We start from the raw sequence: 72089 nt of genomic DNA on the forward strand, positions 1-72089 counted from the left end.
ACAATTCGGGATTCAACTGTCTTCTTATTAATATCTCAGAGTACATCAGAGATACAATCAAGGTAGTTCCGCCATGGACTACAAAACATGAAAATGCTATGCTACCCTTCCTGCAGGCCCACGATCGCGACCACGTCTCAGTCCTCTGGATAGTTCACGTAGAGGCGGTCTGTCTCCTCGTCATACTGCCACGCCAGCTGGGTGCCGCCGGGATCATTTGTCTCTGGGGTACCTATACCTGCTAGGAGTTTCGGAGGAATCCGTGAGCCATGGGGACTCAGCAATCTAAGACCTTGGTGCCAGAACTAGTCATGTTATTAGGTAGGGTAAGGGTGAAGTGTATAAGGCTGCAGCATCCTAAGCTTGATTAAGTGGCTAACTTACGCAAAGTAGAAGTGAAGGTGGTCTACACTAGCGGTCGGGACTACTTGATCACAAAGTGATACTGAACACCTACCTACGGCATTCATAACCCCACCGTGTTCCCGATCAAAGAGAGATCTTCGAAGGGACAGTCACGGTTACGCACACAGTTGGCAGTTTTTATTAGCTTATGTTTGAGTTCTCTAATACCGGATGTTACCAAAATATTCCAAGTTGCCACATATCCGCGGGCACGGCTTTCCAAAAGATTAAACCCTGCAGGGGTGCTCCAACTAGTCCATCACAAACGAACACAGGCCGCAAAGGCATCCTCTATCACGAATCTCGTGATCTCGTCGGATTCCTTAGAGAAAAACCTCAACTCTAGGGGAAACCAAAGCTTCACTGGAATTCCTATACGCAAGATATATCGCTAAGGTAAGGCAAGGCTAGCAGGACCTCCCGACGTGTCGAGGACCCCGATAAGAGCCGCGTATCTCAGTCTCAGGACACGCCGGATAAGCGAAGCGTACGGTGGCCAGAGAAATCTCCCGAGTTGCCCCGGGATGGCCCCGCACGGTGCTCTAGTTTGGACCAATACTCATGAGGAGCACTGGCCCGGGTTGTTGATTAAAATCCTCGGGGTAGCTATTCCCTATGCAGTTTATTATTAAGTGATTAGCAAATTAACACCAAAGTTGGGTCCTGCCGGACAAGCCTTAGCACTACGCAATTTATTGAGGGGGTCCCCATAACAACCCCGAACGTGTTAGGAGATAATGATATCAAGCTCATGTTATCACATGAGTCAAAGCACCTGCATCTAGCAATGCTAACATTAGTATCTGAGCTAAGCCTACTTAGCCATACAAGTTATGCTGGGAAGGGATCAATGTAATGGGCTCATGGCATTTGAAGAGGCAATTTAATTCAGTGGTAGGCAGCGAGCAATATGACATGGAAACGAAACTACCATAACAAGTCTAGAGATGGAATCAAGGTCATATCATCTTGCCTGTGATATCCTTAGCTTGGAATGGTTCTGGTTCGCCCTGCACGTACTCTCCTGACCCCACGTATTCATTCTCCGATCCCGGTGCTACCCAACATAAGAATAACAGCCAATGAATAGCAGCACCACAAGATGCAACAATCACATGATGCATGAGATAAAAAATGAGCATGCATCAGCTATTTTGACATGCATGAGGACGGCATGAACAGATGCGGCTCGTGAAAACGATGCAAAACCATACAAAGAACTTTGCAAACGGAGCTACGGAACAACGAGAATCAACGAAACAAGATATGAAGCTCTACGTGGAAGAATCAACACCACACCCACAATTGGCACAAATCTGGTATCCCCAGGTTGCCAAGACATATAACAACCCAACATGAAAGGATTGGAGCAAGGAAGAACACCACAACATCCCCTAAGCACACACTATGATCAAAATGACTATACAACTCAATCTGCCATAATCTGCATCTTAGCACTTTGTGTGCTACATGCAACATAGCTACAGGCCACCAAATATGACAAATAATATATGTGGCTGTAGCCCACCAAGAACCCTACAAGAACCAGCAAGAATCACAGCAAAAGGAATTAAGCACTAGAAGATACAAGGCCACAAACTTTCCCAAAACCATCAGATCTCAGGGACTAAGTGAAAATTCCTGCACCTGAGTTTCTGTCTTTGTTCTGAAGTTTTTCGACGGCAATCAAAACACAACCTACTTGACACCAAATGATTTGAAATTTTACAGGGAGCTTCACAAACATATCAGGTCCAGAATCCTAGCACTGAGCTAAGGCTAGTTCTCAACAGAATGACCAACACATCCTCATCTATAAGAGAAGAAAATGTTTCCAGAATCCCACACTTAGTGAAATTTCAGATTTCACTAAGCCGAACCTTTTCAGCCCCATGCCCACTTTGTCTAGGCATGGTTTGCACACAAATAGCACCAAGTGATAGATGACACCACTATGGTGAAGAGCAAAACTCCTACTACTATCACAAAAAAACTCATGCCGTTGGGCTCCACATATTCCATGGAAACCAAGATCAAACTTGCAACAAATCTGAATATGTCAACTCCATAAAGTATCCCAATGGCAAGACTAACTTCACCACTGGATTCCTTGGGAGATTCTACCCCAAAATCATCTATAATATGTGGGCACTTACTTGGAACAAGTGACAACAAATAAAGGAAGAGGAAACTACTCCAAATCATGCCTAGTAATTAGTGCATCATTTCATGTAGTTCCTACTAAGACAACAACTACAAAGGTTGAGCTCATGTGCACAATGACAAAGTGACATGGGGGTTTGAACCCCATGTTTGTGTCATGCACATCAACTCCACCAACACTTCTCTCACTATATCCCCCCCACACACACATCATGCCCTCTCTCATATTTAACATGAGGAGGTGCACAAGTTGCAAATGGGGCTGTTTTACCACCTACATATCACACCACAATCTCATCATAAGCTCTAAAACCCCAAGAACAACATAAGGGGAAAACTACCACTGCGCTACGATATGATACTTGACAGATCAGGGGACTGAAACAAGGTAAGCTAGCCAGAAGCCCTTCTCCGCCTACAGAGAAACACCAGCGACAGGGAGTTCGCCGGGGTGTATCGCCGGGGTTGCTGCTGCGCTGCGCTACCGGAGGCGAGCCCCTGCACCACGACGTTGCAACACGAAGGGGAGAGCTCCCCTGCTACTGATACAACACTACACACCACATCTGACCGAGAAAATGCACGCACACAAACTGATGGGCTCTAACGAACAACACCCGAGAGGAACACGATGACTCTACCTCGGATGTAGGCCGAACCAGGGAGGAAGAAGGAAGGGGGAGGTGCGGCCTCACCTTGGGAAGGAAGGGGGGCTCCGATCTGAAGGGGAGGAAGCCGGACCGGAGGGGAAGAAGACGTGCCGAGGGAGATCCTGCCGTAGACCGAAGCAGGACGGAGAGACCACCGGGGCCGAGCCGTTGACGAGGTCGATCTCGTCGGTGAGGACGCTTCTCGTCCTCAGTGACGGCGGGAATGGAGCGTGGGGTGCACCCCCGAGTCCCTGGACATGGCGGCGGTGGCGGATGACCACGGAAGCGGGGAAGACGCCGGCGAGGAGCTGCTCTCTCTCGGGTTCCCTAACCTACAGAGCCTTACCGAGGGAAAGAAGAGAAGGAGCTGGGGAAGAAGATGGTGGCGGCGCGAGATGGGGGAAGGGAGAACCCTAGGAGAGGAAGAGGGCACGGACGCCAAAATATAAGGGGGCCTCGACGTTAGTGTCTCACGGTGGCATCTCTCGCTCTCTGCAACGCCTGACGGAAAGGAGGAGAGGATGGGGGAAGACGCCGTTTGCAGGTGGAGGAGGGATGTCGCGCGCTGGGCTCCTGTGCGAAGAGGTATGGGCCAGGGGAAGGAGCTGGGCTGCCAGGGAGGAAGAAGCCCACCTGAGCGCCACAAGAGGGGAAATAATTCCCTGGGCCTCTCTAATTTTAAATACAACATACAACTAAATCCTAGGTAAACTAAGGGCTTTAAAAAAAGAGGGAAAAAATATCCCTGGGCATAAGGGAATTATGCCCCAATTAAATAAAATACCACAATGGCTATTTGGGCTACTAATAATAATTGCCAAACAGATTTAAATAAAACTGAAATAAAGGAAAACCTCAAGCAAAAGAGGTTTTAAAAACCCCTCTCCTACATGCCCACACTCCAACCAAAATGCACTAAATGTGTAACATTTGTAAAACAACATAGGAGCAAGTAGGTTTTGAACTTGGGAATAAAAGAGAGGAAAGGTTTGAAACTAATCAAGGGGGTTTGAAAAAATATGCCAAGCAAAGAACACTTCACTACATCACACCACATCATCACATGTGCATCATCACATGTAATCACAAGATCAAATCCAACACAAGACCACAAACACCACATGGAATATGACCACTTTGCAACAACAAGAACACATGGGCATGAAATAATATGTTATGCATGCATGCAAAGAAAGGAAGTAATAAGGGGCATCACATGAAGTCATGGCACAAATGATATCATCATATCCCTGACAAGGTGGACCCACTTGCAACAGGTTCCAAATAGGGAAGGTTTACACTTGGGGCACTACAAACTCTCCCACACTACAAAGAAGATCTCGCCCTCGAGATCTAAGACTGAAAGAAATTGGGAAATTCGGAACGGAGGTGATCCTCGCGTTCCCACGTAGCCTCTTTATCGGAATGGTGAGACCATTGCACTTTGAGAAATTTGACAGTCTTGTTACGGGTCTTGCGCTCAGTCGCCTCGAGAACCACAACTGGCTGCTCATGATAAGAAAGGTCAGGCTGAAGGCCGATATCTTGAAGATGCACAGTGCGCTCGGGGTTCTTGAAACACCTCCGAAGCTGAGAAACATGGAACACATCATGGACATTAGCAAAGGTTGACGGGAGCTCGAGCTGGTACGCAAGGTCGCCCCTCTTGCCAACCACTCTGAACGGGCCAACGAAACGAGGCGCAAGCTTGCCTTTGATGCCAAAACGCCGCATACCCTTCATAGGCGACACCTTGAGATAGACAAAATCATCAAGCTCATACGACATGTCACGGTGCTTGCTATCGTAATAGCTCTTCTGACGGGACTGAGCTGCTCTAAGGTTGTCGCGAATGATCCGACACATCTCCTCAGCTTCTTCTATCATATCATTGCCAAGGATCTGACGCTCGCCTGTCTGGGACCAGTTGAGCGGAGTACGACACTTCCTGCCATAGAGAATTTCAAACGGAGCCTTGCCAGAACTGGCTTGATAACTATTGTTATACGAGAACTCCGCGAAATGCAGACAATCTTCCCACTTCATGCCAAAAGAGATAACACAGGCTCTCAGCATGTCCTCAAGAACTTGATTCACTCTCTCCACTTGACCACTAGTCTGAGGATGGAATGATGTGCTGAAGCGGATCTTCGTGCCCATAGCAGACTGAAAGGAGTCCCAGAACTTGGAAGTGAAGATACTTCCGCGATCTGACGAGATCATCATAGGTACGCCGTGCAAAGAGACAATCCTGGAGGTGTACAACTCTGCCAACTGAGCTGCTGAAATGGACTCCTTGACTCGAAGGAAATGAGCCACTTTGCTCAATTTGTCGATGACGACGAAGATAGCGTCATTGCCCTTCTTGGACTTCGGAAACCCGGTGACGAAGTCCAACTCAATGTGATCAAACTTCCACTTGGGAATCGGCAAAGGCTGCAAGAGGCCCGCTGGTCTTTGATGTTCTGCTTTCACCCTTCGACACACATCACACTCGTTTACGAACTGTGCAATTTCACGTTTCATACGAGTCCACCAGAATGTTTGCTTCAAGTCATGGTACATTTTGGAACTTCCAGGATGAATGGAGAGCAGAGAGTTATGAGCTTCTTCCATGATCACCTTCCTGAGATCACCTTTCGGGACGACAAGGTGATCCTCGAAAAACAATGTGTCCCTGGCATCAACAGTGAAACACTTATACTTGGGGAGACTCTATCCCACGCCAATCTTGACCTTTTTCACCATAGCGTCAAGTAGCTGAGCTGCTCTGACCTGATCTTCCAAGGTAGGAGAGATCTGAAGGTTCGCAAGAAAACCCTGAGGAACTAGCTGAAGATTGAGCTTCCTGAAAGACTCAAAAAGACCCGGTTGGAGAGGTTGCAGAATTAGACTGTTGCAATATGCCTTCCTACTCAATGCATCTGCCACAACATTTGCCTTGCCTGGCGTATACTCAACACTCGGATTAAAATCCTGGAGCATTTCCACCCAACGTGTTTGCCGAAGATTCAAGTTAGGCTGAGTGAAGATATACTTGAGACTCTTGTGATCGGTGAAAACTTCAACCTTACGTTCCAACAAGAGATGTCTCCAAGTCATCAAGGCGTGCACAACAGCTGCTATCTCGAGATCGTGTATAGGATAGTTCTTCTCCGCAGGCTTCAGCTGCCTGGAGGTATAAGCAACCACCTTCCTGTCCTGCATCAAGACTGCACCGAGACCCTGGAGAGAAGCATCGCAAAAGACCTGGTACGGCTTGGAATCATCCGGAGGGGCCAATACCGGAGTGGAGATAAGCTTCTCTTTGAGTGTATCGAAAGCCAGTTGACACTCTGGAGACCAAACATACTTGACACCCTTCTGAAGAAGACTAGAGAGCGGCTTGGCGATTTTGGAGAAGTTCTCAATGAATCTTCTGCAATATCCGGCAAGCCCGAGAAAGCTTCGAAGCTGCTTCACATTTTGCGGAGGTTCCCATTCAACAATGGCTTGAACCTTGGACGGGTCAACCTTAATGCCCTCGGTAGAGATAATATGCCCAAGATAAACCAGTTCTCTCAGCCAGAACTCACACTTGGAAAACTTGGCATACAACTTGTATTCTCTCAGTTTATCAAGCACCAACCTGAGATGTCTCTCATGTTCTCCCTCATCTTCAGAAAAGACCAGAATGTCATCGAGATAGAGCAAGACAAATTCATTCTTGTATGGTGAGAAAATATAGTTCATCAATCGACAAAAAGTCGGAGGAGCATTAGCCAGACCAAAAGACATGACCGTATACTCATACGAGCCAAAACAAGTCCTGAATGCCGTGTTCGGAATGTCTTCCTCGCGAATGCGAATTTGATGATAGCCCATTATGAGATCAAGCTTGGAGAATACTTTAGCACCTTTCAACTGTTCGAACAACTCAGTTATGTTCGGAAGTGGATATTTGTTCTTGATTGTCTTCTTGTTCAATGGGCGGTAATCGACACACAACCGGTCCGAACCATCCTTCTTCTTGAAAAATAGAACCCCACATCCTCATGGAGACGAGCTTGGTCTGATCAAACCCAAATGCTCCTGCTCATCGAGTTGCCTCTTGAGTTCCTTCAATTCTTCTGGACCTAGCTTGTACGGCCGTTTGTGTTGGGGAACGTCGCATGGGAAACAAAAATTTTCCTACGCGCACGAAGACCTATCATGGTGATGTCCATCTACGAGAGGGGATGTGTGATCTATGTACCCTTGTAGACCGTACATCAGAAGCGTTAGTGAACGCGGTTGATGTAGTGGAACATCCTCACGTCCCTCGATCCGCCCCGCGAACCGTCCCGCGATCAGTCCCACGATCTAGTGCCGAACGAACGACACCTCCGCGTTCAGCACACGTACAGCTCGACGATGATCTCGGCCTTCTTGATCCAGCAAGAGAGATGAGAGGTAGAAGAGTTCTCTGGCAGCATGACGGCGCTCCGGAGGTTGGTGATGATCTTGTCTCAGCAAGGCTCCGCCCGAGCTCCGCAGAAACGCGATCTAGAGGAAAAACCGTGGAGGTATGTGGTCGGGCTGCCGTGGAAAAGTCGTCTCAAATCAGCCCTAAAACCTCCGTATATATAGGTGGGAGAGGGGGAGCCTTGCCTTGGGGATCAAGGAGCCCCAAGGGGGTCGGCCGAGCCAAGGGGGGCAGGTCTCCACCCCCAAACCGAGTCCTACTTGGTTTGGTGGGAGGAGTCCTTCTTTCCTTTCCCACCTCCTCCTTTTTTTTCTTTTCTCTTTGATTTTCTTCCTATGGCGCATAGGGCCTTCTTGGGCTGTCCCACCAGCCCACTAAGGGCTGGTGTGCCACCCCAAGGCCTATGGGCTTCCCCGGGGTGGGTTGCCTCCCCCCGGTGAACTCCCGGAAACCATTTGTCATTCCCGGTACATTCCCGGTAACTCCGAAAACCTTCCGGTAATCAAATGAGGTCATCCTATATATCAATCTTCGTTTCCAGATCATTCCGGAAACCCTCGTGACGTCCGTGATCTCATCTGGGACTCCAAACAACATTCGGTAACCAACCATATAACTCAAATACGCATAAAACAACGTCGAACCTTAAGTGTGCAGACCCTGCGGGTTCGAGAACTATGTATACATGACCCGAGAGACTCCTCGGTCAATATCCAATAGCGGGACCTGGATGCCCATATTGGATCCTACATATTCTACGAAGATCTTATCATTTGAACCTCAGTGTCAAGGATTCATATAATCCCGTATGTCATTCCCTTTGTCCTTCGGTATGTTACTTGCCCGAGATTCGATCGTCAGTATCCGCATACCTATTTCAATCTCATTTACCGGCAAGTCTCTTTACTCGTTCCGTAATACAAGATCCCGCAACTTACACTAAGTCACATTGCTTGCAAGGCATGTGTGTGATGTTGTATTACCGAGTGGGCCCCGAGATACCTCTCCGTCACACGGAGTGACAAATCCCAGTCTTGATCCATACTAACTCAACGAACACCTTCGGAGATACCTGTAGAGCATCTTTATAGTCACTCAGTTACGTTGCGACGTTTTATACACATAAAGTATTCCTCCGGTGTTAGTGAGTTATATGATCTCATGGTCATAGGAACAAATACTTGACACGCAGAAAATAGTAGCAACAAAATGACACGATCAACATGCTACATCTATTAGTTTGGGTCTAGTCCATCACGTGATTCTCCTAATGACGTGATCCAGTTATCAAGCAACAACACCTTGTTCATAATCAGAAGACACTGACTATCTTTGATCAACTGGCTAGCCAACTAGAGGCTTGCTAGGGACATTGTTTTGTCTATGTATCCACACATGTAAATGAGTCTTCATTCAATACAATTATAGCATGGATAATAAACGATTATCTTGATACAGGAATTATAATAATAACTATATTTATTATTGCCTCTAGGGCATAATTCCAACAGTCTCCCACTTGCACTAGAGTCAATAATCTAGCCCTCACATCATCATGCGAATTACATTGTAATAAATCTAACACCCATACAGTTCTGGTGTTGATCATGCTTTGGCCGTGGAAGAGGTTTAGTCAGCGGGTCTGCTACATTCAGATCCGTGTGCACTTTGCATATATTTACGTCCTCCCCTTCGACGTAGTCGCGGATGAGGTTGAAGCGTCGTTTGATGTGTCTGGACTTCTTGTGAAACCGTGGTTCCTTTGCTAAGGCAATGGCACCCGTGTTGTCACAGAACAAGGTTATTGGATTCAGTGCGCTTGGCACCACTCCAAGATCCGTCATGAACTGCTTCATCCAGACACCCTCCTTAGCCGCCTCCGAGGCTGCCACGTACTCTGCTTCACATGTAGAATCTGCTACGACGCTTTGCTTGGAACTGCACCAGCTTACCGCACCCCCATTAAGAATAAATACATATCCGATTTGCGACTTAGAGTCATCCGGATCTGTGTCAAAGCTTGCATCGACGTAACCTTTTACGGCGAGCTCTTCGTCACCTCCATACACGAGAAACATCTCCTTAGTCCTTTTCAGGTACTTCAGGATATTCTTGACCGCTGTCCAGTGATCGACTCCTGGATTACTCTGGAACCTACCTGCCATACTTATGGCCAGGCTAACGTCCAGTCTAGTGCACAACATTGCATACATGATAGAACCTATGGCTGAAGCATAGGGGACGGAGCGCACATGCTCTCTATCCTCATCAGTTGCTGGGAACTGAGTCTTACTCAATCTCGTACCTTGTAAAACCGGCAAGAACCCCTTCTTGGACTGTTCCATTTTGAACCTCTTCAAAACTTTTCAAGGTATGTGCTTTGTGAAAGTCCTATCAGGCGTTTTGATCTATCCCTGTAGATCTTAATGCCTAGAATGTAAGCAGCTTCTCCTAGGTCCTTCATAGAGAAACTTTTATTCAAGTAATTCTTTATGCTCTCCAAAAACTCTATGTTGTTTCCAATCAGCAATATGTCATCCACATATAGTATTAGAAACGCCACAGAGCTCCCACTCACTTTCTTGTAAATACAAGATTCTCCAACCACTTGTATAAACCCAAATGCTTTGATCACCTCATCAAAGCGTTTGTTCCAACTCCGAGATGCTTGCACCAGTCCATAAATGGATCGCTGGAGCTTGCACACCTTGTTAGCATTCTTAGGATCGACAAAACCTTCGGGTTGCATCATATACAACTCTTCTTTAAGGAAACCGTTAAGGAACGCTGTTTTGACATCCATCTGCCAGATTTCATAATCGAAAAATGCAGCTATTGCTAACATGATTCTGACGGACTTAAGCATCGCTACGGGTGAGAATGTCTCATCGTAGTCAACTCCTTGAACTTGTGAAAAACCCTTTGCCACAAGTCGAGATTTATAAACGGTCACATTGCCGTCAGCGTCCATCTTCCTCTTAAAAATCCATTTGTTCTGAATAGCCTTGCGGCCCTCAGGTAGTACTTCCAAAGTCCACACTTTGTTCTCATACACGGATCCTATCTCGGACTTCATGGCTTCTAGCCATTTGTTGGAATCTGGGCCCACCATTGCTTCTTCATAATTTGCAGGTTCATTGTTGTCTAACAACATGATTGACAAGACGGGATTACCGTACCACTCTGGAGCAGCACGTGGTCTCGTCGACCTGCATGGTTCGACAGAAACTTGAACCGGAGTTTCATGATCATCATCATTAACTTCCTCCTCAACCGGCGTCGCAACGACAGAGGTTTCCCCTTGCCCTGCGCCACCATCCAGAGGGATGAGAGGTTCGACAACCTCGTCAAGTTCTATCTTCCTCCCACTCAATTCTCTCGAGAGAAACTCCTTCTCGAGAAAAGCTCCTTTTTTAGCAACAAACACTTTGCCCTCGGATTTGAGATAGAAGGTGTACCCAACTGTCTCTTTTGGGTAACCTATGAAGATGCACTTTTCCGCTTTGGGTTCCAGCTTTTCAGGCTGAAGCTTTTTGACATAAGCATCACATCCCCAAACTTTAAGAAACGACAACTTTGGCCTTTTGCCATACCACAGTTCGTATGGTGTCGTCTCAACGGATTTTGATGGTGCCCTATTTAAAGTGAATGCAGCTGTTTCTAATGCATAACCCCAAAACGATAACGACAAATCGTAAGAGACATCATAGATCGCACCATTTCTAATAAAGTACGATTACGACGTTCGGACACACCATTACACTGTGGTGTTCCAGGCGGTGTCAACTGTGAAACAATTCCACATTGTCTTAAGTGAGCACCAAACTCGAAACTCAGATATTCACCCCCACGATCAGACCGTAGGAACTTGATCTTCTTGTTACGATGATTTTCAACTTCACTCTGAAATTGCTTGAACTTTTCAAATGTTTCAGACTTGTGCTTCATTAAGTAGACATAACCATATCTACTCAAATCGTTAGTGAAGGTGAGAAAATAACGATATCCGCCGCGTGCCTCTATGCTCATCGGACCACACACATCGGTATGTATGATTTCCAACAAGTCACTTGCATGCTCCATTGTTCCGGAGAACGGAGTTTTAGTCATCTTGCCCATGAGTCATGGTTCGCACGTGTCAAGTGAATCAAAGTCAAGTGACTCCAAAAGTCCATCGGCATGGAGTTTCTTCATGCGCTTTACACCAATATGACCTAAGCGGCAGTGCCACAAAAATATGGCGCTATCATTGTTAACTCTAACTCTTTTGGTCTCAATGTTATGTATGTGTGTATCGCTATCAAGATTCAATATGAACAATCCTCTCACATTGGGTGCATGACCATAAAAGATGTTACTCATAGAAATAGAACAACCATTATTCTCTGACTTAAAAGAGTAACCGTCTCACAATAAACAAGATCCAGATATAATGTTCATGCTCAACGCAGGCACTAAATAACAATGATTCAAGTTCATAATTAATCCTGATGGTAACTGAAGTGAAACTGTGCCGACGGCGATTGCATCAACCTTGGAACCATTTCCTACGCGCATCGTCACTTCATCTTTTGCCAGCCTTTGTAGCGACCCGACTCAAGACGAGTCAAGCCTCTGTGTATCTGTGCCATCCCTGGATCAGTATGCTGGCACACACAATACATCAGTGTATATATCAAAGTGCAATCACATGGAAATAGCGTAAAAATGATATATACCTTAAATATCTCAGCGGAAGCAGTCAAGGGAGTGGAGTCCCAATAAACACCAACGGCAAGTTGAGTGTAGACCGTAACCCTCAATCGTACTCTTACTCGTCGAAGAAAACTGTCTGCAACATAAAACGTTGCAGCCGTGTAGGTCAGCATATTGAATATGCCGGCAAGTCACATAAGAGAGGGGTGAAAAGTAATCATCTATACTATATGCATATATGGCAGGTGGGGCTATAAGTTTTTAGCGAAAAGCAAGTTTTCTCCAACATCAAGAGGGGCTAAAAGCAAAATATTACTATGCTGTTGGTTGTTAATGAGATGGTTCCGCCAACCAGTTCTCATACCCAAGTTATCAATATTACCCTCATCAAATATATGTAATGGTGTTGAGAATTTCAGATAACTTCAGTTCCTTTGGCTCAAGTTGTCCATGACCGTGGACACGGCTAATCGATGAGGTTTGAGTACTCTGCAGAGTTTTGCACACGTTCCCCACAAGATTTGATCGCCTTCGTGTATGTCCTCGCACTTCAGGGTGTTTGAAGACCGGATGATCAAAACATGGTCTTTCAACGGGTCCCTCTGAATCCCTGTCGGTGCCCATCCATTCCTACCGTTCTTCTACATCTGCTAGCACCGCCTGTCCAGAGTCGCCGCTTTGTCCAACCAAGCCAGAGCCCATAATGACTTGTGGCTGTGCAGGTAAGCCTTGGGTCTTGAAAATATTCGTCCGTCTCTTTGAGCCTAGGTGAAGCTTTCCGCAAGATGTCATGGCCGTCTCCAGCATCCCGGGTCATCCACTGGGTTCTCCAGGGAGCCGATCAACCGTCCTTCACCCAGAGTTGCATTGCATCACGAGGTCTTGAAAAGTCTTGACTTAACCGGTCTTGGTTATTAAAGTATCCTCGCATCACTCGTGATAAACTCTCAACCAGAATCCCGTCTACTCAAGCATAGCAATATGAAATTTGTCGTCCCGGGCCAAGTAACGGGATTGTTGGGTGCCTACCACATGATACTACAATATGTAACCATAATTTCCAAGTACCTACTCAGCATGCAATTGGGCATAGGATGGTAGAACTACGATGCATAAAACATAGGTGATACATGATCAAATGACTTGCCTGGTGATGTTGACGAAGAAGAATTTTCGTTCTCGGAAAATTTTTCTGAAAAAACTGCAATACGGGATTTCGTGAATCTCACCATGGGTGAGAGAGAGGAAGAACTCCGGCGAGGTAGCTGTTCCGGCGAGGTGGGGAGGTCGCCGGTGGGGTGAGGAATCGGCGGAGGAGGGGTGGGGCGCGCAGGGGGGTAGGGGAAGGCACTGGGGCGAGGCAGGGAGCTCCTGGAGGGGCTGGGGTTAAGCTCCTGCCGAGCTTGGTGTGGTAAGGAAAATGGAGATGGTGGCGCGGTGGCTACGGGCAGGGAAACGGAGATTTTTTTAGGGGAATGGAAAGAGGAGGTCGAGGGGGTTCTTCTAGGGGTGGTGGGAGGTGCTAGGAGGGAAAGAATCTCGCGAATCCTGGGAGGAACCTTCCTGTGAGGTGCCTGCCATGGCCAGGGAAAGGAAAGCGCTGGAGGTAGAAGAAAGGTAATAATGGGCCAGATTCGGATTTCCTAATGGGCCGAGATAGCTTTCCAAATAAAGTGATTTGTTTCCTTTTATACAAAAACCGGAAAGGAAACTAAATAAAAGAAAATCTGTAATATTTTTATATAGACATATTATATATCAAAATTTGCAGAAAAAGATTTCCTACGAGATGAACATATTTTTGAGACCAAATAAAATTCTCACAAAATCAGAAAATTCAAACATTGTTGTTGGTTTAAGAAAAATGCAAACAAAACATTTTGAAAATACAAAAATGGATTCAAATTAATTCCTCTCCATTTTTATATTGAAGGGAATCATTTTACCCTATTTTCCATGTATTTTATTTTTGGAGAAAAATAAATTTGAAAACCACTTAAAAAAATTGTTTATGAAACATAATATAAAACATTTTCAAAATAGTCTTGTGAGTTTCATAAGTTCAAATATAATTTCAAATGGCCCCTGCTTTGGAGTGTCATATTGCTCCTCTCAAGATTTGAATTTGGGAAGGGGATTTGAATTCATTTAAACTTTAAAACAGGACCAAAATAAGAAATAGATTGCAAAAGGAATTATTTTCACAAACCACTTTTTTTTCATGTGCTTTATTTTGAAGAAGTCATGTTATCTTCTCTCAGTGATTTGTATCGGATGAAATTGGAATTCAAAAGAAAATGGGAAAGTCATTTTATTCCCTCTCATTTAAAAGTTTTAAAAAGTTTCAACTTTCACTCAAGTTTCAATCACTCAAACAAACAAACGATCATTCTACTAATTATATTAACATTCCGAAATTTGGGATGTTACAGCCTTCGTCTATTCCGCAGTTCCTGTTTCGAGTTGCAAATATGAGCAACAGAACCGGTATCGAATACCCAGGCACTACTACGAGAGCCGGTTAAGTACACATCAATAACATGTATATCAAATATACCTGATTTTTCTTTGGCCGCCTTCTTATCTGCTAGATACTTGGGGCAATTGCGCTTCCAGTGACTCATACCCTTGCAATAGTAACACTCTGTTTCAGGCTTAGGTCCATCTTTGGGTTTCATCGTCGGATTGGCAACAGGCTTGCCGCTCTTCTTTGAATTTTCCTTCTTGCCTTTGTCGTTTCTCTTGAAACTAGTGGTCTTATTCACCATCAACACTTGATGCTCTTTACGGAGTTCAGACTCTGCGACTTTCACCATCGCAAACAACTCACCGGGTGACTTGTTCATCCCTTGCATGTTGTAGTTCAACACAAAGCCTTTATAGCTTGGCGGCAGCGATTGAAGGATTCTGTCAGTGATAGCCTCTTGCGGGAGTTCAATCCCCAGCTCAGCTAGACGGTTTGAGTACCCAGACATTTTGAGCACATGTTCACTCTCAGACGAGTTCTGCTCCATCTTGCAAGCATATAATTTATCGGCGGTCTCATACCTCTTGATCCGGGCGTTCTTCTGAAAGATAAACTTCAACTCCTGGAACATCTCAAATGCTCCATGACGCTCAAAGCGACGTTGAAGTCCCGGTTCTAAGCCATACAAGACTGCACATTGAACTACTGAGTAGTCCTCCTTACGTGCTAACCAAGCGTTCTTAACATCCTGATCAGCCGTAGCGGGTGGTTCATCTCCTAGCGCAGCATTAAGGACATAATCCTTCTTCCCAGCTTGTAAGATTAGCTTAAGATTACGAGCCCAGTCTACAAAGTTGCTTCCATCATCTTTCAACTTAGCTTTCTCTAGGAACGTATTAAAATTCAGGGTGACTGTCGCGTGAGCCATGATCTACAACACAAATATATTCAAAGTGGACTTCGACTATGTTCAAGATAATTAGAGTTTAACTTAATGAAATTATTTGCTAAACTCCCACTCAAAAAGTACATCTCTCTAGTCATTTGAGTGGTTCATGATCCACTTACACTAGCTCAAGTCCGATCATCACGTGAGTTGAGCATAGTTTCAGTGGTAAGCATCCCTATGCTAATCATATCATCTATATGATTCATGATCGACCTTTCGGTCTCATGTGTTCCGAGGCCATGTCTGCACTTGCTAGGCTTGTCAAGCTTAACCCGAGTGTTCCGCGTGCGCAACTGTTTTGCACCCGTTGTATGTGAACGTTGAGTCTATCACACCCGATCATCACGTGGTGTCTCGAAACGGCGAACTGTAGCAACGGTGCACAGTCGGGGAGAACACAATTTCGTCTTGAAATTTTAGGAGAGATCACCTCATAATGCTACCGTCGTTCTAAGCAAAATAAGGTGCATAAAAGGATTAACATCACATGCAATTCATAAGTGACATGATATGGCCATCATCACGTGCTCCTTGATCTCCATCACCAAAGCACCGGCACGATCTTCTTGTCACCGGCGCTGCACCATGATCTCCATCAATGTGTCGCCATCGGGGTTGTCGTGCTACTCATGCTATTACTACTAAAGCTGCATCCTAGCAAAATAGTAAACACATCTGCGAGCACAAACATTAGTATAAAGACAACCCTATGGCTCCTGCCGGTTGCCGTACCATCGACGTGCAAGTCGATATTATCTATTACAACATGATCATCTCATACATCCAATATATCACATCACATCGTTGGCCATATCACATCACAAGCATACCCTGCAAAAACAAGTTAGACGTCCTCTAATTTTGTTGTTGCATGTTTTACGTGGTGACCATGGGTATCTAGTAGGATCGCATCTTACTTACGCAAACACCACAACGGAGATATATGAGTTGCTATTTAACCTCATCCAAGGACCTCCTCGGTCAAATCCGATTCAACTAAAGTTGGATAAACTGACACTTCCCAGTCATCTTTGAGCAACGGGGTTACTCGTAGCGATGAAACCAGTCTCTCGTAAGCGTACGAGTAATGTCGGTCCAAGCCGCTTCAATCCAACAATACCGCGGAATCAAGAAAATACTAAGGAGGGCAGCAAAACGCACATCACCGCCCACAAAAACTTTTGTGTTCTACTCGAGAAGACATCTACGCATGAACCTAGCTCATGATGCCACTGTTGGGGAACGTCGCATGGGAAACAAAAATTTTCCTACGCGCAGGAAGACCTATCATGGTGATGTCCATCTACGAGAGGGGATGTGTGATCTACGTACCCTTGTAGACCGTACAACAGAAGCGTTAGTGAACGCGGTTGATGTAGTGGAACGTCCTCACGTCCCTCGATCCGCCCCGCGAACTATCCCGCGATCAGTCCCACGATCTAGTGCCGAACGGACGGCACCTCCGCGTTCAGCACACGTACAGCTCGACGATGATCTCGGCCTTCTTGATCCAGCAAGAGAGACAGAGAGGTAGAAGAGTTCTCTGGCAGCGTGATGGCGCTCCGGAGGTTGGTGATGATCTTGTCTCAGCAGGGCTCCGCCCGAGCTCCGCAGAAACGCGATCTAGAGGAAAAACCGTGGAGGTATGTGGTCGGGCTGCCGTGGAAAAGTCGTCTCAAATCAGCCCTAAAACCTCCGTATATATAGGTGGGAGAGGGGGAGCCTTGCCTTGGGGCTCAAGGATCCCCAAGGGGGTCGGCCGAGCCAAGGGGGAAGGTCTCCGCCCCCAAACCGAGTCCTACTTGGTTTGGTGGGAGGAGTCCTTCTTTCCTTTCCCACCTCCTCCTTTTTTTCTTTTCTCTTTGATTTTCTTCCTATGGCGCATAGGGACTTCTTGGGCTGTCCCACCAGCCCACTAAGGGCTGGTGTGCCACCCCCAAGGCCTATGGGCTTCCCCGGGGTGGGTTGCCTCCCCCCGGTGAACTCCCGGAACCCATTCGTCATTCCCGGTAACTCCGAAAACCTTCCGGTAATCAAATGAGGTCATCCTATATATCAATCTTTGTTTCCGGACCATTCCGGAAACCCTCGTGACGTTCGTGATCTCATCCGGGACTCCGAACAACATTCGGTAACCAACCATATAACTCAAATACGCATAAAATAACGTCGAACCTTAAGTGTGCAGACCCTGCGGGTTCGAGAACTATGTAGACATGACTCGAGAGACTCCTCGGTCAATATCCAATAGAGGGACCTGGATGCCCATATTGGATCCTACATATTCTACGAAGATCTTATCGTTTGAACCTCAGTGTCAAGGATTCATATAATCCCGTATGTCATTCCCTTTGTCCTTCGGTATGTTACTTGCCCGAGATTCGATCGTCAGTATCCGCATACCTATTTCAATCTCGTTTACCGGCAAGTCTCTTTACTCGTTCCGTAATACAAGATCCCGCAACTTACACTAAGTCACATTGCTTGCAAGGCTTGTGTGTGATGTTGTATTACCGAGTGGGCCCCGAGATACCTCTCCGTCACACGGAGTGACAAATCCCAGTCTTCATCCATACTAACTCAACGAACACCTTCGGAGATACCTGTAGAGCATCTTTATAGTCACCCAGTTACATTGCGACGTTTGATACACACAAAGTATTCCTCCGGTGTTAGTGAGTTATATGATTTCATGGTCATAGGAACAAATACTTGACACGCAGAAAACAGTAGCAACAAAATGACACGATCAACATGCTACGTCTATTAGTTTGGGTCTAGTCCATCACGTGATTCTCCTAATGACGTGATCCAGTTATCAAGCAACAACACCTTGTTCATAATCAGAAGACACTGACTATCTTTGATCAACTGGCTAGCCAACTAGAGGCTTGCTAGGGACAGTGTTTTGTCTATGTATCCACACATGTAAATGAGTCTTCATTCAATACAATTATAGCATGGATAACAAACGATTATCTTGATACAGGAGTTATAATAATAACTATATTTATTATTGCCTCTAGGGCATAATTCCAACAGTTTGCACGCTGGCTCTGTGCCTGGCTCAAGCTCAATGACGAACTCAACTTCACGGTGCGGACGCATGCCTGGTAGCTCTTCAGGAAACACATCTTGATATTCGCAGACTACTGGAACTTGCTCAATAGGATTGATCTCACCCTTTTTATTCAAGGAGAACAAACAGATTGTATCATCGCGCGCCGCGAATATAATCACATGCTCCGAAGAGTGGGTAAGCTTCACTTCTTTAGCTTCACAATCAATTGACGCCTTATTCATGGCCAACCAGTCCATACCAAGAATCAAGTCGATGTCGGAATTGCCCAAGACATACGGAGATGCCAGAAAGGAATAATTGTCCATCTTGATAGAAACATCGGGAACTCTACAATTTGACCTCATCTGTGCAGCCGGAGAAACAACACCCAAAGGTCTATGCAAACTTGTCGAGGGAAAATCATGCTTGATGAAAAATGACTTTGACATAAAGCAATGCGAAGCACCAGAATCGAACAAGACTTTAGCAGGAAAATCATTGACTAGGAGATTACCCATGATCACATCAGAGGAGTTGTCTGCTTCAGCTGCATTCACCATGTTGACTCGAGCTGATCTAGGGTTGAATTTGACAAGAGCGTTGCTTGGAGGTTTGCCTGGAGGAGGAGGCGGCAGACGGAGCTCAGAAGTACATTTGTTGGCATAGTGACCCTTCTGCCCACATTTGTGACAAGTGACATCTGCTGGCTGACGGAACTGAGTCTGAGGAGGCCCTTGCTTTTGATGCTGGTATCTCTGCTGGAAGCCAGGGTTGGGTGGGTGGGAAGAACCACGTCCACCTGAGTGCTTCAGCTGCTGTGAGTGCCGAGGAGGAGGAGGAGAAACCCAAAACCTCTGTTGCTTTTGAACCACCTGAGTCGAGGAAGAGCTGGAATCTCTGAAGCGCTTCTTGGAGTTTTCCACCCTGAGCAAGGCTGCCTCTGCTCTGAGAGCTAAGTTGTAGAACTTGTCAAACTTCTCAGGATCGTGCAAGGCAAGCGCTAACTGCAAGTCCTCCTTCAAGCCACCCCCGAACTGATAGAGCTTGCTCTTCTGATCCAGGACATCCTGCAACGCGTAACGGGCCAGCTCGTGGAACTCGACATTGTACTTGTACACATAATTGCTGCCCTACTTCAAACGCCTGAACTTCTCACGCATCTCCTCAACAAAACTGGAAGGGATGTAGTGGGACCTGAAGTCACGACAAAACTCGTCCCAAGACATCACCCCGTCACCTCTGGAGTCCTTAAGCTGCTGCCACCAAATAGAAGCCTGCCCCTTCAACTGAAACGTAGCAAACTTGACATAATCCGCAGGATGCACATTGCTACACTCGAAATGCTTGTTCATATCACGGATCCAATCTTCCGCATCAAACGGCTGGTTGCAAGAACTGAACGTCTTAGGCTGGTTTGACAGGAAATGACTCAGATTGGCGAAGTGATTGCCACCCTGCTGAAAATTGCCCTGCTGATGATTGACACTCTCCTGGATCAACTGCAACAGTATCTGAGTGTTTGCATTAGTAGCTGCCATCATCGCCTGCCAGGCCTCTGCAGGAGGAGGCGGCGGCGGCGGAGGAGGAGGAGGTGGAGGCAGCACATGCTCACGCCCTGGGGTCTGACGAGTCGGTGGAGCCATCCTGAAGATGGACAACATATTAGTCCACAGAATAATTGAAGATATTGCTGAATCAAAAGACATGAATATCTGAACAGAATTTAGCATTGCAGTCGAACAACATAGAAAGAGTGCATCATCAAAGTAACAGACGATAAAATTCCGATAAGGACCACTGCAAACAAGTGTGAGCTAGAACTGCTCGGAACAAACATATGACCGAGATTTCCCAAACCTCAATCAAGCGTCTGTAGGAAGATAGTCCTATAAGATACTACTAGATATCCCACCTATGAATTCCCGAAATAACTGGCCATGCAATCATGTACACGGATACAAGGAGTATTTCACACAACTCCTAAACTAACCCGTCACCTGTATCACATCCTTCAACACACAACCAACATCTCGGACCTTCATCTACAACAGATCCTCGTGATCACAACGATACAAAGTGTGGTAATACCCCCGAACAATCTACACCAGTACTGGGGACATCGGGGTTATCTCACCACTACCCGTATTGAAGCAATAACGAACACCCTCCGTTCTTAGATACTCAGAAATCTGAATGATGGCGATGTGCGCGATAATCCCTGGAGCTCAACTCCCCTGATACTTAGAGCAGATAGGAGGCACCAGGACAGGATTCCGTCACATCGAAATCACATAGATTTCACAAATACCCGCGTGATCCTGAAAAAAATTTGAGCGAGAAAAGGAGTAGAGTTAAAGATTTCCTAAGAGGAGAAAAAATAATCCTACTCTCCGATATAACTAAGACTCAAAACATTTTCTAGACTCGACTCGGCCAAGTACGATCACACAAAGGCTCCTATGGTCGTAAGGCTCTGATTACCAACTTGTAACGACCAAGATGCGGTCCTTTCTGATCTGGGGTCGAGGCCCCCGAATAGGAAAGAAGCGCATCTAAGCGTTTCGCAAGCAAGTAACATAACACAAATAATAATAAAAGCAGACAATTCAGGATTCAACTGTCATCTTATTAATATCTCAGAGTACATCACAGATACAATCAAGGTAGTTCCGCCACGGACTACAAAACATGGAAATGCTATGCTACCCTGCCTGCAGGCCCACGATCGCGACCACGTCTTAGTCCTCGGGATAGTTCACGTAGAGGCGGTCTGTCTCCTCGTCATACTGCCACACCAGCTGGGTGCCGTCGGGATCATCTGTCTCTGGGGTACCTGTACCTGCTAGGAGTTTCTAAGGAATCCGTGAGCCACGGGGACTCAGCAATCTAAGACCTTGGTGCCAGAACTAGTCATGTTATTAGGTAGGGTAAGGGTGAAGTGTATAAGGCTGCACCATCCTAAGCTTGATTAAGTGGCTAACTTACGCAAAGTAGAAGTGAAGGTGGTCTACACTAGCGGTCGGGACTACTTGATCACAAAGTGATCCTGAACACCTACCTACGACATTCATAACCCCACCGTGTTCCTGATCAAAGAGAGATCTTCGAAGGGACAGTCTCAGTTACGCACACAGTTGGCAGTTTTTATTAGCTTATGTTTGAGTTCTCTAATGCCGGATGTTAACAAAATATTCCAAGTTGCCACATATCCGCGGGCACGGCTTTCTGAAAGATTAAACCCTGCAGGGGTGCTCCAACTAATCCATCACAAACGAACACAGGCCGCAAAGGTATCCTCTATCACGAATCTCATGATCTCGTCGGATTCCTTAGAGAAAAACCTCAACTCTGGGGGAAACCAAAGCTTCACTGGAATTCCTATACGCAAGATATATCGCTAAGGTAAGGCAAGGCTAGCAGGACCTCCCGATGTGTCGACGACCCCGATAAGAGCCGCGTATCTTAGTCTCAGGACACGCCGGATAACCGAAGCGTACGGTGGCCAGAGAAATCTCCCGAGTTGCCCCGGGATGGCCCCGCACGGTGCTCTAGTTTGGACCAACACTCATGAGGAGCACTGGCCCGGGTTGTTGATTAAAATCCTCGGGGTAGCTATTCCCTATGCAGTTTATTATTAAGTGATTAGCAAATTAACACCAAAGTTGGGTCCTACCGGACAAGCCTTAGCACTACGTGATTTATTGAGGGGGTCCCCATAACAACCCCGAACGTGTTAGGAGCGATCATTATGGAATCAAACACCGGTAACCGGTAACTAAGGCGGTAATAACGGAACAAAGCACCCGGCAAAAGGCTAGGCCTCCCGTCATCTACCCAATATATAGGTGCATTAATTAAAATAACATAATTTAAGATAATGATATCAAGCTCATGTTATCATATGAGTCAAAGCACGTGCATCTAGCAATGCTAACATTAGTATCTGAGCTAAGCCTACTTAGCCATACAAGTTATGCTGGGAAGGGATCAGTGTAATGGGCACATGGCATTTGAAGAGGCAATTTAATTCAGTGGTAGGCAGCGAGCAATATGACATGGAAACGAAACTAGCATAACAAGTCTAGAGATGGAATCAAGGTCATATTATCTTGCCTGTGATATCCTCAGCTTGGAATGGTTCTGGTTCGTCCTACACGTACTCTCCTGACTCCACGTATTCGTTCTCCGGTCCCGGTTCTACCCAACATAAGAATAACAGCCAATGAACAGCAGCACCACAAGATGCAATAATCACATGATGCATGAGATGAAAAAATGAGCATGCATCACTATTTCTATCACTAGCACACGCAAATTAAACTACTGCAAGTTTCTGGACAGAACTGTACACTAAGCTATTTTGACATGCATGAGGACGGCATGAACAGATGCGGCTCGTGAAAACGATGCAAGACCATACAATGAACTTTGCAAACGGAGCTACGGAACAACGGGAATCAACGAAACAAGATATGAAGCTCTACGTGGAAGAAACAACACCACACCCACAATTGGCACAAATCTGGTATTCCCAGGTTGCCAAGACATATAACAACCCAACATGAAAGGATTGGAGCAAGGAAGAACACCACAACATCCCCTAAGCACACACTATGATCAAAATGACTATACAACTCAATCTGCCATAATCTGCATCTTAGCACTTTGTGAGCTACATGCAACATAGCTACAGACCACCAAATATGACAAATAATATATGTGGCTGTAGCCCACCAAGAACCCTACAAGCACTAGCAAGAATCACAGCAAAAGGAATTAAGCCCTAGATGATACAAGGCCACAAACTTTCCCAAAACCATCAGATCTCAGGGACTAAGTGAAAATGCCTGCACCTGAGTTTCTGTCTTTGTTCTGAAGCTTTTCGACAGCAATCAAAACACAACCTACTGGACTCCAAATGATTTGACATTTGACAGGGAGCTTCACAAACATATCAAGTCCAAAATCCTAGCACTGAGCTAAGGCTAGTTCTCAACACAATGACCAGCACATCCTCATCTATAAGAGAAGAAAATGTTTCCAGAATCCCAGACTTAGTGAAATTTCAGATTTCACTAAGCTGGACCTTTCAGCCCCATGCCCACTTTGTCTAGGCATGGTTTGCACACAAATAGCACCAAGTGATAGATGACACCACTATGGTGAAGAGCAAAACTCCTACTACTATCACACAAAAACTCATGCCCTTGGGCTCCACATATTCCACGGAAACCAAGATCAAACTTGCAACAAATCTGAATATGTCAACTCCATAAAGTATCCCAATGGAAAGACTAACTTCACCACTGGATTCCTTGGGAGATTCTACCCCAAAATCATCTATAATATGTGGGCACTTACTTGGAACAAGTGACCACAAATTAAGGAAGAGGAAACTACTCCAAATCATGCCTAGTAATTAGTGCATCATTTCATGTAGTTCCTACTAAGACAACAACTACAAAGGTTGAGCTCATGTGCACAATGACAAAGTGACATGGGGGTTTGAACCCCATGTTTGTGTCATGCACATCAACTCCACCAACACTTCTCTCACTATATCCCCCCCACACACACATCATGCCCTCTCTCATATTTAACATGAGGAGGTGCACAAGTTGCAAATGGGGCTGTTTTACCACCTACATATCACACCACAATCTCATCATAAGCTCTAAAACCCCAAGAACAACATAAGGGGAAAACTACCAAGCAAGTATTATGCAAGCTTCATTTACATGCACTTACTAGGTTCCACATGTGTGTGCATCACCTACACACACATCACATATATGACTATCACCAAAATATTCTAGGCTACACAAGCTAAAGTGAGTGAATAAGAATACCCACAAAAGACCAAGCATGTGCAGCAACTTTGCAAGCAAACATAGCAACATATCTGAATAGCAAAAAAAGGGACAGGGGAGGGATTCGAACCCTGGATCCCCTGCTAACACACCCAACAACATTACCACTCTACTGCAGCCTCTAGGTTGACAGAAACAAGGGAAAGAATAGGTTATAGAGGAATTGCAGCTATTGCATGCCATTATGCCAAGAAGCAGGAATTAAAAAGGAGGGCAAGCTGGGATTCGAACCCACACCCTCTCGAAGACAACCACATGCTGTTACCACTGCGCTATGATATGATACTTGACAGATCAGGGGAGAGCTCCCCTGCTACTGCTACAACACTACACACCACATCTGACCGAGAAGATGCACGCACACAAACTAATGGGCTCTAACGAACAACACCCGAGAGGAACACGATGACTCTACCTCGGATCTAGGCCAAACCAGCGAGGAAGAAGGAAGGGGGGAGGTGCAACCTCACCTTGGGAAGGAAGGGGGGCTCCGGTCTGAAGGGGAGGAAGACGGACCGAAGGGGAAGAACACGTGCTGAGGGAGATCCTGCCGTAGACCGAAGCAGGACGGAGAGACCACCGGGGCCAAGCCGTTGACGAGGTCGAGCTCGTCGGTGAGGACGCTCCTCGTCCTTAGCGACGGCGGGAATGGAGCGCAGGGTGCACCCCCGAGCCCCTTGACATGGCGGCGGCGGCGGATGACGACGGAAGCGGGGAAGACGCCGGCGAGGAGCTGCTCTCTCTCGGGTTCCCTAACCTACAAAGCCTTACCGAGGGAACGAAGAGAAGGAGCTGGGGAAGAAGATGGTGGCGGCGCGAGATGGCTGAAGAGGGAACCCTAGGAGAGGAAGAGGGCACGGATGCGAAAATATAAGGGGGCCTCGATGTTAGTGCCTCACGGCGGCATCTCTCGCTCTCTGCAACGCCTGACGGAAAGGAGGAGAGGATGGGGGAAGATGCCGTTTGCAGGTGGAGGAGGGAGGTTGCGCGTTGGGCTCCTGTGCGAAGAGGTATGGGATAGGGGAAGGAGCTGGGCTGCCAGGGAGGAAGAAGCCCACCTGAGCGCCACAAGAGGGGAAATAATTCCCTGGGCCTCTCTAATTTTAAATACAACATACAACTAAATCCTAGGTAAACTAAGGGCTTAAAAAAAGAGGGAAAAATATCCCTAGGCATAAGGGAATTATGCCCCAATTAAATAAAGTATCACAATGGCTATTTGGGCAACTAACAATAATTGCCAAACAGATTTAAATAAAACTGAAATAAAGGAAAACCTCAAGCAAAAGAGATTTAAAAAACCCCTCTCCTACATGCCCACACTCCAACCAAAATGCACTAAAGGTGTAACATTTGTAAAACAACATAGGAGCAAGTAGGTTTTGAACTTGGGAATAAAAGAGAAGAAAGGTTTGAAACTAATCAAGGGGGTTTGAAAAAATATGCCAAGCAAAGCACACTTCACTACATCACACCACATCATCACATATGCATCATCACATGTAATCACAAGATCACATCGAACACAAGACCACAAACACCACATGGAATATGACTGTAGCGACCCGACTCAAAACGAGTCAAGCCTCTGTGTTTCTGTGCCATCCCTGGATCAGTATGCTGGCACACACAGTACATCAATGTATATATCAAAGTGCAGTCACATGTAAATAGCGTAAAACTGATATATACCTTAAATATTTCAGCGGAAGCAGTCAAGGGAGTGGAGTCCCAATAAACACCAACGGCAAGTTGAGTGTAGACCGTAACCCTGAATCATACTCTTACTCGTCGAAGAAAAATATCTGCAACATAATACGTTGCAGCCGTGTAGGTCAGCATATTGAATATGACGGCAAGTCACATAAGAGAGGGGTGAAAAGTAATCATCTATACTATATGCATATATGACAGGTGGGGCTATAATTTTCAGCGAAAAGCAAGTTTTCTCCTACATCAAGAGAGGGCTAAAAGAAAAATATTACTACATTGTTGGTTGTTAACGAGATGGTTCCGCCAACCAATCCTCGTACCCGAGTTGTGAATAATTACCCTCATCAAATATATATAATGGTGTTGAGAAATCAAGATAACTTCAGTTCCTTTGGCTCAAATTGTCCATGACCGTGGACACGGCTAATCGATTAGGTTTGAGTACTCTGCAGAGTTTTGCACACGTTCCCCACAAGATTTGATCGCCTCCGAGTATGTCCTCGCACTTCAGGGTGTTTGAAGATCGGATGATCAAAACAAGGTCTTTCAACGGGTCCCTCTGAATCCCTGTCGGTGCCCATCCAATCCTACCGTTCTTCTACATCTGCTAGCACCGCCTGTCCAGAGTCGCCGCGTTGTCCAACCAAGCCAGAGCCCATAATGACTTGTGGCTGTGCAGGTAAGCCTTGGGTCTTGAAAATATCCGTCCGTCTCTTTGAGCCTGGGTGAAGCTTTCCGCAGGATGTCATGGCCGTCCCCAGCATCCCGAGCATCCACTGGGTTCTCCAGGGAGCCGATCAACCGTCCTTCACCCAGAGTTGCATTTCGTCCGAGGTCTTGAAAATCTTGTCTTAACCGGTCTTGATTATTTAATCAACCTCACATCACTCGTGTTATGCACTCAACCGAAATCCTGTCTACTCAAGCATAGCCATATGAAATTTGTCGTCTCGGGGCCAAGTATCGGGGTTGTTGTGTGCCTACCACATGATACTACAATCTATACTAAAATTTCCAAGTATCTAAGCAGCATGCAATTTGGGCATAGGATGGTAGAACTACGATGCATAAAACATAGGTGATAGTATGATCAAAGTGACTTGCCTGGTGATGTTGACGAAGAAGAATTTCTCGAGAAAATAACTTGATAGACTACTCGTCACTCTCCGATCAAATCTATATAACAAACATATCATTCACATAAGCACTCATACTAGCAATAATTCTAGCAATCAAAACAAAAGAGAGAGCGAATAGGAATCCGAAGGAAACTTCAAATAAGACTAGAGAGTCTTCTACTACGTCAAACACTAAATATTTTTTGTCTAACAGAAAATAATAACAAGGAACTAAGATATAAATCTAACTTAGATAAAATAAATTATTTTTCACAAAACTATTTGAAAGTATTTCCAAACGGGATTTGAAACAATGCGGAAACCAATTGCAAGTTACTAAGGAACTATAATTGATTTCATGAAAACAAATAAAAATAAAATAAAAACTTGTTGCAAAACTACTGTTTAACTAACATAAACAAGACAATAATCTTTCTGAAATAATAAAGAAAATATTTTAAAACAAAGATAGAAAAGGAATTAGCCGAAATCCTAAAAGAGGTGAAACAGAAATTGTTTCACAAGAAACAGTGAGCTACAATACTCAAACAAATCTGAAGTTTTTACCACTGATAAATAAGATCACTAGTGATCAGTACCAAAAGGAATCAAATTAAAAGCTACTTTTAAACTCCTGGAATAAGCAAAACAAGGTTTAAACTAAATCTGATCTAACTTATATGTGAAAATTTCAAACATAGACAAATTATATGTTTTTAAAAACTACAGGAAATTTGTGAGCTACTGGAAAAAGAATCACTATCATTGGACTTCGGGATCAAAAGTTATGGCTGAAACAAAACAGAAACTTTGCTGTTTTGGAATTAAAACAGAAAAAAGGAAAAACAAACTGATTTGTGGACAGGGGTCCACGTGGCATTTTCTAATTGGCTAAGGGGGTGAGTGCTGCGGGGATAACTAACAAACGGCCGCTATTTAACTAATTCGCTTCGGCTAAACTTAAGTGAAAGAAAAACCGATCGGTTTTATCTAAAAGACCGAAGCGGTAAGTACCTATGTAATCTATACCGTTGAGAATAGATCTAAGGGCAGAAACTACATAAACAAAAAAAAAAGAAACAGGAGGGGGATGGAGCCTTACCGTGGCTGGGACTCCCGTGCTGGCTATGGTGGCCGAGGTGGGGTGGGGCTCCGGTGGGGTGGGTCGCCGGTGGGGAGGAGATCCGGCGGAGGGGGGGGGGCGAAGGGTGGAGGGGCTCCAGGAAGGGGAGGGAGGCGAGGTGGAGGGAGTGCGGAGGGGGGGGGGGCTCGGCAGGGAGGAGTTTCCTGGAAAGCTCCTAGTCGTGGTGATGGAGAGGAGCAGGGGGGTGGTGCCGACGGGATGGGGCTGCAGCGAGGTGGGGTGGTGGAGGAGGGGTGGCCGAAGGGGTGGGGAGGGCTCGGCAGGGAGGGGTGGGTGCAGGGGGCCGACGGGTGGAGTTCTCTGGCGAGTTTCTGGTGACGACTCCGGTGAGGTGGGGCGCGAGTTAGAGGCGAGGAGAGGGGAAGTTTTCAACGGGAATGGAACGAGGAGGCGCAGGGGGTTCTTATAGAGGCGACGGGAGGCGCTGGGAAGGAATGTGCTTCGCGAATCCCGGGGGTGGAGATCCTCTATCCATGGATGGCAAGTTCCTGTGACGTGAGGGAGAGAGGAGGAAGAAGATGATCTCCTGTTGGGCTAGAATAGGAAAGTGCTTAATGGGCTAGTAGGTTTTTCCAAATAAAAGGGATTCCTTTCCTATTTTTAAAACTAGGAAACTAAAACGATAAAAAGGAAATCAAATCAATTCGAAATAAAGAGTTTCTATATACTAAAATTATCAAAAAAATAAAATATAGATGATGTGCATTTTTCCACGGCAAAAATAAAAACTTCAGAAAAAATTATTTTCACAAAATTGCCTAAAAGGTTTATTTTCTTTTGCAAATAATTTTCAATTGACCCTCTAAGTTTGAGGGTTCAAATAATTTTCAAAATTCCCGTGGGTTCGAGGGTCATGTTCCTCCTCTCTAGAATGTATTTCCCGGCACTTCTTGCACGAAGAAAACGAATGGAAATGCAAAAGAATTCAATGCAAATATCTCCGTTCAAATTCTTTATAGTTGAAGAAGTCATGTCATCTTCTCTCTTTGTTTTTAAAAGATTGAATTTGAATTCACTTGAGAAGGGGAAGGTCATTTTATTCCCTCTCATTCAAAAGTTTTGAAAAGTTTCAAATTTCACACAAGTTTCAATCACTCAAGCAACCAACAAACAATCTAATAATAATTATATTAACATTCCAAAATTTATAATTTTGGGATTTTACAATGACCACTTTGCAACAACAAGAACACATGGGCATGAAATAATATGTTATGCATGCATGCAAAGAAAGGAAGTAATAAGGGGCATCACATGAAGTCATGGCACAAATGATATCATCATATCCCTGACAAGGTGGACCCACTTGCAACAGGTTCCAAATAGGGAAGGTTTACACTTGGGGCACTATAGCCGTACCTCTCTCTCCCCACCGAACGATCAAGGGACTCCTCAAGTTTCTCATAGGTGTCGGTTTTCCCAACATCTTTGGCACGCCAGGTAGGGGGAGTGGTGGTTGAGAGCTTTTTCACGGATTCAAGCCAGTTCCGCGTCAGATCTTGGGAAGTTGAGCACACCACTGCAGTCCATCGAAGTAGGGCGCAACGGTGGTCTCTCTAGTTCCCCACAACCTCCTAAGGCCTGCGCAGGCGCCTTGCTGCATGAACGCAGGCTAGGGAGACGGGGACCTCGAGCTCGAAGGCATCAGGTTGACGCGCCGCTCCGGGATAGTGCGTTGTTGTCGAGGGTGTGCCTGGGGGCTCCGGCGAGGCCTTCGGCGCATACTCCAGCCGACGCACCTCCACGAAGAGGTGCATAGCCGTCGAGAATGCGCCTATGGGCCCCAAAACCTAGGCGCACACTCCAGCCAAAACACTTTCCCTCACGGAAGCACCACGTCGTCGCCAAAGGTGCACTCGAGGGCTCGATCAGCACGGCGTCGCAAAACATGAAAAGAAGTTATGCTCCGGCACCCCCCCCCTTCTGTACGATAGTCAAGAACTGTCGGCAAGTACCTTGCCGGAAGGGTAGTTGCCGGGAAGGTATAGTCTCCTGCTTGTCGGGGACCTGAGGCCCCGACAAAGGACCCAAGCGCCGCAGGGAGAAGTGCTGCCACACGACTGATAAGTGATAAATATTTCAGTTGAGATTTCAGAGTAGATAGGTTGCTTCCTTTCTGGAAGATCCCAAACCTTGTTTGAGAAACCTGCGTGTAGATGGAACCTTGTCAAGCTCAGTGCACCTTAGTTCTGTTTCGAACTAGTTAACCGACCTGAACGACCACACAGCTCCTTCACACTGTTTCAAACCTGTTCAAGAGACTAAGCAGCTACACAACACCTTATTTCGCCTCGAGCCTCGCTCGACAATCTAATGGTTGCACTGAGTGCGGCAAGGAGCCTTGCCAGTAACGAACCCTCAAGCGAACTGCTAAGGATCCGTTCCTCAAAGCACTAGCGGAAGGACGAGTCACGCCGACAAGCTTCCGGAAAATGCAAAAGGCATATCATACAAGAGGAAAGATCAGACGCAAAGGAAACAACATTTCATTCATTTGTTTGAAACAAACTCAGACATATTACATGAATGATTTTTTCTACTCTAACCTATGGTACTGTCTTTTGGCGAGGGACATGTTCGCCGGACAGAAGTTCAAGAAGACAAAAAGCGGCAAGGCCCTCGGCGCGACTAGTGCTGGCCCTTGATATGTCCATTTTGCATCATGCTTTCATGTTGATATTTATCGCTTTTTGGGTTGTTATTACACTTCACGGTACAATACTTGTGCCTTTTCTCTCTTATTTTGCAAGGTTTACATGAAGAGGGAGAATGCCGGCAGCTGGAATTCTGGCCTGAAAAAGGAGCAAGTTTGAGATACCTATTATGCGCAACTCCAAAAGCCGTGAAAATCAACGGGGATTTATTTTGGAATTTATAACAAATACTGGGCCGAAGAAGTACCACAGGGGCGCCAGTAGGAAGCCACAAGCCTGCTAGGCGCAGTCTCCCCCCTGGCCGCGCCTAGGGGGCTTGTTGGCTCCCAGCTGGCCCCATGGCCCCCCTCTTTTTCTACAAGAAGGGTTTCGTTCTAGAAAAAAATCGAGAGGAGGCTTTCAGGAGGATTCGCCGCCGCCACGAGGCGGGACTTGAGCAGAACCAATCTAGAGCTCCGGCAGGACGATCCTGCCGGGGAAACTTCCCTCCCGGAGGGGGAAACCGTCGCCATCGTCATCACCAACACTCCTATCATCGGAGGGGACTCATCACCATCAACATCTTCATCAGCACCATCTCATCTCCAAACCCTAGTTCATCTCTTGTAACCAATCTCCGTCTCACGACTCCGATTGGTACTTGTAAGGTTGCTAGTAGTGTTAATTACTCTTTGTAGTTGATGCTAGTTGGATTACTTGGTGGAAGATTATATGTTCGGATCTATGATGCTACTCATTACCTCTCTGGTCATGAATATGATTATGCTTTGTGAGTAGTCACTTTTGTTCCTGAGGACATGGGATAAGTCATGCTATAATTAGTCATGTGAATTTGGTATTCGTTCGATATTTTGATGTGTTGTATGTTGTGTCCCCTCTAGTGGTGTTATGTGAATGTCGACTACATAACACTTCACCATTATTTGGGCCTAGAGGAAGGCATTGGGAAGTAGTAAGTAGATGATGGGTTGCTAGAGTGACAGAAGCTTAAACCCTAGTTTATGCGTTGCTTCGTAAGGGGCTGATTTGGATCCACTAGTTTAATGCTATGGTTAGACTTTGTCTTAATTCTTCTTTTGTAGTTGCAGATGCTTGCGAGAGGGGTTAATCATAAGTGGGATGCTTGTCCAAGTAAGGGCAGTACCCAAGCGCCGGTCCACCCACATATCAAACTATCAAAGTAGCGAATGCGAATCATATGAACATGAAGAAAACTAGCTTGACAGAAATTCCCGTGTGTCCTCGGGAGCGTTTTACCTCCTATAAGAGTTTGTCCAGGCTTGTCCCTTGCTACAAAAGGGATTGGGACACTTTGCTGCACTGTTGTTACTTTTGTTACTTGCTACTTGCTACGAATCTTCCTGTCACACAACTACTTGTTACCGATAATTTCAGTGCTTGCAGAGATTACCTTGCTGAAAACCAGCCCTTCCTAGACCGGCATTGCACAGTGGAGAACGGGGCCTGAGGGGACGGCAGAAACAGGAAGCAGGTGCTCCCATGATATGCGTCAGCGTCGGTTCTTCCGGCCTGTCGGTCCCAGCTCGAGAGGAGGAGGATCACCGACTGGCGATGATGGTGCGATCGACAGTTAGTCCGAGGTCAGACCCTCGTGCCGTCGCTACCATCTGACCCGTCCCTGTCGCTCTCGCGTGAGGAAGGGCTGTCAGTCCCACTTGAGCTTTCTTCACAACAGCCGAGGCGCGCACCCGAGCTCCTGTATAACTTAACAGAGAGCAGGTTGTCCTCCATCATCTTGAAGCAAAGAACATGCCCATTCCAGAGGTTATGGGCACGGGCGAAGCTCTTCCACCCGCGATCGAGGAACAAGAACCAAGGCCCCGGCTGCTCCACGGTTACCGGGACCGCGCCGTTGCTGCAGCCATGCACCCGAAGCCGCAACCTCTGGGGCTTCTCTTCTCTCATCACCTTGGCGAAGGCGATAGGGAGTTGAACTCGGGTCCGTATGCGACCTTGTAGTCTGACAAGAAACTCCAACGGAGTCCTTTCAACATGAGTCCCTGCAGGAACAAGCCTAGGAGAAGACGGAGGTGCTGGAGTAGCACTCCACCTCCCCTAACCAAGGCCTTCGCAGCGACCACGACTCCTCGCCACTCGGACACCAGGGGCGCGCTCGTGCCGCCCTCCGCAGCTGCGGCCCCTGAAGTTGTGGCATGATCTGAGTGGGATCCCCTTGCTGCCCTGGCGGTCGATGGTGGCCTCCCTCGTCCCCTAGCCATGGTTAGGGGCGAGCGCCACCTCGAACTAGAAAAAGATTCTGCAGATGCAAGATGGGGGTGGTAAATGTTTCAGAAGTTGATGGATGACCAAAACCCCCTTGCAAACTTCCTAATTTATAGGGTGAGGCGGCGGGGGCTAGATCCCCTCACTCCAGAAACCGCCGCCCCTCTCGCCCAATCACCCATGAGCACGGGCGAACAGGGAACCGCCCTGCTTTACCAATGCATGCAGGGGCGGGCTCTGCCACAACTGCGGCCTTTGTGGCCACGAATCCCACTTGCCTGACCATTACTATGCATGCTTCACGCATGGCAGTAACGCGTTGGGAGGTGGGGAGGCTACTATGCGCGCAATTCTCCACCTCGCGCGCTTGATGCGCGATGTGGGGGGGGGGGAGGGCCGTCTGCAATGGATCCGAAGCTACAAAGTCCCCTGCCAAGGAAGCCCATGCACTACATTGGGCCTAGGCCCAACAACGCCCCGCACGCGTGTGTGTCCCAGGCACGGGGGCTCCTGTCGGTGCACCAGAGACTGGGGTCCCTTGTTCCCCCGACTTGTGCACGGGCATCGATGACGCCCCTGACGGCAGTGCACCGGGAAGAACAGCTGAAAGGCAATTCAAGACCCACCAAGGCCACACCCTTCCCTCTCTTCGTGGGGCGTGGAGTACAAGGGCTCCAGATGCAAGGCCCTAGCAAGACCGCCTTGCCAGGAAGATTCCCAAGGCCCCGTCGAGCGCACTTCGCCAGGAAGACTCCCGAAGATTAGCAAGACCACGGCAAGCTTCCCTTGTCGGGAAGGCTCGCACAGACTGGTGAAGCCCCCGACAAGCCCTCCTTGCTGGTAAGGTGACCAAGTCACCCGACAGAGTCTCCAGGCCAGCAATCCCCTTTCGCTCGCCAGGTGTCCTCCCCTGTTTCTACCACAATCCGATCGCTCTAGCACATCCCTCGTGTGCCAGCACAAGACCCAGGTGTCGATTCACCTGGGTATGTGTCGCGACCACCTTGCGGCAGGTCAGGGGTCAGACAAGGCATTTACTGCCCCTAACACCACCGAAGAAGAAGAGCGGTGAATATTGTTCACTATTCACCCCGTGAGCACACTGTTGGTGACCCCTTTGCCTATAAAAGGAGGCCCAAGGCTCATTCTTAAGGATTGTACCTTTTGGGATTGGAGACTCCCTGATCACCTACTAAGTTACTATTGCAAAATGACCCTATAGTAAGCACATAATACAAACTAAGCAGGAGTTGGGTTTTACGCGCCAAGCAGCCCGGAACTCGGTAAAAGACCTCGCCAGTGTTGACCGCTAGCTCCGCTCTCGACGCCGTACCTCTCTCTCCCCACCGAATGATCAAGGGACTCCTCGAGTTTCCCATAGGTGTCAGTTTTCTCGACACTTACCATGTCTACAACAACTTCACTCGAAAAGTTGAGGAGACGGTAGATGTGAAGTTTGATGAATCTAATGGTTCGTAAGTTGAACAATTGCTAAATGATGTAGGAGATAAGGAACCTTCAGAAGCCATCCAAGATTTTCCTATCGGCAAGATTCGTCCCATGGAGGTGAAGGAAAGTACTTCATTAATTCAAGTGGAAGCTCCTACTTCGCATCAAGGAGAACCACAAAACTACATCGAGGCATACACAAGTGGTACACGACATGATGACGAAGAGGAAGAAGTACATCGTGATGATCCACCTCAAGCTTCCTCACCACCACCTCAAGGAGTTGACACCGTCAACGACAACGTGCAAGATGATGATGATAAAGAAGCTCCACCATGCAACAATAAGAAGTTCTCACGAGTTTGAGCAAGAGTGGACAAAGATCATCAGCTTAATCAAATCTTCGGTGACATGCAAACTAGGAAAATCACTTGCTCTAAATCTCGTTTAGCTAACTTTTACGAGCATTATTCTTTCTTCTCTAGCATTTAACCTTTGAAGGTAGAAGAAGTCCTTCAAGACCCGGATTGGGTGAATACAATGCACGAAGAGCTTCACAACTTTGAGAGGAATCAAGTGTGGACACTTGTTGAAAAGCCTCAAGACGAGCACAACATTATCGGTACAAGATGGGGTTTTTGAAACAAACAAGATGAAGATGGACAAGTTGTATGCAATAAGTCGTGTCTCATAACCCAAGGATACATGCAAGTCGAAGGTATGCACTATGTTGAGATTTACGCCCCCGTTGCTAGACTTGAAGCCATTCACATTCTTCTCGCTTATGACAATAACCATGTTATTACTCTTTACCAAATGGATATTAGAAGTGCTTTTCTAAATGGTGAAATTGAGGAGGAAGTTTACATCAAACAACCTCCTAGATTTGTGAACCCCAAGAAACCTAATCATGTTTACAAACTTCGTAAAGCTTTATATGGTCTTAAATAAGCCCCTAGAGCTTGGTACAAATGTCTAACGAAGTTTCTCAATGAAAAGGGTTTTGAAATTGGTAAAATTGACGCAACCTTATTCACAAAAAGAGTTAATGGAGAACTATTTGTGTGCCAAATATATGTGTATGATATTATCTTTGGTTCTACTAACCCACATTTTAGTGAGAAATTCGGAAAGTTGATGTCAGAGAAATATGAGATGTTAGTGATGTGTGAGCTGAAATTCTTCCTTGTATTGCAAATCAAACAATCGAGAGAAGGTACATTTATCTCTCAAACCAAGTACACCAAGGACTTAATCAAGAAGTTCAATATGCAAGAGTGCAAAGTTATGAGAACCCCCATGCCTACTTGTGGACATATTGACCTCACTAGGGAGGACCAACCGGTTGATCAAAGAGTTTATCGATCAATGATTGGTTCATTGCTATATATATATATGCCTCCCATCCCGATATCATGTTAAGTGTTTGCATGTGTGCCCGATACCAAACGACACCTGAAGAATGTCATCTATTGGATGTTAAAAGAATCATGAGATACCTAATACATACACCAAACTTTGGCATATGGTATCCCAAGGGATCTTCTTTTAATCATGTTGGCTGTTCCGACTCGGACTATGCTAGAGACAAGGTTGATAGAAAATCCACCTCGTATACATGTCAATTTCTTGGGAGATGTCTTGTGTCTTGGTCATCCAAGAAACAACACTTGGTATCTTTACCTATTGCCGAAGCTAAATATATAGCCGACGGATCATGCTGTGCGCATTTACTATGGATGACTCAAACTCTTAAGGATTACGACATTCTTGTTAGAAATGTTCCCTTATTGTGTGACAATGAAAGTGCTATTAAAATTGCCTATAATCATGTGCAACATTCTCGAACAAAACATATTCAAGTGCGACATCATTTCATTCGGGATCATGTTGGTAAAGGAGATATAGATGTTAAGCATGTTCACACTGACAAAATATTAGCTGATATCTTTGTGAAACCACTTGATGATAAAGTATTTTGTCATTTGAGGAGTGAGTTGAACATCATTGATGCTTCAAACTTTAGCTAGACTCACTTGGGTGCATGCAAGTGCATGAGCTTGATTGTCTATTCCTTGATGCTATTCATATGACACTATCTTATATCCTGGAGAATTATGCTCCCTTGTATTGCATCTAATATTTTGTAGGTACTTGGAAGAACTACACTTCACAAGATTTCCATAAACTCACATCAAAATCAATCTTGACATAGCCAAGTATCAACAGCCCCTTCTTCGAAGATGGAGGAAGAAGACAACAAAATCATATCCTTGACAATTATATGATGTTGAAATTCACTCACGTCATTTGGATATATTATGTTCTTCCTTGCATGACTAACCCTTATAGGTGAAAAGTGAACTAAAACGACAAGGATAGCTCCCAACTCAAGATGGTCTTCATCAACGTTGAGAATGCACGACAAGTTCACCTACATGCCACGTTGTCAACATCATTCGAATGTATGTACTCATATTCTTGATAAATCTTTGCACCAAATCATGAGGTAAAGCAACTCAAGTGATATGGAGACATGAAAAACTTAAGCGCAAAATGGGTCGCTTAACGATGAGTATGACCTATGATCAAGCATTCTTGCTTGACTCCTCAAGTCAAATACTCTAACATAGGTGACCTAGCCATGACCCTACATCTAGATAGAGATTCTTGTATGGTTCACATTTTCATTGCACATTTTCTTGGATCCATTCAACTCTCATCAATATGTATGTAAATTTTCAAAAAAAATGTTTCTCTTATTTCCTTTTAATATGTGGAAATTTTCTGTCTATTTTTAGTTAAGGAGTTGATTTTCAATGCAACTCGGTTTCACCGATCCAAGAAAATCGGTCCAACCAATTTCTCTCACAGGCCCGCTGTCATTCTCCATATTGCCTTAGTGACTCCGAAATGTATCACTGCTCATGATTTTCAGATATTTTCTAGACTGTTGTCTTAGGGGGAGAAAGATTGTCAATGATCCCATGTTTCATTACCTTCTAATATCTTATTCAACATTTTTGGAAACGAATTAGACTTATTTTTTGAGGGGGAGAAACTTCTCTAGGGGGATAAAACCTCAGTTATCCCACACAATGTAAGACGGAGAATCATCCAGGATCCGTAACATAGGGGGAGATAGTTTAAGGAACTCTTATCTATTCTTAAGGAGGTGAAAAGAAAAATGCAAGGAACCCTTATCAAAGAGACAAGAATCAAGGATCTCTTTCTCTCAATGAGCCCTTACCCTCTGACCTTTTGGCAATTGATGCCAAAGGGGGAGAAATTTCGAAGCTTCCATTAAACATATATAAAGGAGGAGAAATGACACCAATAAGATTACACAAAAGGGGGAGAAATATCAATAGGGGAGATATTTGTTCCTAAAGGAAGGTCTACCTAAGGGGAATGTATCAAACCTTACATATTAAGGGGGAGAGAGGTAAAATTGTTTCATATATATTTGCTTTTCACTATACATAATTTTTCAATCAAAAGATAAAACTGATGGGAGATTGAACTTGTCTTACCCTACCTACTCATAATATATACATGCTATGATTCATGGGGAGAGGAGATTCTTACGTGTTCATCCTTAGGGGAGAAAGTTCTAAATTCTCTTGGAGACATATCTATCATCAAAGCCTATTTTCAATATGTCTTCAATATCTTGGTAGTTTAGAAGCTCTTTGCATCTTTACAATAGAGTACTCTTGTGTTATCTAACATTTGTTTTCCCAAGTGTATTTCTACTGCTAAGACGCTCAAGAACCTCAAGATAAGTATATGCATCATATCCTTGTTCATGATGATCTCTTGTCTCTTGCACATATTATTTGCAAGAGTGAGTGATGAACATGGCAGCTCTTCATTCACATATGTTTGATGCATATAGCCAAGATTTATATGACTTGTATTGACCTTTCTACCATGTGTGTGCCCATCTAGTCCAAAGCAGCTATCCTTTAAAAGGGATTGCACACATTATGGGGGGGGGCTCTACTAGTCATGTTTCTTTCAAAGCTGTCATATTCTAATGCTTATCTTTATTTGAAGCTTTGGTTGTATGTTGTCATCAACTACCCAAAAGTGGGATATTGAAAGCACATATGCTCCCTTGGTGGTTTTGAAAATTCATGACAACATACATTATCTCTTGGAATAACACTTTTACCTAGTATATTTCTCGTTTAGTCCATAGAGAGCTTATGCTATAGGATTGTGAGGAGAGGCCACTTGATGAAGGAAGGAATAGGATTGGCTAAAGCTTCAAGAAATAAGACTCTTCATTTTACATTTTGTGACAAATCAATTTGAGTCCATAGGAAAGCCAATACTATAAAGGGCATCGTATTGGTACCACCGAGATTCCTATATCGGTCTCACTGAGAATTCAAAAGTTGCCACATTTAGTGCAACTCGGTACCACCGAGATTCTTTTCGGTGTCACCGAGTGGGCAATAATGTTGTAACAGCTCAATTTTGGGGGATCCTATATATACCCATCGACCTACCTCTCATTCGTAGAGGAACCACTGAGAACACACTTACACTTGTCAGATCCATTTTTCTGAGAGAGAGCCACCTACTCATGTGTTGAGATCAAGAGATTCCATTCCAATCATTTGAACCATGATTTCTAGCCTCCCCAAGTTTCTTTCCACAAGATCAATCTCTCCTACCCCTGCCAAATCTGAGAGAGAGTGATTGAGTGTTGATGAGACTATCTTTGGAATCACAATAGCAAGGAGTTCATCGTCATACCGCATATATTACCTTTTGGAGAGCGGTGCCTCCTAGATTGTTAGGTGTCACTTGGGAGCCTCCTACTTCATGTTGTGGAGTTGAACCAAGATGTTTGTAAGGGGAAGGATATCGCGTACTTCATGAAGATCTACCGTGGGTGAGGCTAGTCCTTCATGGACGAAAGTTATGGTGGAATAGACAAGGTCGCTTCCTCGTGGACCCCTTGAGGGTGGAGCCCTCCGTGGACTCTTGCAGTCGTTACCCTTGGTGGGCTGAAGTCTTCACTAACATGCACGTACAATAGCGCCACCTATCAGTACCATGCCGAAAATCACCGTGTCAACTTCTTCGCATTTGATCTTCTCAAACTCCACTCCTTACTAGATTTGCAAAGTCTTTACTTTCCGCTGCCATATTTGTTGACTAGGATGTGTAGGGTTCTCTAGACTTGTTAAAATCGCTAAAATCTTCCAACTATTAAATTGGGAAAAGGCTAGGATTTTAATTTATGCAATTAGTCTATTCACGTCCCCCGCCCCTATAGACACCTCTTCTACCTATATGTCACGCGCGCTCTCCAAGCCTCTCCCATGCTTACTCGTGCGAGGAGGAACATGACACGGGAGCGATAGTGGTGGGTTGGGCCACCAATTTGCTCGGGTAAGAGGACCAGGTATTTCCCCTTTTTCATTTCGTTTCTTTTCTAATTTATGCTCTCTATTATTATTTGTTTGGGCAAAATCCTAAAGGCAATAATCCTGAAATAATTCTTGGGGTTTATATATATTGTTGCTAAGCTCCACAATAATTTCCAGAAATTTTGAAACAACTCAAATAGTTATAGCCATTTATTTGTAATTTTCAGCACCTCTGCTCGTTTATTTAAAATGCGAGGAAGGTTGTTTAAAGGTAGCTCGCCCTGGTATGTTGTTGCTAACATGTATCATGGAGGGTGAACATTTTTAAGGCCATTTTGGATTTATTAAAAATCTTAATTATTTGAATTGTTTGAATAATGGAGTGCTAGGGTTTGTTCTTTCCCATTTGAAGTTTAAGCAAAAACTAAACATGATGCAACACTCATGCTAGCACAAAGGAAGAGGGTAAACTAGGGTTGTGACAACTCACCCCACTAAACAAGAATCTCGTCCCGAGATTGAGGCGCAGGTAAGGGGACAAAGAGGACACAAACTAAAACAATCTTCAGGATCCAATTGTCCTTCTCGAAGATGTTGATTCATTGCATCATCTTAATCTTGGCATCTTTGCCTCGAGGTCTTCATCCAAACAGGACGACATTGGGAAAAGGAAAACTCTACCAGATTCAATCTTCTCGAAGAATGGGGTGCAACAACTTCTCTTCAGTTGAAACTAAAAACACAAATGATAGGAATGGAAAGAGCAGAAGATGAACGTTCAATTCGGTTAGCAACAATTCCGTGCTAAAAATAGATGGTGAAGAGGTTGCATAGTAGCGAGAATTTAAGTTGCCCTTGATACCATAACTTGGAACCTTAGGAGAGGTGACTCGTAGATTTATTCCCTTAAGTGGCAAAAAGAATTACTTTTGATATAAAGATCATTAGAACTCTTCATACCCTCTAAGGCACTTCACAAATGATTGTTTAAGGAGTTACAAAGAATGGCATACTCATATCGGAAAGGAAACTAGAGTTATAGAACAATTCGGCAAACGGAAGGCACATTCAAGTTGATACCAAGGGTATAACCGAGTGTCTGAGCGTGCTCTCAAGAACTTGAGCAATTCCATATTCATCATAGTTTTACCAACATCCATGCTAAGGATCCTCGCAACACCTCATACTGCCATGATGAATAGTGATGGAGGATGCAGATGCAAAGGAAGAGAACACGTTCTCAGGTTTCGCCTTAGCTATGCCGAGGAAACGAAATATGGATGATCGACCGAGAGACATTTAGCACTCTGCTTTTAATATTCTCCATGATGTACTAGCATAACCCAATTACAGATAATGCTTGGTATCTAAAGCATCAAGTAAAGGTCGGACTTCGGGAGCATGAAAGGGTCCATGAGGAACAACTTCTAGAATAAGTCTTACGGAGTCCTCATGGGCAAGTGGATAATGTTGCTGACACAAGTTATTACAATAATAGGTCTTCCGTCTTGGTGTGTTAGCCACAACATCACCTTACCAGGTTACAGTGAGACCAATATTATAATTCTTGGGAAATGTTCCAACAATCATATCTGCCTGAGATTCAAATTTGATTGGAGACAAGATGCTTTAGACTCAGCATGTTGGAAAAAGAAAGTTTTCAACATAAATCAATGATATGGCATAGCGAGATTCTCAGGAAATGAACTACGGAAGCCAACTCCAAAATATGAGACAGATTGCAAGACTCATGTGGACTCACTCTCCAAGATAGTCGTGACAACATGGAGTTCTTACAACAAAACACCACTGGGTCCGGGTTAGGAACCATCATTGGAGGTAGGAAATTCCTTGCATAAGACATATGATTAGCTCTTAATAAATAACTCATTTTTCCTTGAACAAATCAAATAGTGTCTTAGTATGCTAGGGATACATATGGAATGGAGATGATCAGTCTATCAAACCATAAAATACTTCGCACGTGCATGAATGAATTGGGATGTTTCGAGAGGAAGCAAAATGAACTTTTCTCGAATTCACAACAACAACTTTCACCAAATGCATGTGAATTAGAGTAAGTCACTTCTTTCATCATATATATACTTCATGTATGGGACACGAAGATTATTCCTACAAAAGTCTCCAACACTAGCTTAATGTCCAACATGCATCATGGAACAAATGATAATGTTGTCGATGGGCTCAACAACAATTCATCGAGATATCCATGTAAATGGAATTCCAGAAGTATGATAACAAGGTAATAGAATTGGTCAGACCATAAGACATAATGGTGCATGCTCGAGGAAACATCCACGAGTAAGACAAACTTAGGAAAATCATTGGTTCTGGTTTTGATTTGACAATAGCCGCCACTCAAATCAAAGGTTGGGAAAGATAATAGAGTCAACAATTGATCACAAGGATCAACCAACAAGGATATCATCTTTCTTCAGCCCCCCGAACACACTCACGCACGCGCGCGCGCACACACACACCCACGCACCCACAAAGATATACCTTCTGAATGAATTATTTTAGACAAGATTTTATCTTACAACTCTCCAAGTTGTTCTTTAGCTTAACCAACTACTTCAGGGGTACCTAACACCGATTCTTAGAGAAAGGGTGGCTTATAAATAAACCAACTTGATCACGAACTCAACATAACAGTCAGGGGGAAACCTGGTAATACTTCCAAGAAGATATTCGTAAAATCACGGACCACCTTTATGTTCGTAACCTCGAGAACAATCTCGCTTCTCTGGGCAAGATGATATGATCAAAAGAACGAGGGATTGACACAATCCTAACCCATTGATCGAGGAGTGCACCAGGAAAGATGGACTAGGTAGCACGATCAATCTTAGAATGATGATTAAATAACCAACACATTAATAATGAAATTATTATCCTTTAACTATCAAGCAATAGGGTTGCTATGACTATAGGTTTCACACATCATGGCTCACTTGTCAAGATTCTGGTTACAAACAACACAGTTATCGAGAAATGAATAATTATGGCGAGAAGTATCAGTGCATCAAGAACAAATAAGAGGTTATGCAATTCTCATGATACTCTTGTCATAAGAGGATAATACTCCAAGGTAAAACATAGCAAAAGCTTAATTGGCGTTTTGATCCGTGGAATACAACTGCTTCGACCCAATCCTAGAAATGGATGAGGCACTAGAGTTTGTTTCTCCTATAAATTATGAAATAGAATGACTTTACAAAACACAAGAATAATATGCATCAATCAATACGAACGCACAAATACTCTTGACTATCCACTTATAGATGAAGGCCAGAATATAACTGAGGATGGGTAACTCAAGAGCACATGATTTTATGAGTTGTTGATGCATAGATTTGCATGTTGAATGAGTTCAACATAATTCTATGCATAACCCATGCTGAAAGGTAGGATTGGCAGAGTCACAACTATGGAATGGAAAGTTCATCAAGAGCACTCTTGTTGTGATCATTAATTCGTGAAGAAGTCCTGTCGGGGAACGTTCATGGTATTGGAAGATTGATAAACCAGAAACCTTGAAGACCATAACAAGGTGTTGGGGAATGTAGTAATTTCAAAAAAAATCCTACGTCACACAAGGATCTATCTAGGAGAAACCAGCAACAAGGGAAGGAGTAGAGCATCTTCATACCTTTGAAGATTGCTAAGCGGAAGCGTTGCTAGAACGCGGTTGATGGAGTCATACTCGTAGCGATTCATATAGAGGTGGATTCCGATCTAAGCACCGAACACCGGTGCCTCCGCGTTCAACACACGTGCAGCTCGGTGACGTCTCCAACGCCTTGATCCAGCAAGGAGGGAGGAGAGGTTGAGGGAGAGCTCCGGTAGCACGACGGCATGGTGACGGTGGAGCTGCGTGGTACTCCGACAGGGCTTTGCCAAGCACTACGGAGGACGACGAGGAGGAGGAGTAGGGATATGCCGAGAGAGAGAGAGAATATGTGTCTGAAAATATCCCCAAACCCTCCACTATATATAGGAGGAGAGGGAGGACGGTGCCCACCCTTAGGTTTTCCACCCTAAGGGGTGCGGCAGCCCTAGATGGGTGGAGGGGAGGCGCCCTAGGGTGGGCCTTGGGCCAAAGGCAACCCCTCCACGCCTAGGGTTTTGCCCCTAACCCCCTTGTTGCGCTTTGGGCCCTTAGTGGTGGCGCACCAGACCACATAGGGTATGGTTCCCATCCACTTTTGGCCCATGTAGCACTTTGGGGCTGGTGGCCCTTCCCGGTGGACCCCTGGAACCCTTCCGGTGTTCCCGGTACATTACCGGGGACGCCCAAAACACTTCCGGCGATCAAATCCTCACTTCCTATATATGAATCTTTACCTCTGGACCATTCCAGAGCTCCTCGTGATGTCTGGGATCTCATCCAGGACTCCAAACAACCTTTGGTAATGATAACCCACAAGTGTAGGGGATCTATCGTAGTCCTTTCGATAAGTAAGAGTGTCGAACCCAACGAGGAGCAGAAGGATCTGACAAGTTGTTTTCAGCAAGGTATTCTCTGCAAGCACTGAAATTATCGGTAACATATGGTTGTGTGGTAAGATGATTCATAGCAAGTAGCAAGTAACAATAGTAACAAAGGTGCAACAAGATGGCCCAATCCCTTTTGTAGCAAGGGACAAGCATGGACAAACTCTTATAGGAGGTAAAGCGCTCTCGAGGACACATGGGAATTTCTGTCAAGCTAGTTTTCATCATGTTCATATGATTCGCGTTCGCTACTTTGATAGTTTGATATGTGGGTGGACCGGTGCTTGGGTGTTGCCCTTACTTGGACAAACATCCCACTTATTATTAACCCCTCTCACAATAATCCGCAACTACGAAAGAAGAATCAAGAGAAAGTCAAACCATAGCATTAAACTAGTGGATCCAAATCAGCCCCCTACGAAGCAACGCATAAACTAGGGTTTAAGATTATGTCACTCTAGCAACCCATCATCTACTTATTACTTCCCAATGCCTTCCTATAGGCCCAAATAATGGTGAAGTGTTATGTAGTCGACATTCACATAACACCACTAGAGGAAAAACAACATACAACGCATCAAAATATCGAACGAATACCAAATTCACATGACTACTTATAGCAAGACTTATCCCATGTCATCAGGAACAAAAGTGACTACTCACACAGCATAATTATGTTCATGACCAGAGAGGTATTGAATAGCATCAAGGATCTGAACATATAATCTTCCACCGAGTAATCCAACTAGCATCAACTACAAAGAGTAATTAACACTACTAGCAACCTTACAAGTACCAATCGGAGTCGCGAGACGGAGATTCGTTACAAGAGACGAACTAGGGTTTGGAGATGAGATGGTGCTGATGAAGATGTTGATGGTGATGACTCCCTTCGATGAGAGGAGTGTTGGTGATGACGATGTCGACGATTTCCCCCTCCGGGAGGGAAGTTTCCCCAGTAGGACGACCCTGTCGGAGCTCTAGATTGGTTCTGCACAAGTTCCGCCTCGTGGCGGCGGCGATTCCTCTCGAAAGCCTCCTCCTGATTTTTTTTCTAGAACGAAACCCTCCTTATAGAAAAATATGGGAGCCAGAGGGGCAACAAGGAGCCCACAAGCCCCCTAGGCGCGGCCAGGGGGTAGGCCGCGCCTAGCAGGCTTGTGGCCTCCTGGTGGCTCCCCTCTCGTACTTCTTCCGCCCAGTATTTTTTATAAATTCCAAAATAGTTCCTCATTGATTTTCATGGCTTTTGGAGTTGCGCTAAATAGGTATCTCAAACTTGCTCCTTTTTCAGGCCAGAATTCCAGCCGCCGTCATTCTCCCTCTTCATGTAAACCTTGTAAAATAAGAGAGAAAAGGCATAAGTATTGTACCGTGAAGTGTAATAACAGCCCATAAAGCGATAAATATCAACATAAAAGCATGATGCAAAATGGACGTATCAGGTAACCACGTACACTATTCCCATATAACCCTAGCGTCATCAAATCTTAAGTGTCTAGACCCTATGGGTTCGGGAACCATGCAAACATGACCGAGACATCTCTCCGGTCAATAACCAACAGCGGGGTGTGGATATCCATGTTGGTTCCCGCATGTTCCACGATGATCTCATCGGATGAACCACGATATCGGTGATTCAATCAATCCCGTATACAATTCCCTTTGTCTACCGATATGGTACTTGCCTGAGATTCGATCGTCGGTATCCATGTACCTTGTTCAATGTAGCGACCCGACTCAAAACGAGTCAAGCCTCTGTGTATCTTTGCCATCCCTGGATCAGTATGCTGGCACACACAGTACATCAATATATATATCAAAGTGCAATCACATGTAAATAACGTAAAACTGATATATACCTCAAAATCTCAGCGGAAACAGTCAAGGGATTGGAGTCCCAATAAACACCAACGACAGGTTGAGTGCAGACCGTAATCCTGAATCGTACTCTTACTCGTCGAAGAAAGTATCTGCAACATAAGACGTTGCAGCCGTGTAGGTCAACATATAGAATATGCCGGCAAGTTACAAAAGAGAGGGGTAAAAATAACATCTATACTATATGCATATATGGCAGGTGGGGTTGTAAGTTTTTTTAGCGGAAATCAAAGTTTTCTCCGACCACAAGAGAGGGGCTAAAAGCAAAATATTACTACATTGTTGGTTGTTAATGAGATGGTTCCACCAACCAGTTCTCATACCCAATTTATAAATATTACTACATTGTTGGTTGTTAAAGCCCATAATGACTTGTGGTTGTGCAGGTAAGCCTTGGGTCTTGAAGTATCCATCCATCTCTTTGTGCCTCGGTGAAGCTTTCCGCAAGATGTCATGGCGCTTCTCCATGCATCCCGGGTCGTCCACTAGTTTCTCCAGGGAGCCCATCTAAACCATCCTTCACCGGGAGGTATATTTCGTTCTGAGGTCTTGCAAGTCTTTGAGTCTTCAGGTCTTGATTTATTAAGTTCTCGCAACACTCATGATAAACACTCAACCGAACCCCGTCTACTAGGAGCATAGCAAAATAACGTCCCAGCCAAAGTAACAAAGGTTTAGGGGTGCCTATCATAACATACTACTCAATAATGAAAGTTTCCAAGTACCTACTTGCATGCAATGGGTGAAGAAGGTTGAAACTAATGCAATAAAACCATAGGTAAAATATGATCAATGCGAACTTTCTTGGTAAACTCTAGGCGTTGGTCTCATCTAATTTGGATAGACAAGTAAAAAGTTATGGCTATTTGAAAAATCAGGGCCAAGCTATTTTACGGAACAAAAGTGTTATGTCTAAAAGAATTCTAGGACTAATGTGTAAATACCGAGACTAATTGATAAATTTAATTACTCTACCGTATACTAGTGTAGGAATACTAGTCTAGAAATAATAAACTACGGGAGTATAAAAAAATACGAAGAGAAATACCTTTAGAATGCAGAGTAAGAATTAATTTCAATGAGGGGACGACTTCGAGAAATCCCGCCGAAGAGAAAATAATATTTTGACCTAATAAACCTAGTCAAACCAAAAGATTGATTTAACCCGAAATAGATGATTTTTGGATGCTCCTATGGGTCTATATTTATAGGTGGAAATAAGGTCTAAAAGTCATTAGGTAGGCAATGTGGGACTAAACATAGACGAAAAGAGGAGAAAAGGAGGGAGAGGAGCCGCATGGGCCAAAAGGAATCAGCCAGCCGCAACAGCCCAAATTGGCGAGGCTTGTGTTTTTTTATTTCGGATGAACAGTGTTTCCTGGTGAATAGTGCCTTTTTTATTTTTTGAAAATAAACAACGAAAACAAATATAAACGATATTAAGAGAATATTTTATATAGGCATATTATATATCAAAAATTTCAGAATAAAATGTCCTACAACATGGACATTTTACTTTTTACAAAATAAAAACTTTATAAAACTTTATTTTTTTTAAATTCAATTTTTGTCTTTAAAATTTTTGACACTATTTTTCTTTTGACTTTTATTTTTTTTGGGGGGTGTCATGTTACCTCCTCTCTTTCTTGCTTGGCAAGTATATTGTCACGAAAATTTTTGTGGTTGAAATCTTGTGCCAAAAATAAAAATAAAAATAAAAATTCAAATAAAAAACCAAAGGAAAATTCAAATGCCACATTCATTCAAATTCTTTATAGTTGAAGAAGTCATGTTATCTTCTCTCACTGATTTTAAATGGATGAATTTGAATTCAAAAGAAAAATGGGAAAGTCATTTTATTCCCTCTCATTCAAAAGTTTTAAAAAGTTTTAAATTTCACCCAAGTTTCAATCACTCAAACAAACAAACTATCAATCTAGTAAATATTGTAACATACCAAAATTTGGGATGTTACAAACCTACCACACTTAAAATGAATCTCATCCTTGAGATTCGAAGAGGCTAGAAAAAAAAGGTTAGGGTTTGGGGTCTTCTAACAAATCCAATCTCCTCCAAAGTGGGATGCTACCACACTTCAAATGAGAGTTATCGGTCCCTCAAATTATTAACAATCCTCTGGGATCTTGGCATCTGACTTCTCACATTCTTCATGGTAACTACTTTGGTGAAGCTCTTCCATTATATTCATAATATTTCCATCAAAATCAAGGGTTCTTCTGTTGATATAAGCTTCTTCCATCACTGGGTCTTCTTAACTGACAAGTCTCGTGACCATTCTAAATAACCTATCGATAATTCTCATGGTGGTCTACCAATGTGGTTATCCTGCAGAGAGAAGGGTCTTGGCTTCATCCTCACCGTAAAATTTCCTACGTGTGACAACTATTGCCATGTACATGGGCTTTCCTTATCCATTCTAAGGCTTACACAAAAGCTTCAAAGAACGCTGTCTCTCTACTATGGGTAATTCTCTCAGATTTACCATTCCGAATAGCAAGAGAATGAAGAGAGTAAGTCGTCATGGTGATCAATCCATTCCGCACCCAAATCATTTCTCTATATAGGGTTTAGCGAACCTCGCATTCTAACACTTGGGCATCCTCACATGCATTGCATAAATTTCTCTTGTACACGAACGAAGTTCGTACGAATCCATTGGATTCTGCAAGCTGAACAAAAAATCTATCGTATCCTTTACCACTCTCAGGTTTTATGCGTGCTACTAAGAAAACGTTTGCTGACAAGTCATAGCTTATTCCTGCATGCTCTTGGGGCAACCTTCATGAAAATCTTGGGATGCATCCTTGTACAGGTTGTATTTCCTTGAACTTTTTTCCTTTCCATTGGTCTGTGTACCAATAAAAGTGTTTGTTCCTCATAATAATTCCTTCATTTCATCCTCATTCTATTCTCGAAATTCCACTTCAAAAGTACTTGGTTACAAATGTTGTCACCCCCATAGTTTGATATGGTCCAACATTTCCTTCAATGGTATTCAGTGGGTTTGGCTCCTTCGTATGCATGGTACATTCTTACTTATTGGATCCTGTGGGTTTACCGATTACTACGACACTTCAAATGAAATATACTCATGCCTGCATAGATCATATTTTCTCATATCCTCATAAATGTTCAGACATCTTTGTTCGTAGAGAAACAACGCATACAGTTTCAAAATAGGCAAATCATGAAACAATAAATTTTATTGATTTATGAAGTTATTACAATCTCACAGACTTCCGTTACAAAATTTAAGTCCAGAAACTCATGATAACAAGAGGGTTTGATGTTACACTTATTGCCATTGTCAAAACTTAACTACTCCATTTTAGCTTTCTTCCCCTATGGACAATTACTAGCATAATGTATTGCTTCCTTGCAATGAAAACAAATGAGTTCCGACAAGTCTCGGGGCTTCTTGGTGTTTTGCTATTACTCCTTGGTTTTCCTGCTTCCTTCTTGGGCACATATTGTTGTAGTGGCCCAATTCCTTACACTTGAAACATCTAATATGACTCAAGTTTTTATGTGTCGGGATTTGACTCTGGCTGGTGTACTTTCTCTTCTTTCCGGACTACTTCATTCTGGTTAGTACTTCCATTTCATGTGGATCAAACTCTACTTTTTCTGTCGGGAAGTTTCCCAGATATTTATGGCTTTCCTTTGTGCAATCCTTTGAGAAATATCCTTCTTCTCCACATGAGTAACAGGCATTGGAGAAAAATCTGGTTAGGCCTTGTCCATCACGGTCTGTCAGATTTTCCTTCATCACATGTTCTTCTAAAATCTTGTTCTTGAGCGTTTCCTTCATTGCTTCTTTCTGCTGCTTCACGACTTGTTGCACCTTGGGGTAAATGTAACACTGGGCTGGGTAGTGGGTGGTTCCTTCAGACAAGAAGCAAGTCACCTGACTAGTTGGGCATTCCTCTAATGAGTGATTTTCTTCACAATAAGGGCATCCATCCTTGTGTTCTTCCTGGGTGTGTCCTATTTATCCATGGATCTTGCATGCACAAGGCTTCTTCATCAGATTATCATAGCTCTTCTGAATGAGATGGGATCTTAACAGAGTCTTCTTGAATCCGTCCCAGGTTTCTGCTCCACTAAATCCTTGTATGGCATGATGCATTTTCCACCAGATAGAAGCACTTTGGGTAAATACTGAAGAGCGTGTGCCACTTCATATTTCCTTGAAATCAAATTGCTCCCGAAGTGGTTCTCCATATTCTGAATCCATATATCAGCCTCCAGCTGGGTCATTGGTCCAGAGATTACAAGTCCAGCTTCATACTCCATCTGGTAGGGTTCATGTTTTGGGAATGATATGGGTAAGAGAGAGAGAGAGGGAGATACACACAATACAAACAATATTTTTGAGAATAGATTTTATTTGTGGATGTCGGAAAACACACTCCAATGACGTCTCACAAATCATCGTATCTAACATGGGTATATAACAGGGGTTTGGACTTCTAATGGTCATATAAATATTCGAACGCTTCACGGTCTTCGAATTCTTTGAGTCTTGAGAGTCTACAATTGGTGCAGCGTCAATTCTTCAAATGCATGTTGAAATACTCTTTACTTTGAAGTAGAACTCAGTTGATCCTTCATGTGGTCGAATGGGAAAGGGTATTGTCTAACTATTTGAGGTGGGAGAGAACATTTGATGAAATCAGAAGAGATGAGAAGTAAAGGATGTTCTTGGAAATAAATTTTTAGAGAGATCCTATCCTAAGGGATTTCCAGTTTCTAGGGTCACATCCTACAGTCAACATGTGCTCTATACCATATCTATAGCGACCCGACTCAAAACGAGTCAAGCCTCTGTGTATCTGTGCCATCCCTGGATCAGTATGCTGGCACACACAGTACATCAATGTATATATCAAAGTGCAATCACATGTAAATAACGTAAAACTGATATATATACCTCAAAATCTGAGCGGAAACAGTCAAGGGAGTGGAGTCCCAATAAACACCAACGGCAGGTTGAGTGCAGACTGTAACCCTGAATCGTACTATTACTCGTCGAAGAAAGTATCTGCAACATAAGACGTTGCAACCGTGTAGGTCAGCATATTGAATATGCCGGCAAGTCACAAAAGAGAGGGGTAAAAATAACATCTATACTATATGCATGTATGGCAGGTGGGGCTGTAAGTTTTTCTTTTAGCGAAAAGCAAAGTTTTCTCCTACCACAAGAGAGGGGCTAAAAGCAAAATAGTACTACATTGTTGGTTGTTAATGAGATGGTTCCACCAACCAGTTCTCATACCCAAGTTATAAATATTACCCACATCAATAATAAATGGTGTTGAGAATTCCTGATAGTTTCAGTTCCTTCGGCTCAAGTTGTCCATGACCGTGGACACGGCTAATCGGTTAGGTTTGGGTACTCTGCAGAGTTTTGCACACGTTCCCCACAAGATTTGATCGCCTCCATTGAAGTCCTCGCACTTCAGGGTGTTTGAGAACCGGATGATCAAAACATGGTCTTTCAACGAGTTCCTCTCAGACTCTGACGGTGCCCATCCAATCCTACCGTTCTTCTACATCTCGTAGCACCGCCTGTCCAGAGTCACCATGTTGTCCAACCAAGCCAGAGCCCATAATGACTTGTGGTTGTGCAGGTAAGCCTTGGGTCTTGAAGTATCCATCCATCTCTTTGTGCCTGGGTGAAGCTTTCCGCAAGATGTCATGGCGCTTCTCCATGCATCCCGGGTCATCCACTGGTTTCTCCATGGAGCCCATCTAAACCATCCTTCACCCAGAGGTATATTTCGTTCTGAGGCCTTGCAAGTCTTTGAGTCCTCAGGTCTTGATTTGTTATGTTCTCGCAACACTCATGATAAACACTCAACCAAACCCCGTCTACTAGGAGCATAGCAAAATAACGTCCCGGCCAAAGTAACAAGGGTTTAGGGGTGCCTATCATAACATACTATTCTATAATCAAAGTTTCCAAGTACCTACTTGCATGCAATGGGTGAAGAAGGTTGAAACTAATGCAATAAAACCGTAGGTAAAATATGATCAATGTGAACTTGCCTCGTATTAATTGATGAAGATAGTCACTCTCATAATCGTGATAATTCTACTCGTCACACTCCGAGCCATCTATCGTAAATGAATAGCATTCAATAAACATCCATGCCAAAAGGAAGAACCAAAAGAACATAAGAACAAAACATGTCTTTGTACAAAATAACGACATACCAAGATTTAATAAGAAAAGATAGGGCCTTATGGTGTTGTAAAAGGAAAGGTGAAAGCGGTCAACTCAAAAGAGTCAAAGGATGATCTACTATCGCTATATAAGCTCGACTTGCATACACTATGGGAGATGATAAAAAATATTGGGAGAACAACATGAATGTTGTTTGACAAATAGTATAAGACATAAAAATTTATTTGTAGAAAGAATTTCTTGAAATGGAGCACTACAACTACAACACAAGTTATAGCGATTTGAAGTATGAATTGAATTTGCATTCAGAAGGTCAAAATAAGTTGAACTGAAGTACGATGGTTATGTACAAAAATATATGACATGAGTATTTAGGGGTAAAAGGAATCAATTGAAAAGGTGTTACTATTTGCAAGGTATGTTCAAGCGAAAAGTTAAAACTAATGGTACAAATGGGAAGATTACTTTCATACGAATCCGACGCAATTGGATTCATCTAAAACGGAGCTACGGATAAAAAGATATGATCAAAAGAAGTTTGAATATGAGTGTGAACAAATTTCGAAATTTCAAAATTTCAAAAGAGCTGATATGATAGGTTCACCGGATAGGCGGGATCAAGACGAAACTCTAGGCATTGGTTTCATCTAATTCAGATAGACGAATAAAAAGTTATGGCTATTTGAAAAATCAGGGCCAAGCTGTTCTACGAAAGAAAAGTGCTATGTCTAAAAGAATTCTAGGACTAATGTGTAAATACCGAGACTAATTGATAAATTTAATTACTCTACCGTATACTAGTGTAGGAATACTAGTTTAGAAATAATAAACTACGTGAGCATAAAAAATATGAAGAGAAATACCTTTAGAATGCAGAGTAAGAATTAATTCCAATGAGGAGACGACTTCGAGAAATCCCGCCGAAGAGAAAAGAATATTTTTACTTAATAAACCTACTCAAACCAAAAGATTGATTTAACCCGAAATAGATGATTTTTGGATGCTCCTATGGGTCTATATTTATAGGTGGAAAGAAGGTCTAAAAGTCATTAGGTAGGCAATGTGGGACTAAACATAGACGACAAGAGGAGAAAAGGAGGGAGAGGAGTCGCATGGGCCAAAAGGAATCAGCCAACCGCATCAGCCCAAATCGGCCAGGCTTGTCTTTATTTTTATTTTGGATGAACAGTGTTTTCTCGTGAATAGTGCCTTTTTTATTTTTTGAAAATAAATAGTGAAAACAAATATAAAAAATATTAAGAGAATATTTTATATAGGCATATTATATATCAGAATTTTCAGAATAAAATTTCCTACAACATGGACATTTTACTTTTCACAAAATAAAAACTTTATAACAATTTATTTTTTTAAAAATTCAAATTTTGTCTTTAAATTTTTTGACACTATTTTTCTTCTGACTTTTACTTTTTTGGGGGGTGTCATGTTACCTCCTCTCTTTCTTGCTTGGCAAGTATATTGTCACGAAAAATTTTGTGGTTGAAATCTTGTGCCAAAAATAAAAATAAAAATTCAAATAAAAAACCAAAGGAAAATTCAAATGCCACATTCATTCAAATTCTTTGTAGTTGAAGAAGTCATGTTATCTTCTCTCAGTGATTTGAAATGGATGAATTTGAATTCAAAAGAAAAATGGGAAAGTCATTTTATTCCCTCTCATTCAAATTTTTTAAAAAGTTTTAAATTTTACTCAAGTTTCAATCACTCATACAAACAAACTATCATTCTAGTAAATACTATAACATGCCAAAATTTGGGATGTTACATTCAATCTCGTTACCAGAAAGTATCTTTACTCGTTCCGTAACACATCATCCCGTGGCTAACTCCTTAGTCAAATTGAGCTCAATATGATGATGAATTAACGAGTGGGCCTAGAGATACCTCTCCGTCACACGGAGTGACAAATCCCAGTCTCGATTTGTACCAACCCAACAGACACTTTCGGAGATACATGTAGTGCACCTTTATAATCACCCAGTTACGTTGTGATGTTTGATACACCCAAATCACTCCTACGGTATCCGTGAGTTGCACAATCTCATGGTCTAAGGAAACGATACTTGACATTAGAAACGCTTTAGCAGACGAACAACACGATCTAGTTCTATGCTTAGGATTGGGTCTTGTCCATCACATCATTCCCCAATGATGTGATCTTGTTATCAATGACATCCAATGTCCATCATGAGGAAACCATGATCATCTATTGATCAACGAGCTAGCCTCTAGAGGCTCACTAGGGACACATTGTGATCTATATATTTACACATGTATTACGGTTTCCGGTTAATACAATTATAGCATGAATAATAGACAATTATCATGAACTAGGAAATATAATAATAACCACTTAATTATTGCCTCTAGGGCATTTTTCCAACAGTCTCCCACTTGCACTAGAGTCAATAATCTAGTTACATTGTGATGGATCGAACACCCATAGAGTTCTGGTGCTGATCTTATTTTGCTCATGGAAGAGGTTTAGTCAATGGGTCTGCGACATTCAGATCCGTATGTACTTTACAAATATCTATATCTCCATCTTGGATGTATCCATGAATGGAGTTGAAGCGGCACTTGATGTGCTTAGTCTTCTTGTGAAACCTGGGTTCCTTGGCAATGGCAATAGCACGAGTGTTGTCACAAAATAGAGTCATTGGGCTCGACGCACTGGGAATCACTCCAAGGTCAGTGATGAACTCCTTCATCCAGACTCCTTCCTGTGCTGCTTCCGAAGCAGCTATGTACTCCGCTTCACATGTAGATGCCGCCACCATGCTTTGCTTGCAACTGCACCGACTGACTGCCCCACCATTCAAAATGTACACGTATCCGGTTTGTGACTTGGAGTCATCCGGATCTGTGTCGAAGCTAGCATCGATGTAACCCCTTACGACGAGCTCTTCGGCACCTCCATAAATGAGAAACATATATTTAGTCCTTTTCAGGTACTTAAGGATATTCTTAACGGTTGTCAAGTGATCCACTCCTGGATCACTTTGGTACCTCCCTACCAAACTTATGGCAACGTTCACATCAGGTCTCGTACCCAGCATGACATACATAATAGAGCCTATGGCTGAAGCATAGGGGATGGTACTCATCTTTTCTCTATCTTCTGTCGTGGTCGGTCATTGAGTTGTACTCAACCTCACACCTTGTAAGACAGGCAAGAACCCCTTCTTAGCCTTATCCATATCGAACTTCTTCAATATCTTCTCAAGGTATGTGCTTTGTGAAAGATCAATGAGGCGTCTCAATCTATGTCTATAGATCTTGATGCCTAATATGTAAGCAGCTTCTCCAAGGTCCTTCATTGAAAAACTCTTATTCAAATAGGCTTTTATGCTCTCCAAAAGTTCTATATCATTTCCCATCAGCAATATGTCATCCACATATAATATGAGAAACGCTACAGAGCTCCCACTCACTTTCTTGTAAATATAGGCTTCTCCATAAGTCTTTACAAACCCAAACACTTTGATCACCTCATCAAAGCGAATGTTCCAACTCTGAGATGCTTGCACCAGCCCATAGATGGAGCGCTGGAGCTTGCATACCTTGTTAGCATTACTAGGATCGACAAAACCTTCCGGTTGTATCATATACAATTCTTCCTTAATAAAGTCTTTCAGGAATGCCGTTTTGATGTCCATTTGCCAGATTTCATAATCATAGAATGCAGTAATTGCGAACAAGATTTGGACCGACATTAGCATTGCTACGTGTGAGAAGGTCTCATCGTAGTCAATCCCTTGAACTCGTCGATAACACTTAGCGACAAGTTGAGCCTTATAGATGGTCACATTACCATCCGCGTCAGTCTTCTTCTTAAAGATCCATTTATTTTCTATGCCTCGCCGATCAATGGGCAAGTCCACCAAAGCCCATAATTTGTTCTCATACATGGATTCTATCTCGGATTTCATGGCTTCAAGCCATTTGTTGGAATCCGGGCCCGCCATTACTTCTTCATAGTTCGAAGGTTCACTGTTGTCCAACAACATGATTTCCATGACACGGTTACCGTACCACTCTGGTGCGGAACGTGTCCTTGTGGACCTTCGAGGTTCAATAGCAACTTGACCTCAAGTTTCATGATCATCATCATTAACTTCTTCTCCAGCCGGTGCACGCACCTCAGAAACATTTTCTTGTGCTACGCTACTCTCTGGTTCGATAGGAGGTACAATTACCTCATCAAGTTCTATTTTCCTCCCAATTACTTCTTTCGAGAGAAACTCTTTCTCTAGAAAGAATCCCTTCTTAGCAACAAAGATTTTTCCTTCGGGTCTAAGATAGAAGGTGTACCCAATAGTTTTGTTAGGGTATCCTATGAAGACACATTTCTCCGCTTTGGGTTCGAGCTTCTCTAGTTGAAGTTTCTTCACATAAGCATCACAACCCCAAACTTTCAGAAACGACAGCTTAGGTTTCTTGCCAAACCATAATTCATATGGTGCCGTCTGAACGGATTTAGACGGTGCCCTATTTAAAGTGAATGCAGCAGTTTCCAATAGATATCCCCAAAATGATAGCAGTAAATCAGTAAGAGACATCATAGATCTCACCGTATCCAATAAAGTGCGATTAGGACGTTCAGACACACCGTTAGGCTGTGGTGTGCGAGGTGGCGTGAGTTGTGAAACAATTCCACATTTCCTTAGGTGCGTGCCAAACTCGTGACTCAAATATTCTCCTCCACGATCGGATCGTAAAATTTTTATTTTCTTGTCACGTTGATTCTCAACCTCACTCTGAAATTCCTTGAACCTTTCAAAGGTTTCAGACTTGTGTTTCATTAAGTAGACATACCCATATCTGCTTAAATCACCAGTGAGGGTGAGAACATAACAAGAGCCACCGCGAGCTTCTACGCTCATTGGACCGCATACATCAGTATGTATTATCTCCAATAAGTTGGTTGCTCGCTCCATTGTTCTGGACAACAGAGTCTTGGTCAACTTGCCCATGAGGCACAGTTCACATGTGTCAAATGATTCAAAATCAAGAGACTCCAAAAGTCCATCTGTATGGAGTTTCTTCATGCGCTTGACACCGATATAACCAAGGCGCCAGTGCCACAAGTATGCGGGACTATCATTATCAACCTTACATATTTTGGTACTCACACTATGAATATGTGTAACATCACGTTCAAGATTCATTAAGAATAAGCAATTGACGAGGAGGGCATGACCATAAAACATTTCACACATATAAATGGAACAACCATTATTCTCAGATTTAAATGAGTAGCCATCTCGCATCAAGCAAGATCCCGATACAATGTTCATGCTTAAAGCTGGTACTAAATAACAATTATTAAGGTTTAAAACTAATCCCGAAGGTAGATGTAGAGGTAGCGTGCCGACGGCGATCACATCGACCCTGGAACCATTCCCGACGCGCATCGTCACCTCGTCCTTTGCCATCCTACGCTTGTTCCGCAATTCCTGCTTTGCGTTGCAAATGTGAGCAACAACACCGGTATCAAATACCTAGGAGATACTTTGAGCGCTGGTAAGGTACACATCAATAACATGTATATCATATATACCTTTGACGTTGTCGGCCTTCTTATCCGCTAAGTACTTAGGGAAATTCCGCTTCGAGTGACCGGTACCTTGCAATAATAGCACTCAGCCTCAGGCTTGGGTCCATTCTTTTTCTTCTTCCCAACAACTGATTTACCGGGCACGACAACTGCTTTGTCATCCTTCTTGAAGTTCTTCTTACCCTTGCCTTTCTTGAAACTAGTGGTCTTATTTACCATCAACACTTGATGTTCTTTCTTGATTTCTACCTCCGCTTATTTTAGCATCGAGTACAACTCGGGAATGGTCTTTTACATCCCTTGCATGTTGTAGTTCATCACAAAGATCTTACAGCTAGGTGGAAGCGACTGGAAGATTCTGTCATTGACCGCATCATTTGAAAGTTCAACTCCCAGCTGAGTCAGACGGCCTTGCAACCCAGACATTCTGAGTATGTGCTCACTGACAGAACTATGCTCCTCCATCTTACAGCTAAAGAACTTGTCGGAGACTTCATATCTCTCGACCCGAGCATGAGATTGAAAAACTAGTTTCAGCTCCTAGAACATCTCATATGCTCCGAGTAGCTCAAAACACCTTAGGAGCCCCGGTTCCAAACTGTAAAGCATGCCACACTGAACCAGGGAGTAGTCATCATTGTGCGACTGCTAGGCGTTCGGAACGTCCTGGGCTGCCACGGGAACGCGAGGGTCACCTAGCAGCGCATCAAGGACATATGCCTTCTTGGATGCAATGAGGATGAGCTTTAAGTTACGGACCCAATCCGCATAGTTGCTTCCATCATCTTTCAGCTTGGTTTTCTCTAGGAACGCGTTGAAATTGAGGTTGACATTTGCATTGTCCATTGGATCTACAATATTTGTAAAAACAATTTTAGACTAAGTTCATGATAATTAAGTTCATCTAATCTAATTATTTAATGAACTCCCACTTAGATCGACATCCCTCTAGTCATTCAAGTGTTACATGATCCACGTCGACTAGCCCATGTCCGATCATCACGTGAGACGGACTAGCCATCGATGGTGAGCATCTCCATGCTGATCATATCATCCATATGACTCATGTTCAACCTTTCGGTCTCTCGTATTCCGAGGCCATGTCTATACATGCTAGGCTCGTCGAGTCAACCTAAGTGTTTTGCATGTCTAATCTGGCTTACACCCTTTATATGCGAACATTAGAATCTATCACACGCGATCATCACGTGGTGCTTCGAGACAACGATCCTTCGCAACGGTGCGCACTTAGGGGAATACACATCTCGAAATTTTATGAGGGATCATCTTATCATTGCTACCGTCGTTCTAAGCAATAAGATGAAAAACATGATAAACATCACATGCAATCATAGAGTGACATGATATGGCCATTATCATCTTGCTCCTTTGATCTCCATCTTCGGGACATGATCATCATTGTCACCGGCACGACACCATGATCTCCATCATTGTGTCTCTGTGAAGTCGTCTCGCCAACTATTACTTCTACTACTATAGCTAACCGTTAGCAATAAAGTAAAGTAACCACATGGTGTTGCATATCATACAATAAATTAAGACAACTCCTATCGCTCCTGCCGGTTGTCATACTCATCCACATGCAAGTCGTGAATCCTATTACAAGAACATGATCAATCTCATACATCACATATGTAACATCACATCCTTTTGGCCATATCACATCTGATAGCATACCCTACAAAAACAAGTTAGACGTCCTCTAATTGTTGTTGCAAGTTTTACGTGGTTGATTTGGGTTTCTAGCAAGAATGCTTCTTACCTACGTGACAGCCACAATGTTGATATGCCAATGCTATTTACCCTTCATAAGGACCCTTTTCATCGAATCCAATTCGATAAAGTGGGAGAGAAAGATACCCGCTAGCCACCTTATGCACCAAGTGCATGTCAGGCGGTGGAACCAGTCTCACGTAAGCGTACGTGTAATGTTGGTCCGGGCCGTTTCATCCCACAATACCGCCGAAAAAAGATAAGACTAGTAACGGCAAGCAATTGACAAAATCATCGCCCACAAATTTTGTGTTCTACTCATGCATAGAATCTACACATGGAACCTGACTCCGATACCACTGTTGGCGACGTACTAATTTCAAATAATTTCCTACGTCACACAAGGATCTATCTAGGAGAAACCAGAAACATGCAAAGGAGTAAAGCATCTTCATACCTTTGAAGATTGCTAAGCAGAAGCGTTGCTAGAACACGGTTGATGGAGTCATACTCGTAGCGATTCAGATCACGGTGGATTCTGATCTAAGCACCGAACACCGGTGCCTCTGTGTTCAACACACGTGCAGCCCGGTGACGTCTCCAATGCCTTGATCCAGCAAGGAGGGAGGAGAGGTTGAGGGAGAGCTCCGGTAGCACGACGGACTGGTGACGGTGGAGCTGCGTGGTACTCTGACACGGCTTTGCCAAGCACTACGGATGACGAGGAGGAGGAGGAGTAGGGCTGTGCCGAGAGAGAGAGAAAATTGTGTCTCAAAACAGCCCCAAACCCTCCAATATATATAGGAGGAGAGGGAGGAGGGTGCCCACCCTTAGGGTTTGCACCCTAAGGGGTGCGGCAACCCTAGATGGGTGGAGGGGTGGCGCCCTAGGGTGGGCCTTGGGCCCAAGGCAGCCCCTCCATGCCTAGGGTTTGGCCCCTTACCCCTTGCTGCGCCTTGGGCCCTTAGTGGTGGCGCACCATCCCACCTAGGGGTCGGTTCCCATCCTATTTTGGCCCATGTAGCACTTTAGGGCTGATCGCCCTTCCCGGTGGACCCCCGGAACCCTTCCGGTGGTCCCGTTACATTACCGGTGACGCCCGAAACATTTCCGGCGATCAAATCCTCACTTCCTATATATGAATATTTACCTCCGGATCATTTTGGAGCTCCTCGTGACGTCCGTGATCTCATATGGGACTCCGAACAACCTTCGGTAACCACGTACACTATTCCCATCTAATCCTAACTTCATTGAACCTTAAGTGTGTAGACCCTACGGTTTCGGGAACCATGCAGACATGACCGACAGACCTCTCTGGTCAATAACTAACAGCGGGTCTGGATATCCATGTTGGTTCCCTCATATTCATCGATGATATCATTGGATGCACCACGATGTCGGGGATTCAATCAATCCCGTATACAATTCCCTTTGTCTACACGTATAATACTTGCCCAAGATTTGATCGTCGGTATCCCTATACCTTGTTCAATCTCGTTACCAACAAGTCTCTTTACTCGTTCCGTAACACATCATCCCGTTGCTAAGTCCTTAGTCACACTGAGCTCAATATGATGATGAATTACCGAGTGGGCCTAGAGATACCTCTCCGTCACACGGAGTGACAAATCCCAGTCTCGATTCGTACCAACCCAACAGACACTTTCGGAGATACATGTAGTGCACCTTTATAATCACCCAGTTACGTTGTGATGTTTGATACACCCAAATCACTCCTACGGTATCCGTGAGTTGCACAATCTCATGGTCTAAGGAAACGATACTTGACATTAGAAACGCTTTAGCAGACGAACAACACGATCTAGTTCTATGCTTAGGATTGGGTCTTGTCCATCACATCATTCCCCAATGATATGATCCCACTATCAATGATATCCAATGTCCATGATCAGGAAACCATGATCATCTATTGATCAACAAGCTAGCCAACTAGAGGCCCACTAGGGACACATTGTGATCTATATATCCACACATGTATTACGGTTTCCGATTTATACAATTATGCCATGAATAATAGACAATTATCATGAACTAGGAAATATAATAATTACCACTTTATTATTGCCTCTAGGGCATATTTCCAACACAGGGTTACTAATCAACTTAAAGGAACGAGCAAACACTATCAATAGGAGTGAGAAGAATGATCATTGGGTTTAAAAACCCAGAAAAAGAGTACCTACTAACTAAATAACATCATGGGATGCTTTCAATAATGAAGGTGAGAATTATCACACTAGAATACAACACAACGCTATATTTTTGGGGTGTTCTCTAGAGTACCATAATATTTTTGGGGTTTTCTAACACCTTAATGGATACATCAAGGTAATGGAGTACCTCAACATAATAATTTGTGTTGCTTTGTTTGGCCCAAAAGACATCAAGTCGGGATGAATGGATGACATAACGGATGTACGGGCATGAAATATGAGGCAACCTGCAAGACAATCAACAACATAACATTGAATTCTTATGGAAACACCAGTTCATGAAGACATCAACTTGACTAAAAGTCTCCAGCATAGTAACTCGTCATCCTCATAGATAGATGAGAAATCCTATTTCCTAAACCTCTGTAGAATAAAGAAGAGGGCGACTCGGAATTAGAATGATGCGAGGAAAAGAGTAAAAAGAATCTTACGTTTCCTTCCACAATCAATTCTCTTATATAACTAAAGAATTGCTAGAATCGACAATGGCCAGTTTGGTTTGGTAACCCTACACACACTCTAGCTCTCATACCAACGATGTCGGGACCCCGATCCTAAGCCATAAGAATCTTGCATCTAACATACCACATCACTTTGTGGCCCCATGCACGGTAATCCCCACGGCTGCCACCTAACCTTGGCTGGAACCATTTGCGTATTTTGGCTCACGTATATGAATATGTCACTAGCATTCAAATGTCAGGGAACCCGGGTCGACATGACTAGTTATAAACCTAAGTGGTACATCCGTACAGGAACAGACATACGTAACCCAACAATGCATGTGTCAGTCATCAAATACAGCTACACAGACTCCATTACACCGTGAGACATTTCTGTCATCAACTGCGTGTAGACGAGTCATAGCAGGCTACATGGAATCAGTTACACCATGTGACATTTCCCCGTGGGGACAAACAGAATGGCAAGAAGGATACACGTCGTCCAATCAATGTGTCTGGAGCAGTGCTACTTCTTGAGCTTGCGTTGGTTTTCCTTTGAAGAGGAAAGGGTGATGGAGCAAAGTAGCGATAAGTATTTCCCTCAGTTTGAGAACCAAGGTATCAATCCAGTAGGAGTATCAAGATGAGGCAGCAATGAACCTGCGCAAAAACAAACAAACTTGCACCCAACGCGATAAAGGCGTTGTCAATCCCTTCACGATTACTTGCAAGGTGAGATCTGATAGTGATGAAAGGTAAATAAAAATAAAAGTGCAGCAAGGTATTTTCGGTATTTTTGTATGCAGATCTGAGTGTATTATGTGTAAAATAGACCCGGGGGCCATAGTGTTCACTAGAGGCTTCTCTCATGATAGCAAGTATTACGGTGGGTGAACGAATTACTGTCGAGAAATTGATAGAATCGCGCAAAGTCATGACAATATCTAAGGCAATGATCATACATATAGGCATCACGTCCGAGAAAAGTAGACCGATAATGTCTGCATCTACTACTATTACTCCACAAATCGACCGCTATCCAGCATGCATCTAGTGTATTAAGTTCATAACAAACGGAGTAACGCTTTAAGCAAGATGACATGATGTAGAGGGATAAATTCATGCAATATGACATAAACCCCATCTTTTTACCCTTGATAGCAACAACATGATGCGTGCCTCGGTACCCCTACTATGTCACTGGGTGAGGACACCGCACGGTATGAACCCAAAACCAAGCACTTCTCCCATTGCAAGAATTATAGATCAAATTGGCCAAACGAAACCCATAACTCGGAAAAAATTACAAGGATATGAAATCATGCGTATAAGAAATCAGAGGAGACTCAAATAATATTCATAGATAATATGATAATAAATCCACGATTCATCGGATCTCGACAAACACACCGCAAAAGAAAGTTACATCAGATAGATCTCCATGAAGATCATGGAGAACTTTGTATTGAAGATCCAAGAGAGAGAGGAAGCCATCTATCTACTAGCTATGGACCCGAAGGTCTGTGGTGAACTACTCACGCATCATCAGAGAGGCAATTGTGTTGATGAAGAAGCCCTCCGTGTCCGAATCCCCCTCACGCAGGGCACCAGAACGGTCCCCAGATGGGATCTCGCGGAGACAGAAGCTTGCGTCGGCGGAAAAGTATTTTCGTGGCTCTCCCTGGAGGTTTCGGGATTTTTGGGAATTTATAGGCGAAAGAGGTAGGGCAAAGGAGCCACGGGGGGAGGGGGAACGAGCCTGCTAGGCGCGGTCCGCCCCCTAGGGCACGCCTAGGGGGCTCGTGACCTCCCCCGAGACCTCCTACCTTGGTTCTCAAGTCCTCTGCATATCTTTTGTTATGAAAAAAAATCACCCGACAGGTTTTATTCCGTTTGGACTGTGTTTAATATTCTTTTCTGAAAAAGGTCAAAAACACGGAAAAAATAGAAACTAACACTAGGCACTGAGTTAATAGGTTAGTCCCAAAAATGATATAAAATGGCATATAAATGCACATAAGACATCCCTAGTTGATAATATAATAGCATGGAACAATAAAAAATTATAGATACGTTGGAGACGTATCAAGCATCCCCAATCTTAACTCCTGCTCGTCCTCGAGTAGGGAAGTGATAAAGACCGAATTTTTGATGTGGAATGCTAGCTAACATTTTTGTTCTTTGTAACTTCTTTATTGTGGCATGAATGTGCAGATCCGTAAGATTCAAAACAATAGTTTAATATTGACATGAAAACAATAATACTTCAAGCATACTAGCAAAGTAATCATGAACTTTTGAAATAACAAGGCCAAAGAAAGCTATCCCTACAAAATCATATAGTCTGGCTATGCTCCATAATCCCCGCACAACGAATTTAAATCATGCACAACCCCGGTATTGGACAAGTAATTGTTTTCGCACTCTTACTTTCTCAAACTTTCTCAACTCTCACGCAATACATGAGCCGGAGCCATGGATATAGCACTATAGGTGGAATAGAGTGTGGTGGAGGTTGTGAGGCAAAAAGGAGGAGATGGTCACATCGACTCGGCGTATCAATGGGCTATGGAGATGCCCATCAATAGATATCAATGTGATTGAGTAGGGATTGCCATGCAACGGATGCACTAGAGCTATAAGTGTATGAAAGCTCAAAAAGAAAACTAGTGGGTATGCACCCAACTTGCTTCCTCACGAAGACCTAGGGTAATTTTGAGGAAGCCCGTCATTGGAATATACAAGCCAAGTTATAAAATGAAAATTCCCACTAGTATATGAAATTGACAAAACAAGAGACTCTCTATCATGAAGAACATGGTGCTATTTTGAAGCACAAGTGTGGAAAAAGATAGTAGCTTTGTCCCTTCTCTCTTTTTCTCTCATCATTTTTTTAGTTTGGGCTCTTTGGCCTCTTTTTTTTGTGTGGGAAACTTTGTACTTTTTTCCTCACATGGGACAATGCTCTAATAATGATGATCATCACACTTTATTTACTTACAACGCAATACTTAGAACAATGATGACTCTATATGAATTGCCTCTGGCAGTGTACTGGGATGTGCAATGATCTAGCTTAGCGTATGACATTGAAACATCTCGCTAGCTATCTTACGATCATGCAATGGCAATATGAAAGTGATGGCACATGTCATGAGATGGAACGGTGGAAGTTGCATGGCAATATATCTCAGAATGGCTATGAAAATACCATAATAGGTAGGTATGGTGGCTGTTTTGAAGAAGGTATATGGTGGGTTTGTGCACCGGCGAAAGTTGCGCGGCACTAGAGAGGCTAGCAATGGTGGAACGTGAGAGTGCATCTATACCATGGACTAACATTAGTCATGAAGAACTCATATACTTATTGCATAAGTTTTCTTAGTAATCAAAACAAATTGCTAAACGCATACTCCTAGGGGAAGGGTTAGTAGGTGTTAACCATCGCGCGATCCCGACCGCCACACAAAGGATGACAATCAATAAATCAATTATGCACTGACTTCCTAACATAGCGGTTCACCATACGTGCATGCTACGGGAATCACTAACCTCAACACAAGTATTTCTAGATTCACAACACCCTACTAACATAACTCTAATATTACCATATCCATATCTCAAAACTAATTGTGAGGAACCAAACTTCTCTTACTAATCAATGCACTTGAATATGAAAGTTTTTATTATATCCTCTTTGGATGCCTATCATATTTAGGACTAATTTCATAACACACACCAATTACCAAGTTACTTAGAGAGAGCACTCTCAAAATGATATAAGTGAAGATCGAGAGTTTTTATTTCTACAAAATATAACACCGCCGTGCTCTAAAAAGATTTAAGTGAAGCATTAGAGAAAAATTTCCTAGCTCAAAAGATATAAGTGCAGCTCATTGAGTATTATAACAAATTCATGATGAGTGCATGTCCCTCTCAAAAAGGTGTGTAGCAAGGATGATTGTGACGAAACAAAAAGAGAAGACTCCTATAATACACGACGCTCCAAGCAAAACACATATCATGTGGTATATAAAAATATAGCTCCAAGTAACGTAACCGATGGATTGAAGACGAAAGATGGGATGCCTTCCCGGGGCATCCCCAAGCTTAAGCTTTTTGGTATTATTCAATTTGGATTGGGATGACTTGGGCATCCCCAAGCTTAGGCTCTTTCCACTCTTTATTCCATTGTCTATAAGAACACACCCAAAATGTGAAAACTTCACAACACAAAACTTAAACAGAAACTCGTGATATTATTAGCATAAGAAAACAAACCACCAACTTTTTAGGTAATGTAGTAAATTTTATTTCCATTTATATTGATGTTATATTACTGTATTCTCACTTTTCCATGGCCCGTACCCCCTGATACTAACCATAGTTTCATCAAAATAAGTAATCAACACAACAAAAACAGAATCTGTCAAAAACAGAACAATCTGTACCAATTTGTATATTTCGTATACCTCTGCAATCCCAAAAATTCTGAAAAATTATGACAATGAAGCCAATTTGCATATAAATAAGCAGCAAAAAGAATAAACTCAAAATCTCTTTCTGGATAGGAATTAAAAATAATTTCGTGAGCCCAAAGTTTCTGTCTTTTTCGGCATGATTAAACAACTATCACCAAAACTAATCATAAAGGTTCTACTTGGCACAAACACTAATTAAAACCAAAAAACACAATCATAACAGAATCATGATGTGTGGACTCAACAAAACAGAAAGTGAAAAGCAAAAATAAATTTATTCATTGGGTTGCCTCCCAACAAGCGCTATCGTTTAACGCCCTTAGCTAGGCATAAGGCAATAGAATCAAGTATCGTCATCTTTAGTGCTCAAACCATAAGTAGGTCTCATAATGGATTCATAAGGCAATCTTATTTTCTTCCTAGGAAAGTGTTCCATGCCCTTCTTCAATGGAAATTGAAATTTAATATTCCCTTCCTACATATCAATAACAACACCAATAGTCCTAAGGAAAGGTCTACCAAGAATAATGGGACATGTCAGCTTGCAATCAATATCAAGCACAATGAAATCTACGGGCACATAGTTCCTATTTGCAATAATAAGAACATCATTGACCCTTCCCATAGGTTTCTTAATAGTAGAATCCGCACGATGCAAATTAAGAGAGCACTCATCAATCTCATTGAAGCCTAGAACATCACATAAAGATTTTGGAATTGTGGAAACACTAGCACCCAAATCACACAAAGCATGGCATTCATAATTTTTAATCTTGATTTGTATAGTAGGTTCCCACTCATCATGAAGTTTTCTAGGAATTGATATTTCCAACTCAAGTTTCTCTTCAAGAGACATCATCATAGCATCAGCGATATGATTGGTAAAAGCCTTATTTTGGCTATAAGCATGTGGAGAGTTTAGCATGGATTGCATCAAGGAAATACATTCAATCAAAGAGCAACTATCATAATTAAATTCCTTGAAATCCAAAGTAGTAATTTCATCACTACTCAAAGTTTTGATATCCTCTACTCCACTTATAGTATTTTTAGCATCAAGATAAATAGACTCCGAATCATTGGGGCGTTTCTCAACCAAAGTGGATTCACATCCAGCCCCATCATCATTAGGATTGACATTAGAAAACAAGGATTCAATAGGAGTCACACCAAGCACTTTAAGATCTTCGTGATTCTCATCACGAGAACACGCCTTTTTAAGCCATTCATGTCTAGCACGAATTTGGGTGGTTCTTTATTTACTCTCATTCATGGAAACACGCATAGCTTTCAAAGTTTCATCCATATTAATCTTGGGAGGAACACATCTCGATTCCAAAGCATCAATATCAAGAGACATTCTATCAACAGTCCTAGCCAAGTCATCAATTTTAAGCGGTTTTTCTTCTATGGAAGCATTGAAAATCTTTTGCGAAGTAATAAACAACTTAATATTACTCTCAAGATCAGAGAGTATTTTATTATAATTTCCATGAGCATTGTTGTAGGAATTGCCAAAATTATTAGAGGGATTACTAGGAAAAGGCCTAGGATTAAAGTTACCTCTATAAGGATTGTTGTTGCCAAAATTATTCCTACCAACAAAATTAACATTCACATTTTCATTGCAATTCTCAATCAAGGAAGACAAAGGCATATCATTTGGATCTAGAGGAGCACTTTCACTAGCAAACAACTTCATTAACTCATCCATCTTAGCACTCAAAGAGTTAATTTCTTCTATAACATGAACTTTTTTACTAGTAGGTGACCTTTCAGTGAGCCATTGAGAATAATTTGTCATGATATTATCTAGGAGTTTTGTAGCTTCTCCTAGTGTGATTTCCATAAAAGTTCCACCAGAGGCGGAATCCAAGATATTTCTAGAAGCAAAATGCAAACCAGCATAGAAAATTTGTATAATCATCCAAAGACTCAGGCCATGAGCGGGACAGTTTATAATCCTCAATTTCATTCTCTCCCAAGATTGTGCAACATGTTCATGATCTAGTTGCTTAAAATTCATGATATCATTACGGAGAGAGATAATCTTAGCTGGTGGAAAATACTTGGAAATAAAGGCATCTTTACACTTGTTCCATGAATCAATGCTATTTTTGGGTAAAGATGAAAACCAAGTTTTTGCTCGATCTCGTAATGAGAAAGGAAATAGCTTCAATTTAATCATATCATTATCCACATCTTTATTCTTTTGCATATCGCATAACTCAATAAAGCTATTAAGATGGGATGCGGCATCTTCACTGGGAAGGCCAGAAAATTGCTCTTTCATAACAAGATTCAACAAGGCAACATTAATTTCATATGATTCCGCACTAGTGGCGGGAGCAATTGGAGTACTAATAAAATCATTGTTATTAGTATTAGAGAAGTCACACAATTTAGTGTTTTTAGACATGGTGACTTAGCAAGCACACAAGCACACAAGCAAATAGAAAACAAGCAAAAGAAAGGGCGAACAAAAAAGGCAAATATTTTTGTATATTTTGTTTTTTAGAAGTGGGGGAGAGGAAAACGAGAGGCAAATGGAAAATAATGTAAATGCAAGAGATGAGTTTGCGATAGTTACTTGGTAGATATGCTTCACTTGAATACTCCCCGGCAACGGCGCCAGAAATTCTTCTTGCTACTTCTTGAGCTTGCGTTGGTTTTTTCCTTGAATAGGAAAGGGTGATGCAGCAAAGTAGCGACAAGTATTTCCCTCAGTTTGAGAACCAAGGTATCAATCCAGTAGGATTATCAAGATGAGGCACCAATAAACCTGCCCAAAAACAAACAAACTTGCACCCAACGTGATAAAGGGGTTGTCAATCCCTTCACGATTACTTGCAAGGTGAGATCTGATAGTGATGAAAGGTAAATAAAAATAAAAGTCAAGAAAGGTATTTTTTGTATTTTTGTATGTAGATCTGAGTGTATAATGTGTATAATAGACCCGGGGTCCATAGTGTTCACTAGAGGCTTCTCTCATGATAGCAAGTATTACGGTGGGTGAACCAATTACTGTCGAGCAATTGATAGAATCGCGCAAAGTCATGACGATATCTAAGGCAATGATCATACATATAGGCATCACGTCCGAGAAAAGTAGACCGATACTGTCTGCATCTACTACTATTACTCCACACATCGACCGCTATCCAGCATGCATCTAGTGTATTAAGTTCATAACAAACGGAGTAACGCTTTAAGCAAGACGACATGATGTAGAGGGATAAATTCATGCAATATGACATAAACCCCATCTTTTTACCCTTGATGGCAACAACACGATGCGTGCCTCGGTACCCCTACTATGTCACTTGGTGAGGACACCACACGGTATGAACCCAAAACCAAGCACTTCTCCCATTGCAAGAATTATAGATCAAGTTGGCCAAACGAAACCCATAACTCGAAGAGAATTACAAGGATATGAAATCATGCATATAAGAAATCAGAGGAGACTCAAATAATATTCATAGATAATCTGATCATAAATCCACAATTCATCAGATCTCGACAAACACACCGCAAAAGAAAGTTACATCAGATAGATCTCCATGAAGATCATGGAGAACTTTGTATTGAAGATCCAAGAGAGAGAGGAAGCCATCTAGCTACTAGCTATGGACCCAAAGGTCTGTAGTGAACTACTCACACATCATCGGAGAGGCAATGGTGCTGATGAAGAAGCCCTCCGTGTCCGAATCCCCCTTTGGCAGGGCACCAGAACGGTCCCCAGATGGGATCTCGCGGAGATAGAAGCTTGCGACGGCGGAAAAGTATTTTCATGGCTCTCCTTGGAGGTTTCGGGATTTTTGGGAATTTATAGGCGAAAGAGATAGGGCAAAGGAGCCACGGGGGCCCACGAGCCTGCTAGGTCCCCCCCCTAGGGCGCGCCTAGGGGGCTCGTGACCTCCCCCGAGACCTTCTGCCTTGGTTCTCAAGTCTTGTGCGTATCTTGAGTTATGGAAAAATCATCCCGCAGGTTTTATTCCGTTTGGACTCCGTTTAATATTCTTTTCTGAAAAAGGTCAAAAACACAGAAAAAACAGAAACTGGCACTAGGCACTGAGTTAATAGGTTAGTCCCAAAAATGATATAAAATGGCATATAAATGCACAAAAGACATCCCTAGTTGATAATATAATAGCATGGAACAATCAGAAATTATAGATACGTTGGAGACGTCTCAAGTAGTATCAATATCATGGCTCGATGGAAAAACAAAGAGGCATTTCCCTATAAAGAGGGCTACTAAAGGAACACACACCTAGGTGTCGAATCCCACACATACAATGCATTTCAAAATATACACACAATATGCACGATATGTGTAGATACAACATGGCATCACAACACAACTCTATGACTCAAGAATTTATTAAGGACTCATAAGAGTCAACGTAGTGCAATATTACAAACAAGTGTCACATCCCAACACTCAAGTCCTACAAGCATCAAGCAGAAGCATAACATGTCTAGGTACAAACATCTAATAAAAGTGCTCGAGGAGCGTGAATGTAACATCCCAAAATTCTAAATTTTGGAATGTTATATTAAATAAATAAGTAAGATTGTTTGCTT

The sequence above is a fragment of the Hordeum vulgare genome, chromosome 4H, assembly GCF_904849725.1.
Source record: "Hordeum vulgare subsp. vulgare chromosome 4H, MorexV3_pseudomolecules_assembly, whole genome shotgun sequence".
Lineage (NCBI taxonomy): Eukaryota > Viridiplantae > Streptophyta > Magnoliopsida > Poales > Poaceae > Hordeum > Hordeum vulgare.